The sequence below is a fragment of the Telopea speciosissima genome, chromosome 3 (assembly GCF_018873765.1).
Source record: "Telopea speciosissima isolate NSW1024214 ecotype Mountain lineage chromosome 3, Tspe_v1, whole genome shotgun sequence".
NCBI lineage: Eukaryota > Viridiplantae > Streptophyta > Magnoliopsida > Proteales > Proteaceae > Telopea > Telopea speciosissima.
In genome coordinates, this window is record NC_057918.1 from 30997440 (window position 1) to 31049668 (window position 52229).

At 37.4% G+C, this 52229-nt stretch overlaps 2 protein-coding genes across 2 annotated transcripts; both read left to right on the forward strand.

The window, feature by feature from the left end:
* The first annotated feature begins 3154 nt into the window (after window positions 1-3154).
* Window positions 3155-4597, forward strand: LOC122655071 (ureide permease 2-like). Its single transcript, XM_043849312.1, has 4 exons — window positions 3155-3243; window positions 3419-3443; window positions 4178-4318; window positions 4454-4597. Exons 1-4 carry the CDS (start codon window positions 3155-3157, stop codon window positions 4595-4597), a joined length of 399 nt encoding a protein of 132 aa, XP_043705247.1.
* Window positions 4598-8407: 3810 nt separating this feature from the next.
* LOC122656637 (26S proteasome regulatory subunit 7) lies at window positions 8408-31532 on the forward strand. The gene is made up of 10 exons (XM_043851244.1): window positions 8408-8564; window positions 11554-11635; window positions 21305-21396; window positions 21510-21587; window positions 21714-21775; window positions 28641-28785; window positions 28925-29143; window positions 29292-29473; window positions 30813-30988; window positions 31343-31532. The coding sequence occupies exons 1-10, from the start codon at window positions 8481-8483 to the stop codon at window positions 31498-31500; spliced, it is 1278 nt and encodes a 425-aa protein (XP_043707179.1). The 5' UTR covers window positions 8408-8480; the 3' UTR covers window positions 31501-31532.
* The last annotated feature ends 20697 nt before the right edge of the window (window positions 31533-52229 follow it).

Genomic DNA, 52229 nt, shown 5'->3' on the forward strand with positions numbered 1-52229 from the left:
GATCTGAACCAGCAAGGGAGAACTTCTCTAAAGAAGCAAGAGCCATATATCTAGACATTCCTTAATGAGGTGTGAAGGTTTCTACATATTGGACCAAGTGAAGGATTACCAAGTAGTCGTATCTCTTTTAGAGCAAAATGTGAGATCAGTGCTTTTAAACTTTGGGTTGCAGATGATCCACATATTAAAGGGGAACCACTCAACTTGTCCAATTGGTCTAGAGTTTCGTTAAAGTCTCAATTATAATAAAAGGGCATGTGATAGAACTAAAAATTTATGAAAGAGCATACCACCAATCAGTTCTTAAGGAAGAGGATGGAGGGGCATAGAGACAAAACAATACGCCATCTACATCCATTTCCACACATCATCAATAAAAACACCAACAAAATATTTTTGGGTATCAATGCAATGGATAGATATAGAAGGAAGTGATTCAACCCACAAACCTCCTTTAAAATCTTTTCACCCTTACTATTAAAAAAACCAACCGATTTATAATGCTTTAAATAGTTAGATAGAGCAAATTTAGGTTGATCAATGTATTTAGTCTCACTAAGTTGTTTAATAAGATTATGAGCAAAAGAAAAAATACAAGATGAATGGAAAGGCATTGTAATTCCGATTTACAAAAATAAAGGTGATATTTAGAGCTGCAATAACTATAGGGTCATAAAATTAATGAGTCATATTATGACATTATGGGGATGGTTATTGAAACCCACCTGAGATAAGAAACTACTATTACAGAGGAACTAATTTAGTTTTATGTCACGAAGATCCATGACAGAAGCTATTTACTTAGAAGACTCATGGAAAGATTTAGAAATTGCAACAAGGGTCTTCAAATGGTCTTTATTGACCATAAAAAAATCTTATAACAAAGTCCTTAGAGAGTTAATTTGGCAAGTACAAAAAAGAGAATTCTTTCAAATAAATATGTAGACATAAATAATAAAGATATGTGTGATAGTTGGTAATTAGTGTAAGAAATGTTGGGGGGGGGGGAGGGTCAAGGTAGTGAATTCCTAGTTACAAATTGGGTTACATCAAGGATCAACTTTAAGCCGTTATTTATTCACGCTTATCATGATTCATGGATGATTTAACCAAAGACATTTAAGATGAGGTTCTTTGGTGTATTTTTTTTGTTGATGATATTGTTTTAGTGGATGAGACAAAACAGGGACTAACACCTAGTTGGATTTATGGAGATCAACTTTGGAATCAAAAGGTTTTAAGACAAGTATAATGAAGATGGGATATATGGTGTCTAACTTTAGATATAATAGGACGTAATGAGGTGGTGAAAATTGATGAGAAGGGGATTCTGCAAAGAGAATATTTTATGTTTTTGGGCTCAATCATAAATAAAGAAGGTGATATAGAGGACTATGTTTCACGGAGAATTAAAACAAGATTGATAAAGTGGAAAAGTGCGTTTGGAATGTTGTATGATGCACGTATTCCTTTAAAACTTAAAACAAAAATTTTATAGGATATTCATGCAACTAGCTATGGTGTATGGTGCGGAATTTTGAGCAATTAAGAAGCATCACGTAGATAAACTCAACGTAGTGGAGACGAAGATGTTGAAATGGATGTGTGGCAAAACTAGGGAGGAAAAAGTAAGGAATGATCATACTAGAGCTGATTTAGGAGTAGCTCCGATACATGATAAACTACAAGAAAACTGATTGAGTTGGCATGGGCATGTTCAACGGAGGCCTTTGGATGCTCCAGTATAGAGGAGTGGTTTGATTCATATTGAAGGAACTAAAAGAACCATGGGTAGACCTAAAATGACCATAGGAGAAGTGGTGAGGAAACGCATGCATAAGTTAGGTCTTGTATCAAGTATGACCTAAAATAGAGCTAATTGGAGGGCAACGATCCATGTAGCTGATCCCATTTAGTTGGGATAAGGTTGAGTAGTTGTTGTTGTTGTACACATATGGTCTTACATAAAACACAATACCAGGTTGTAATCTAGACACTTGGTGAGAGAGACATCTCTTATTAAAGGGGGAATGATGTCCCTAAACATTCCAAGAAAAATCTGCATGAAGTCAAGAAAAAACAACGAGTAGAGAAAGACCGAGAACACAGAGTGAGATCACAATAAAAATAGGAATTCCATAGGGAGAAGATTAAATAGGAGAACAATAACAGTATGCCTAAAAAAGAACAGAACAAAACCACTAAAAGAAACAACACTTAGTAGAGTGAAGCAGAAAGGTTATAATCCAAGTGCTAAGGCTACGTTTGGTAAATATCTGAACAGCGTTCGGAATTGTTTTTTCGTTCTTTAAGAACAAAAAAACTTGAATTTCTGTTTAGCTTGACGGTTCATTTTTCTGTTCTTTTAGAATGAATCGGAGGAATAATTGATGTAAGAACGCTCTTTATAGACCGTCTTAGAGACGGTCTGCAAAGAACAAGAACCAATCTATCGTGGTAACATGAAGTGAAGATCGACAAAAAGGGGGAAAAATCCGTGATTGCAAAACGTTGATGAGAAGCTCACCTTCGTGCTCATCCCAACCCTCACTCTACAACTCGACTCCATTGCCAAGCTCGTCTTCGTGCTCCTGGTTCTTCTGCAACTCCGCCAAGCTCGTCTTCATCCTCCAATGAAACAGGTACCTTCTTCTTCGTTCATTCCATTTCCCTCTCTTCCTCCCTCATTCTTCTCCTCTGCCTCCAACAAATGAGCCTTACCCAACGCTCGACATGTTCACATACAAATCGTGGGTTTCCAAACCCTAAAAAGTCTCAAAATCCCTAGAAACTCATGCATCTAATCGATCTTCGTCTTCGCTCGTCGTCTCCATCTGAGGATTCATTCATCTTTAGCTAGGTTTTAGAAGTTGAATCTCTTCATCCAATCGCGAATCAGGTTTGTCGATGGTGTTGTCATCGTTTTTGCTCATATTTTGTCTTAGATATTGGTAGAATCACATTGCTGTGGTAAATCGAAGAAATCTGAGGTGGGAAGGTATGGATTTGATAGGGTTCTCGATGAAAATTTTTAGGGCTATAGAAATAGATAACTTCATCTTCAATGTAACTATGTAATGTACAAATCTGCAGTTATCTGTCTGTTTCTCTATTATCTATCTCTCGCTCTCTCTGTTCTTTGTGTATTGTGGCCATGGGTTATATTGCTGTGTGCTCTAAGGCCTTAACCCATGCTCGTTCAACTAGGCATGCCAAATTTCATAAGTCAACTTTCTCAGACAAGTATTTCCTATTAAATGGTTTTATTTATCTTTACTTGTTCATCAAACATTGTTCAATTTTGGTTGAATTTGATTCTTATATTGTTCAAGTCTGGATTCTGAGAATGGAAAGAAATAAGCTGCTATTTGATAGTTGCAGATTAAAAGTTCTGATTTTGGATTCTAATGCTTGACAGGAATTATCATAACATGTACTATTCTGTATTTCTGGTTGTTCTTCTTGAATATCTCAATCAATTAATGAAAAGGAGAGGGAAAAATTCTTGTTCCATGCCATTTTTCATTATTTAATAGTGTATCAACTATGATTTACAACAAAATCTTGAAACTTGGGCTTTTCTTCCTTGCAATATTAACTTTTGGTGGTGATCTTAGATAAAATCGGTAAAATGTACAAGATATTAAAAATGCTAAAATTAGAATTTGTAATGAAAATTCAACAGAATTTTTAAAATTTAAAACTAGAGCATGGTATCCTTCCACAAGATAATCTAACATCTCATGTTCAGATATCATATATCAGATATAGAACAGTGGAAGTTACAGTTGAATTACTCATTTCAAATTCAAAATAAATAATTGTTGTATCCATTAAAGCAAGTTGTAACTTGTAACTTTCAACTTTCATTGCTGATTTTCTTCTCTTTAAGGTACTCCTTCTGTTCTTCATTTTGCCGTTCACTTGGGTAATAAAACAGTAATCTCTTATATTGAACTGTTTTCAACCACCTCCTTAACCATAGTGCTTTCATTCCTCAGTTATTAGGTGACTGATAACTATGTAACTGATGTGACTTATAAATTTATCATTACCAATTCAAGACAATCATTTTGCCACTGAAAAATCTCATTTTTTCCATGCAGTATTTCATCTTTCATATTTATTTTATTTTTCTCTTTAACCTGCTCTAAAGATTATAGTGTCCTTGGTGTAGGACAACTGGCCCTCCATTCTATTCGCAATGGCAGGTGGGATAGTTCTCTGCCTTGGGAACCTTTCTACACAGTATGCTTGGGCTTTTGTTGGTCTGTCAGTGACAGAGGTAATCACTTTAAGCATAACTGTTGTAATAGGTATATTCACTTGAACCAACTTATGTTGTTTGTAGATATTAGGAATTAACTAATTGTTGTAAGTTGTAACACTGTGAATGACTTATTTAAATTGGTTGTAGCTAAGACGCATTTGTCCTTATCTTGGTATGACAAACACAACATTAAATTACTTCTTAGACAACCGAATCAATAATGCTGCAATTCTTTTTTCGGGGGTTGGATGCTTCCTCATTGCAGTTCTCTTGGGATCAGGAGTTCACTCCTCCAATGCATCCGATAATAAAGCAAAGTTTATATAACTTTCAGAGGAGTTCTTTACTAATTATTTGCTCTGTTTTTAATAGGTCCTGAATATGTATAGGGCTGCTAGGTTCTATGTAGATTATAACAGGTCTTATGACGTTGTGGTGTGAGACTAAATGGTTTAATAAAAGGGTATTTGAGGTTTTGAATCTTGTCAATGGCATGAAACCATTTTGAGAATTATTGGAATGATTGTGATGCAAAGTCTCTTGTTTTTGTTGGAATGAGAACTTTTGAGTTCATGGGCTTGTAATGTAAAGTGTATGATTCGCTGTTGGAGCAACTTTCAGTTTATGGTACAATTTTAATGCAAGATAGTAGCATGCATTCTACACAGTTGCTATAAAGATACTAGTCTTGATCATTGAAGTTGTAGTATTCCCCCGAGTTTAGTTTTAAAGCTTGGTCACCGCCCCCCTTTGGATAGATAACAATTTGGACAATTTCTTAATTAGTCTTTTCATCCTCACAAGAGGTTTTTCTAGTCCACTTCTGTTGTTTGTAATTGTACCAAATGCCTCCAAAGTGATGAAATTTTGATAGGGAAACCATATATGCTTCATTGTGGGAAGGTTTGCTGAAATATTCCATCTGAAGTGGAAGGTATAACACACATTATATGGTTCAAATGACCCAATTGTATTTGGTCCAAGGATATTATCACTGTTGCCATCACTTTTGGACTGCATCTTCAAAATATCATGAATGTCAAGGTTTGTGGCAAGGTCTTATGGTTGCTTGTAAATTCCAAGCTCTACTTGATGGGTCTTTAGCTCAAATTGGTAGAGCACTTGGAACATGAGCATGTTCCAAGGGGATGGTGGTTCGAATCCACCAAGGCTCTTTTTATTCAATTGTTCATAGCATAGTCAGTTATAGCACTAATCCACACAAGAACCCAATATTAATGGTATTTTTGAAATTTGACATATTTTCATAATTACTTTGGTTATGTTATAAGATATTTTAATTTTATGCTAAGGTTGGTTAGAGAGAAAAGGGTTTTACAAGTATTTTTTGGTATAATTTAGAAAGAAATGGTAATACTGTAATTAATATCAAATTTGGAAGAACAGGTTTTACCAAACACCATTTTCGTTATAAACAGCGTTCTTAAGACTGTTACCAAACGGTCATTTTCGTTCTCAGAACGCCATTCTAAACCAAAAACGCTAAAGAATGTTTTTAGTCAAGAACGAAAGTTCTTTGTTCAGACATTTACCAAACGTAGCTTAAAAATTAACAAAATTTCTGAATAAGAGCCCTATTGTTTAAATTGCAAGGAAAAACAAGAGTGAAGCCATAAATGGGGGAACAAATACAAGAAGAGGTACCCAGTTTGGTAATATAGTTTGTCCACCTGGCCATTTGTTGTTGTCACTTTTGGCTCCAGCCCTCACTATTTGGTGATTGCATGATGAAGGTTTTTCTTCATTTTCTGTAGTCATTTCACAGATCCATGCCTCAATGTTTTCGGTCAGCTCCTTTGGTTTGGAGGATTGGCAGAGAAGGTCCAGGGAGAACTGACAAAAAAAGGTTTGGAGTTCAGTATTTGGGGAACAAACATCTTCTTCACCTAAGCACTTGTATTTTTTCACTTGCAACTGAGGAAGAGATTCTCGAAGATCATTAGGGTCCTTGTTCGAGTCTTTGGAGACCTCCCTAAAATCTACCTCCCGCTGAACTTGCTTTAAGCCCTTACCAAGGTCCGAGTTAACACCATAATCCCTAGGAGCATTGTAACCACAACCCTGCTTTGCATTACCAGAGGCCCCCGTCCTCCCAAGCTAGAGTTCAAATCCTTAAGGTTTACTCTTTTAAAAAAAAAATATTGATGGATAACGACTTTTTTAGATTTAGAGATGTTAACGCAGGTGTCTTGAGTAATATAGTTGGACCAGAGCCCAACCTAGATGGATCAGATTGAATATGGCCCGACTTCGAAGAAGAACAACTTGCCCCATAAGTCTTTATTATCTTCATGAAGTTCACAATATCAATTTTGATGGCTACAGATACAAATAGAGATGGACTTGGTTCTTAGCTTCATGGAGGAGGTTAGTTGAAGGCATAGATAACTTATCCATGAACAAATTTGTAACAAATAAATCCTAACAGTCGTTCCACATACCTTTAGCATCAGGTTACATACATGAATGAGGCACAGGTGGTTCCTCAGATGTAGTGCCACCAATAGAAAACTCCAGCGCCATATTTATGGGAATCACATCATACTCATTAGGGATAAAAGCCCCACTAGTATCAATAGAGACTTCTAGAGGTAGGTGGACCTCTAAGTCACAACTTGAATTCTCAGTAGGGGACACAATAGCCCCATAAGCCTCATCACAAATATTGACGAAGGTAGGATTGACAATCACACAATCAAAAGACCCCACAAGATTGAGTTTACCTTTAAGGAAGCCCTTCAATGAAGGACAAAACTCCCTTGAGTAGAAAATATGACTACAAATGGTGCAAATAAGAAACAATTCGTACTTAAATTAACCAAATTCACTACTCCATCCCGATTCTTTATATTTGCAAAGAAATACCGGTCTCTTGAGCTTGAAAAGAACTTTCACTTGTGCTATATATTGAGGAAGTCCCATGGTGTCTGAATCAAGGAAAAGGACCAAAATTTTGCCCAAGCATGCTACTGTTTGCCTGATAATATAAACAAAGAAGAAGTTAGGAGGGACATCCATGATCTGGACCCAGGCAGGGAGAGATTCATTTTATTTTATATTATCATGATTCTTAGAGGAATGGAGAAGCAAGTGTAACATATAATTTTGAAACCACCAAGGCGCTACTGTCATTATTTTTTCACAAGCTTCTACCGACCAAAATCTACAAAGAAACTCCTCTTATCATAACAACTCACAAAGAATTGCACCCAATGGTTACCAAATAGAAACAAGGAATCCACTTGGATCCTCTCTTCGAGGGTTATGATAACCAACAATGTAGCAATGCAATTATGTAGAGAGTCTTCGCTCTAAATCACTAGTCGAGAATGACGGATACCTTCGATAGGAAGAAGACGAGGGCTTAAACTTGAAGTCTCCAACCTTAACACCAAACCTTGGAGCGGACTGTGCTTGTTGTGGAGCTGATGGACTGCACCACAACGATGATACATGCTAACATGCAAGAGACCGAATCATGAGGGCCTTGGATGGTACTTGTACAAGGACACGATCCACACTTAACATGCAAAGCATGGGATTTGTCACGATTCATTTGCTTCGCATGTCAATCAGAACTACGATTCTTGATAGGGCAAGCTTAAAAGCCTGACCCAGCTCCTAAAATTTTTGGGTAAGCTTTAGATTTGCCGAAGCAAACTTACACCCCTTAACAATGGTTTTATGAGCCTAATATGGACAAGCGAAAAAAGAATGTTGCTTGGTCGCATGGCCTTTATGCCAGCAGCTGGGCCAATGACAACAATGACAACAATGACAACATACACATAGGCATCGACAAGCAGGGGCAGGATCGTCTTTTTGTGTGCCAATGTGAAAGGCAATGCACACATGGGCATGGACCAGCAGGGGCAGGATGGTCTTTTCTAGTGCCCATGTGAAAGGGCACGACCAAGGAGCATTGTTTCTCCCGGAGGACAAATACTGGACGAAATGAAAATTGGAAGGGTTCTCTGAACCTACACGTTTCCTACCCTCCACGCAATATAAAATCTTTTTTTAACTTTTGTCCTGGGAGGGTTTAGGAAAAGGTGTAGGTTCAAGGTTAAGAGTCTTGACTCTTGATACACATTTCCCACACCATAAATCAAGCCTAGAAGGGCAGCTCGGTCATCTGTCTCACCGGTGAAAGAAAGATCGGAAAAAGTTTCGGAAGAGAAGTTTGACAATGGCGCCGGAACCTGAAGAAGAAATCAATGAGAAAAATCCACGGCCTCTCGATGAAGACGATATTGCTCTTCTTAAAACTTACGTAGGTTTTCTTCATGAAAAACGTTAAAACCTTAATATGTTTTTTCTCTTTAGCTTGTTTAATTTCGCGATTTAACTTTTTTTTTTGTCAGATTTATTGGAATTTGTGAAGTTTCTTGTACTCGAATGCCCATTAGTTTATAGATCCCTTAAATTTTGGTTGATGGATTATTTCTTTCGGACTGTTTTCTCCTTAAATGTCGATTTAGGGCTTCATATTTTCAGCACCTACAAAAAATTTCTTTGGTGCAGAAGTTTTCCCAGTTGTACTATCTTTCTCTCAGTATCAGACTATCAGGTGTTGGTTTTAGTTACTGATGTAGAATCTGTGATGCCATATTACCCTTGGTAGCTCTTACCAAATTTAAACCAGTTGTTTCAGTGGCAAAAGTGGTGTTAATGGCTCAGTTTCATTATGTAAATAAACATGTATTGGTTTGAAGTCGTTGTATGTAGTATTTCTTTTCCCATTTATTCCTGATTTTGATTGGTATTCCCTCTGAACTGTGGAAACCATAGAGATTTTCGTTTGATGTCCTTTTGGGAATGGAAACATTGGCAATTTATTGAACTTAGTTGTGTAGATATGATACTTACTGTAAATTATGATTATTTTTTAGCTTGATTTGCACTTTAGTGATTTATTTGCTGGCAGTGGTTTTTTCTTTATGTGCTTCAGAGGGTTAGAGAATATTCATAGCCCCCCCCCTCTCCTAATGTGGTTTGGACACCTAAGCACAGGTGTCAAAAAGCAAACAACCCAACTAGATAAAATTTGAGATTCAGGTAGAGATCCGATGGAATCAGATCAAGGGATCTGATCTGTACAAAATTCAGGTCGAAGACTTTATTTCAGTGACAGAGTCAGATATTAAAATCTTAGGACAATCCAATGGATGGATGTTAAGATGCAACAGATACCTATTGAGAATAGGATACCTCAAACAGAACTGCAGAACCGGAATTAGAGAACGGCCAATATCAGATATTCAGATCAACTGAGAATCATAATAACCCAATATGCTGATCCAATATGAGGTATAAGATACCAGAATCTCAGGTCAATCCACTCATTAGATTCTGAGATCAAGGACTTTCCGACTGTAGGTAGGAATCTCAAAAATAGAGCAGCAGGGGCAGATTATATCAGAAGATGTAGTCTTGAGAAATTAATAAGCTTTATAATAGATAGTAAGAAGCAGCAAGTAAGAACCAATCACCACCAGAAAAGAGTCAGACTGAGATCAGAATACTTATTTGAATCAAACAATTAGAAACTAATGAAATAATGATGCACAGGATACTTCCTTGGAAGCTGATGGCAGAAAAAAGGGAGAAGGATATGACCTGGGAATCAACACCCGAGGCCTAGGTTGGAATCACCGCCAACTAAGTTACTGCATCACCACAGCAACAGCAGAACTACGTTACCACAGAAACAACAGAACTATATCACAACAAAACCGTAGGTGGCAAAACACTCAATTTTCATCCAACTAAATTGTGGGGCTTTTTGAGCTTTGCAACTGCTTATATAACTTCTAGTAAACCTGAATCATACTGACCTTAGGAATACTTCTCAGCCAATAGGAAACAAGCCTTAAACAACTAAGGAAAAAAAGGCAAAAGCAGAATAGGAAACTCCCAACTGTAAGCTAAGCTAAGGGAAAATTCCAACTAGACTAGGACACTACTAAGTGATAGAAACATACTATAAACAGGACTGGAACTTATAAGAGAGTTTCCAGCATGTACACGGAATTAAAAGAGATAAAAATAAATCCTAATCTAGACCCCATGTTGGACTGAACCAGTGAACCAATAGTAGTTCAAAATCAAACCAGAAGAATTGGTTTGACCAGAACCTTTGGCTAGAAAACCAGCCTTCTTTTTCCCTCACTGGTGATCTGCATCTCCCCCCCCCCCCAATTTCGCTACTACGTCCCTGTAGAGCACCTCTTGAGTGATTGCCAGATTGGAGTTTTTGTTTAATCTCAAATGTTTTTGTTGACTACTTTGGTTTGCTCCCGAGACATAATTCCTTTTTTTATTGCAGACCAAATCATTGGCCAACTCTTTGGGCACGTCACCGTATAAGTAGGAAACATGAGAGAACTGTATGAAGTTAGCGTAGTTACTTTCTTGAAGCTATCTTATAAAGATTCCTGCCAATTTTTCTCTACTGTCTTCATAAATTCTCTATTTCTTGCATTTTCCCCCTCTTTTGTTCCTTCAAGGACTTTTAATTGTGTAGTGAATAAATATGTAAACTTGATCTGAGAATAAAAATAAAATTAGTGGGAGACTTGGGAGGAAAGGAATTGAAGAATTTTCAAAGGTGCAGAGGAAGATGTTTCTCATGCCGTTGGGAAATCTTTGATGCCATAAACTAGAAGGAATTGCTTGGTGCAGGTAGCTCTGGTTCTCAGGGCAACTTGCAGTACCTGATATGGGGCTCCTGAGGAGCGAGTTCCTGCTTTTGTTTTTTGGGTGTACGTGTCATGTTTTTATTGCAAGTCTTGAGGAATGACTGATTCTTTCTTCTGTATGTCCTGTTTATATGGGCACATTACTGTATTCTCAGTTCACCTAATTGAAGTAAATTCAATATTCTTTTATTGATCATAACTTTTTGAGTATCCAAAATGAAAAAGATTAACATTTGGTTTCCTATCTAAATAAACAACACGGGCCAAAAAAAAAAAAAATAGAAGGAAGAACCAGGCACCTATTTCTCTGAGTAACTAAATCTATTGCAATGAGAGAGAGAGTAATAAATTAAAGCCAAGCAACTGTACCAAAACTCTTTAAAAACAAAATTATAGGCTAATTAGCCCCATCCCTAGGAAACAAGATTTTTGCTCAAATGGGATAAACAATCAGAAATACTAAAAGTTTTCTCTCTGCTGCAGGTATTAAGCTTTTGATGGGTTGAACTGGTTATTTGATCCCACATCATATCTTTTAATTCTTGTATATTTCAATTGCAGGGTCTTGGACCATATTCTACTAGCATAAAAAAAGTGGAGAAGGAAATCAAAGAAATGGCTAAGAAAGTTAATGACTTATGTGGTATGTTTTTGTCCCTGCTGCAAGGATTTTTTGAATTGGGTAAAAGACAAAGGAAATTAACATCTAGCTTACTGTTCCTTAACAAAAATCTGGAAGAGTTACATTTACTTAGTAGACCAAATGCATATTTGCATGATTTAGATTGAGCATTTCCCCCAGTGAATGATCTAAAGCCTTTGTGTACAAAATGAATGGTCTGCCTGCTACGGGGGCAGCCAATACCAGAGGCTTTTCAGGTACTCTTTGATATCTTCGATATTTTCTAGATTGAAGCTGGATATTATAGTCTATTTGAATTCTGCACTTATTTGCTTCCTATTTCAGTGTCTGTAACATTAAAGAAGACCCGAATAGATTGAATGCTAGACTTGCAAGATGAGTAGGCAAAAGATGTTCTTTAAGGGGAATGCTAGAGGGGCGTGGCTACCTATGTTACATTTATGCGGTTGTTAGTTTTGGTTTCTGATACATATGAGGTGTTGGGCTCGGCAAATCCATAATAATGATTCAGGGACTAGGAGAGTGGTATTCAATTTTTTCTTCATAAATTTAAGTATTTTATTAACTAATTTATAGTCTAATAACAATTTTCAAGGTCCATTTGGTTAGAAAGAAAGTGAAGTGAAATTAGAGTAAAAACATAAGTTATTTACTATATTTAATATGTTGTTGGGTTAGCTAGACAATTATTCTTGTTAACGGTTGTAAGATTTTCTATTTGTTTTTTACTTCATTTTCATCCCAAAAATATTTTGTTTCACACTTCTTCTTAATGACTACAATTTTTTTTCCTGATGGGTATAATTACAAAAAATTTCATTTTGTTTTGGATTTAATTTTACTTCACTTGACTTAACAATCTCACATCAACCAAATGGGGCCTGAGAGTTTCTAAAGCCATGGTTTCAAATATTGGTATTATATTGGGTGGATTAGTTCATCCAATACTGAACCAATCCCAAATTCTGATACCTAGATCTTTACTAGAGGGGTTGATATTCCCAGGTTGACATTGAGGGGGTGAATTAGTGTCTTCAAAAACTGTTTTAGTATTGACCCTGATAACAATAATGACAGAGATGTCTTCGAACAAAACCTGATTGGTTGGAGCAATTCGTAACTTTTACTAGTCCTAAGCTATGTTTGTCCTCACTACTTCTTCCAGAGTCATTTTAGGCCTACCCTTGGCTCTTTTACCTTTTCAAATCGGAGTCAAATCACCTCTCCTGTATTGGAGCATTCAAAGGCCTCTGTTGCACATGTACATGCCACCTCAACTGACTTTTTCACCACATATTAGGTATAGGAGCTACTCCTAAAGTAGCTCTAATTTGCTCATTCCTTATTTTATCTTTTCTAGTTTTAGTGTTTTACCACTCATCCATCTCAACATTCTCATTTTAGCTACACTAAGTTTGTTTATATGTTGTTTCTTTACTGTGCAACATTCTTTTCCATAATCGCTGCTAGTCTGATAATTGTCATATACAATTTTCCTTCGAGATGTAAAGAAATATATCGATCACACAACACTCTGGACTCACTCCTTCACTTCGTCCACCCTATTCTAATTATTTGTGCAACATCATCCTGTATTTCTCCTCCTTTATTTATGATTGAACATAGGTACCTAAAATTTTCACTTTGCGGTATCTCCGTATCATCAATTTTCACCACCCCACTTTCAATCCTACTGTTACTAAAGTTGCAGAACATATATTTTGTTTTGTTCTATGTATCTTACAACCTTCTGATTCCAAGGTTGATGTCAATAATTTTAACTTCGCATTTATCCAGTTTTTGTTTCATCCACCAAAATAAATAATCAGTAAAATGCATACATCAAGGGATCTAATCTTGAATGTCTTTAGTCCACAGTTGTCAAGGCGCTGCTTTGCCTCCAGGTCTCCTCCAATCCCTTGGGTTGCCAAGACACTGTTAGAACTATGCTCTAGTCAGCTCATCTATGATTAACATAAACAAATATGGGCTTAGAGCTGATCCTTGATACAATCCAATTGTAATTGGATTCCCCCCTTCACACTATTGACTACACCATTATACGTATCGTTAACTATGTTCACATAGTAACTCGAAACACTTTTCTTCTCTAGCATTCACCCAATTAACTCTCTAGGGACTTTATCATTAGCTTTTTTGAAGTCAATAAAGACCGTATGGAGATCCTTCTTACACTCTCAAAATTTTTCCCGTCTCCTAGCAAATATATAACTTCTGTGGTTGATCTTCCTGGCATAAAACCTAGGCGGGTTTCAATTATGCTCTACCATAATTTCATATTACGGTTCAAAAGTTTTATTCCTTTATAGTTATTACAGCTTTGAATATCACCTTTATTGTTATAAATCGAAACCGCAATTCTTCTCCATTCATCTTACATTTTTCTTGTGCTCATAATCCTATTAAACAACTTAGTTAAGTTATTCCATTAATTCCTAAGCTCTTTCACACCTCTATTGGCATACCATGAGGACCTATTGTTGCATATTTTCATCTTCTTTAAAGCTTCCTTTACTGCATACACCTTAATTTTTCATATATATGTATATAAGATTTGTGATTTCTTGATGGTTATTATAATCTTGTAAAACACTATTACTTATATTGTTTTCATTTAGTAAGTTGGAGAAACAGTTTTTCCATCTATTTAATCTCATCACTTTAATGCTGTAATATGGTTTAAATTTCTACTCTTCCTTGCCCTCATTTTAACTAGTTATAGATATTTCCCCCCCCCCTCCTTTGTGCCTAAATTGTTAAATTCATTCTAGCAAATTTACCTTTTTAAATCCTCTTCTTTAGTTGTTTACCAAGTTTTAAAACTAAATTTCTTAGCCTTAATGGCTGCTTGAACTTGAAGCCTGGGAACCTTGGCGCAACGGTAGGGGGGGGTTCTATTGCAACCTAGTTGTTGTGGGTTTGAATCAAGGAAACAGCCTCTCCACGAAGTGGGAGCTAGTCTACATACATCTGCCCCTCCCCAAACCCTACAGTAGTGGGAGCCTCGTGCACTGGGATCCCCTTTTTAATGGCTGCTTGAACTTCATCATTCCACCACCAAGTTTCCCTAGATGAATGTCACTTTCCTTTGGATTCACCTTGAACTTCTTTTGCTACATTCGTAATATAAGTAGCCATCTCGTTCCATATTATATTGGTGTCTTCATTGAAGTACCACCTTCCTTGTGTTACTAATTTATGAGTAATTGTCTTAAAGTTTTCTCCTATTAAATTCTACCATCTTATCCTAGGGCAAATTATCTCACATTTCCTATTATTTAGCATTTTAAGACACATCTATGACCATTAATCTATGATGGTGGTTAAGCTCTCCCCTTGTATAACTTTGCAATCTTTATGTTTACTATTGATAAATTCTAAAATTGCAGTCTCTTCATTTCATCTCCAAAACCATGTCCTCCATGAATGCTTTCCTAACTTCTACTAAACAACGACAACAACACAGCCTCATCCCAATTGAATGGGATCGCCTACATGGATCCTTTCTCTCCAATCAGCTCTATTCAAGGTCATACTTGATACAAGCCCTAAGCTATGCATGTCTTTCCTCACCACTTCTCCTAAGATCATTTTAGGTCTGCCCTTGGCTTTTTTAGTTCCTTTAATTTGAATCAAGTCACTCCTCCGTACTCGGGCATCCAATGGCCTCTGTCGAACATGGCCATGCTACCTCAAACGACTTTCTCGTAGTTATCATGTATCGGAGCTATTCCCAAATTAGCTCTTATATGTTCATTCTTTACTTTATCTTTCCTAGTTTGCTACTCATCCATCTCAACATCCTCATCTCCGCTACACTGAGTTTATCTATGTGATTCTTCTTGACTGCCCAACATTCCGCACCATACATCATAGTTGATTGTATGACTGTCTTATAAAATTTTCCTTCGAAGGAATACGTCGATCACACAACACTCCTGATTCACCTCTCCACTTCATCCATCCTATTTTAATTCTTTGTGAGGCATCATCCTCTATATCACTTTCTTTATTTATGATTTAGCCCAAATACCTAAAATAACCACTTTGCCGAATCTCCATCTCATCAATTTTCACCACCTCATTATCCATCCTAGTTTAACAAAAGTTACGCACCATAAACTCTGTCTTATTCCTACTTATCTTAAAACCTTTTGATTCCAAGGTTGATCTCCTTAACTCCAACTTAGCGTCAATTTCTATTTTTATCTCATCCGCCAAAACAATATCATTAACAAAAAGCATACACCAAGGAACCTCATCTTGAATGTCTCTGGTTAAGTCATCCATGATAACCACAAACAAATAAGGTTTTAAAGCTGATCCTTGATGTAACCCTATTGTAATTGGGAATTCACTACCTTGACCCTCTACAATTCTTACACTTGTCACCGCATCATCATACATACCTTTAATTTTGTCCATTTATTTACTCGAAACACTTCTCTTCTCTAGTACTTGGCAGATTAACTCTCTAGGGACTCTGTCATAAACTTTTCCTAGGTCAATAAGGACTATATGGAGATCCTTCTTGCAATTTCTAAATCTTTCTATTAGTCTCCCAAGTGAGTAAATAGCTTTTATCGTGGATCTTCCTGGCATAAAACCAAATTGGTTCTCTGTAATAATAGTTTATTGTCTCAGGTGGGTTTCAATAACTCTCACCCATAATCATAGTTTGAGAACCCGCGAGATCTCGGCGAGTTTCTTGGTTTTTCGAAATCCTGAGACGAGATGGGGATCAAGTCATAAAAGTACAATATCTCTCCGAGATCTCGGTTTGACATAGGAAAATGCCCATCTAGGTCCTTTATATGAGTGCCAGATCTCGAGATCTTGCTAGAAAATCTTGGTATACAGACACTTATGTATGCCAGGAACCAAGACAGACAAGACAGACACTTATTTATGCCTAATATCATTTAAGTAAATGTTTTTGTAGATCAAATACCAAAAGGACAAAAAGTTAAACCCCCAGTTCAAGAACAAAAACTGGATTTTCGACGGTAGGTGCAATTTTCAATTTTCTAATGCTGGGGTTTTTCTCGAATCTAAAAATTCCATAAATCTTATTATGGTAAAACATTGCTAAAAACCAGAAGTGCAGTAAAATATTCATTTGTTTTGATGTCCAAAAAACTATTTTCATTCGGAGCGATTTTGACGTAAGATTCACGCACACCGAATTAAGTTTTACCAGTACATAACTCTTTCAATATAATAAAGCACATCTTTGTCAAAATCGCTCTGAATGAAAATAGTTTTTTGGACATCAAAACAAATGAATATTTTACCGCACTTCTAGTTTTTAGCAATGTTTTACCATAATAAGATTTATGGAATTTTTAGATTCGAGAAAAACCCCAGCATTAGAAAGTTGAAAATTGCACCTACCGCTAAAAATCCAGTTTTTGTTCTTAAACTGGGGGTTTGACTTTTTTTCCTTTTGGTATTTGATTTTTTAACTATTTTTATTGGATTTAAATAGGGGGGTATTTGCTTATTTATGAATAATATCTTAAGTAAATGAAATACAAATACAAAAACATTTATTTACTTAAATGATATTAGGCATAAATAAGTCTGTTTGTCCTGTGTCTGTCCTGGTTTCTAGCATAAGTAAGTGTCTGTACTGCTTTCCCACTAAGTGAAACTCCTATTTGGACTTTGTTTTTGCAAAATCTGATAGTTCCATTGTGTTTAAATGGCCTAAATTAGGCTGAATACCAAGTTTCAGACCCAAACTAGGTCTAAAACCCGCCGAGATGAGGCTTCGAGTCGAGAAAAAAAAAAGTGCGCCAACTCGGCGAGATCTCGATTAGACTCGACTCGGTTTTTCAAGGGTCCGAGTTAGCACCAAGACCTGAGTTTTCGAACCTTGCCCATAATTTCATGGTATGAGTCATTAGTTTTATGTCTCTATAGTTATTGCAGCTCTGAATATCACCTTTATTTTTGTAAATCAGAACCACAATGCTTCTCCTCCATTCATCTGACATTTTCCTTGTGCTCATAATCTTGTTAAACAGCTTAGTTAGCCAAGATAAACCACAGATTCTTAGGCTTTTCCACACTTTTATTAGGACCTCATATGGGCCTTGTGCCTTGCCTACTTCCATCTTCCTTAAAGCTTCTTTCACTTTAGATACCCTAATTTTCCGTTTATATTTACGACATATGGTGTCTTGATGGGTAATGCAATCTTCTGGAACACTATTATTCGATGTCTCTTCATGTAGTAGGCTACATAAATAACCTTCCCATATCTTCTTAATGTCTTTATCCCTTGTTAGTACTTTACCATCTTCACTTTTAATACATCTAACATGGTTGAGATCTCTACTCTTCTTTTCCCTCACTTTAGATATCTTATAGATAACCTTTTCCCCTTCTTTTGTGGTTAGATTGTTATAAAGATCTTCATATTTCGTCGCCCTTGCTTTTCCCACAATCTTCTTAGCTTCATTTTTTGACAAATTTATACCTTTGTAAATCCTCTACATCCTTAGTCCTTTACCATGTCTTAAAACTTACTTTCTTAGTCTTAATGGTTGCTTGAACCTCATCATCCCACCACTAAGTCTTTTTAGAGGAATGGCGTTTTTCTTTCGATTTGCTTAGGACATCTTTTAGCAACCTTCTTAATACAAGAAGTCATCCCATTCCACATCGTATTAGTGTCTCCCTCAAAGTCCCACTTTCCTTGTTTGACCACTTCATCAGTAAATGATTTCAAAGTATCTCCTTTTAAGCTCCACCACCTTATCCTAGGTCAAAAAAGCTCATTTTTCTTACGATTCTGTGTAATGAGGCATATATCCATGCCCACTAATCTATGTTGTGTGGTTAGGCTCTCCATTGGTATAACCTTACAATCCTTACATAACTCTCTATCGGACCTTTTAGTTAGGAAGAAATCTATTTGGCTACTATGATGCCCACTTTTGAACTTAACTAAATACTCCTCTCTCTTTTCAAAGTAAGTGTTTACAATGGATAAATCATAAGCGACAACAAAATCTAAGACTGCGATTTCCTCATTCCTCTCTCCAAAATCATACCGTCCATGTACACCTTCATAGACTCTACGATCTTTCTCAACACGTCCATTCAGATCACTCCCTATAATTATCTTTTCTCCTTGACTAAAACCTTGCACTAATCCATCCATGTGTTCCCAAAATTGTAACTCCTACTTTCATCCAATTCTACATTTCTACTTGAGGTGCATAGGCACTAATTGTATTGACAAGATCTTTCTCCAACACAAAACAACAACTCAACCTTATCCCAACTAAATGGAGGCTTAAGCTATGCACGTCTTTCCTCACAACTTCTCCTAAGGTCATTTTAGGTCTGCCCCTGGCTTTTTTAGTTCCTTCAATCTTAATCAAATCACTCCTCCATATTAGAGCATGCAAATGCCTCCGTTGAACATGGCCATGCTACCTCAAACACCTTTCTCACATAGTTGTCAAGGCGTCCAAGCGCCTTGTCTGGCGCGTTGGTGTTGCCTTGATTTTGGACCCTCTTCAACGCCTTGGGTCGCCAAGATGCCATGACAACTCTGCTTTCTTGTAGCTTATCATGTATCGGAGCTACGCCTAGACCAGTTCTAATATGATCATTCCTTAGACAAGCTTGATGGATATAATCCTATCTCCGAATTTTTTAACATCCACCACATCATTCTTTAAATCTTATCCACTACTATGCCCACTCTACTTCTATTACTTTTCTCTTCCCATATACCAAATTTTAAAGTTATCCAACTCCTTAGCTTTTTTTTCCCCTTTCATCTAGTCTCTAGAATACGGGCTATGTTAAACCTTCTTCTCCTTGTAACATCCATCTAATCTAATCCTACGCTTTTGGGCTAGCTTCTTTACCCGCACTTGTCCATGATGCAAGAACCCTTGCCTACTTGTTATCGAATCCAGGTGCCTACGTGGCGCTCTCGCTTAGAGAGCACACCATAGTTAACCCTTGCTCACTTTTCACTACACCCGGGTGATAGTGTAGCGCAGTGCTTATTGTGTCGGGGAACGTCCTAGCATAATGTTTATAATAGAAGGTTGTAGAATCCATGTATAAGGATTTGGCTGGGGTTTTTTTTTCGGGTGCCGGCTGCTGACCTAACGCATCAACCCCCCTCCTTTATCCGGGCTTGTGACTGGCAGCAAACACTCGGCTTCTATAGCTTGATTGCTTCCATTACTCTATTAGAGAATTATTGTTTTGGTGCCTTGTTATTTGTGGGTTCTAAGGTTTTAGATCTCGGTTTCACCAGGCCACGAAACCGAGATCTTGGCAAGATCTTTTTTTTTCTCAACTCGATGGTTGGTTTAGGTGGCCATATGGCCAAGTTAGGCCCTGAAACTTGACATTCACTCTATTTTAGGCTTTCTAAACACATTGGAATCATTAGTTTTACAAATTCAAACCCAAAATGGTACTTTGACTACGGACCCTAGGTTGTTAGTCTACGGCATGCATGAGATCTACCCTAGGCTATTCTACACAATATTTAGAATTCATTTAATTAAAGTAGAGGTGTAAAACAATTTATATAAACATTAAGAATTAAACTACATCAAACCATAAGCCATTTAAGCATTAGGCATCATATTCATATTTCATTATCATACATAGTGATGGTTCGACTGTTTGTTCATAATTGTTAGAAACTTGGAAAGAGACATAGTCACATAGATTAAATAAATACAAGTTAGTACTGAAACGAGTGTCGGGCCGGATCATCATAATGACCTCGTTGTTGTTGTTGTCGAATCAAGCTCAATCAATAGATCGGTGGATATTGTATAACATATATTAATTTCAGTCAACAAAACAAGGTTAGGTCATGTTTCTATGAAAAAAAATTGTTTTTTAGAAGGAATTTTTACCTAAAAGTGTTCTTGAGATGCAATGCAACTCCAAAGAGAGATGTTGAAGCTTCAATCTTCAGTTGGAGGTGAGATTTGCCCAAAAAAATCACAAAACTTCCACTTTATATGAGTTTTCCCTACACAGCAAACCAACAGAGGCGAGACAGGCGAGATTTCGACTCCGAGGGGGGATTTTATAAGACTTAAGTTGGTCTAGTTCAACCGAGTTGAACCAAGACCGAGATATTGGGCGAAATCACAGCGAGATATCGAGATCTCGACCGAGATATTGTAGTATTTAGGTATCGACTGTGATCTCGTCTCAAGATCCATCGAAACTGAAAAATTAGCGAGATCTCGGCAAGATCTTGTACCATGGTGGGTTCATACCAACAGGTATATCTTGTTTATCTGTGGTCCTAGAACCAGCCAACCAGATCATGAGCATACGTGCATGCTACACTATTGATTGATGACAACTTCTAGACAATCTTTCCTGCATTTTTCATCTGATTCTCCAACCTTGTCTACACAAACTCTGTAGTTTTGGTCTACTTTGAGGTACATTTTTCTCTATTTATTACCCTTTTCTTCAATTAGTTTGTAAGTCGTAATTTATAATGGATTCTTTATTCTTTCATTCTATTCTCGTTTTTGTGATTAGTTGTTGGCACACCTTTAGTTTCTTTAGACCTTGAACAGATAGATCTCTCTTCTACATTCTGAAAGTTTGGTCTTTTGCCTTTGTTAAAAAATACAGGTATTAAAGAGTCAGACACTGGTTTAGCTGCACCCAGCCAATGGGATCTGGTTTCTGATAAACAGATGATGCAGGAAGAGCAACCTCTACAAGTATACGTTCTTGTGTCTACTTTTTGCCTTAACTTCTATATGCGGTTTCAATCAGCGGCCATATTTCATTTTTCTACATGCTCTTCTGATTTCTGAAACTGTGTTGGAAATAGGTTGCAAGGTGCACAAAAATAATTAACCAGAACTCTGAAGATGCAAAGTATGTTATAAATGTTAAGCAAATTGCCAAGGTAATTATTTATTATTTGAAATTACTATACTTTAGAAATTTGTTATAAATATGGTGGGCCCCCCTCCCCTTTTTTTTGTTGAGGCCGTGGAGTGGGGAGTTATTTATTTACTTTTGGTTAATGCAGTTTGTCGTCGGGCTGGGTGACAAAGTTTCTCCCACCGATATAGAAGAAGGCATGCGTGTGGGGTACTCTCTCTCTCTCTCTCTGTGCATTCAAAGAAATAAATCAAAACAATGACTTTCATTTTATGAATAAATTCATTTTTATGAAAAAAAATAAAATTATTCGGCAATTGGCCAAAAGGTCTACACAAAGAGGCACAAACTGTAATGTACACAAAACCATACAACCTGGTCTCCAAGGACACATCTCATGGATGGTGAGACTTTAAACCTTTGACTGATTGCACACAATTTTACATGAAAACAGTAGACTAAAATACTTACATAACCATATAAATTTTTTGGACTTTGGAGCTGAATATCCATGAAAGTGGCCTCTCACGGCACAAATGGATATGAACCTATGTATGTGATCTCTCCCAATCTCATCTCAAGTTAGATCATCTACTAAGGAGTTTGTACTTTAAGGCTGTAAGAAAATGAGGTATTCTCCTGATTGTTTTATTGATTTAGATTCCCAAATCAAATGCTATTAATGTGGTACCATACCCTTGATTTAGCTAATAGGCAGGCCCATGTTTGGGCCCATCTAATGCATATATTTAGGTCCACAGGTCCAGCCAGTTTTCTGTCCTAATATGCATCGAGCAGCAGCTTAAAGGAAGATATTTTCTTCAGAACAATCTTTCAACAGATATACTCATATACCCAAGTTAAAGGGGAATGATCATCCACAATGTGATAAAAATAAGAAGATCCTAACCTATTTTTGACACGACAGAGACCCCAAAGATCAGAATGAACTAAGGAAAATAAAGGCTAACTTCTAGACAAACTACGAGCAGGAAAGGATGACTGATGATTTTCCCGAGTTTACAGGCTTTACACTCAAGACAAGACACCTATTTGCAACTAGTTACCATATGTTGAAGCATAGTTGTCATGGCGGCAAGGCAACTTAAAGTGGTGGAGGGGTGCCTAAGCGCTTAGGCGATAAGGCGCCCGCCTAGGCGACCAACGCGCCCAAGTATTATTTTTTATTTCTCGTATTTTCTAACATTATTTAGTATGTTACAATATGTACCTTATATCATAAAAAATCAACATTAAGCCACATCAAGTCATACAAAAATCAATATTACGCAACATCAAGTCATCAAAAATCAACATTAAGTCACATCAAGTAATCAAAAATCAATATTAAGCCACATAAAGTCATAAAAAATCAACATAGAACTAGAAGACAGCAGAATTGAAGAAGTAAGCTATTGGAAGTTTGAAACAATTAAACCATACATTTGGTTTATACTGTTCTTAGAAAATATGATCTTATCAATAAGTAATTAAACTGCTCTCGTATTTCGAGAAATGTTCTTGTTCTCTAAGAAGTTTGACTGATCAATTGATTTTATTTTTACATGAGACTTTTTGTATTAGGTGGAACACAAAGCCAGCTTTCCAACAAATCCAAGATTGCTTAAATCTGATTTATATTAAAGGAATTATGTTCTGGTCAAACCTTATTTGGTGTGCGCGAATGTTGTCAAAATCGCTTTAAATGAAAATATTTTTTTAAAATATAAAACAAATGAATATTTTACCGCACTTTGGGTTTTTAGTAATGTTTTACTATATTAAGATTTATGGAATTTTTAGATTTGAGAAAAAAACCCAGCATTAGAAAGTTGAAAATTTCACCTACCCCCAAAAATCCAATTTTGTTCTTAAACTGGGGGAGTTGACTTTTTATCCTTTTGGAATTTAATTTTTTAACTATTTTTATTGGATTTAAATAGGGGGTATTTGCTTATTTATGAATAATAAATGATATTTGGCATAAATAAGTGCTAGAACTTGGTCTGATACTAATTAAACCAGTGCAAAGTGCCCTGTACTAAGGCGGCAGTCGCCTGGACCCCTTGAGATCCGCCTGGCTGCCTAGGCGACTTCTTGACAACTATGTGCTGAAGTTTGGATAGAGATAGATGCCCGAACCAAAAATGCCATTGGAGAGGAGAGAGAGCACTAGTACTAGTACTAGCAGCAACAGTGGTGGGACTAGTGCAATTCAGATAGTAGAGTCCAGTCTACTCAATCCCACATTCCCACTGCCAATTGTCGTTTTTTGAAGATAAAAAGGATAAAAAGTGTCAAAACAGTTAAGAGATTTAGTAAGTTGACTAATTAACAACAAGCTTAACAGGAACTGTGATACATGAAGAACAGAGGATAGGTTCATGGATGTAATAGGGGAAACTGTACCATTACCAGTCACATGTGTAGAGGACTCATTAGCAAGAATGACAGGTGAAGAGTTAGAAAGTTTTGATAATGAGGAAATTAATATTGATAATATTGATTTATCAGTCATATGGGTAGAGGCAACAGAATCAATGATCCAAGGAGTGGAAGATGGTGGATGTAAGAAAAGCTGATGTACCTATGTGGGCCAGAACGCTTGTGGATGAAGAAGCATCGGTGGATGGCTGAAGATTCTGGAGAAGTTTTAATAAATGGTTGTAGTCATCTCTATACACAACTTGATGAAGAAACTCTAGATGAAGATTCTGTATTGGTGTCACCAGAAGACATCTTTGCAGTATTACCATCAGGCACAGCGGTATGAGCTAATGGTGGAGTCCACTTTGCTCTACCATGTTTAGCCCAACGTGTATCAAAGGTATGATTGGGCTTGTCTCAGAAAGTACACTGTCTGAAGGGTTGGTCACTCTGTTTCCCACCTATACTTCTGCTCCCATGGACATGATCACCCCATAAGCCATGCCCTCTCCTAGAGAAGCTAGAACCTCGGCCACAACCAGCAACAAATGTAGAACTCTCATTAGGAAAGGGTGAGGTAACAGCTTTGGTAGGAGTAACAATACGCTGAAGACGTGCGAAAGACTCAATAAGTGAAGGTACCTTTTCTCCATCAAGCAGCTGACTCTTGACAGACTGATAATCAGAATGTAATCCAGCCTGCAACATAAAACTCTTCCCCATCAAGCAACTGACTCTTAATAGACTGATAATCAGAATTAATCCAGCCTTAAACTTTGCAACGTAAAACTCTTCCCCATCAAGCAACTGACTCTTAACCAACTGATAACCAGAATTTAATCCAGCCTTAAACTTTGCAACATAAAACTCTTCCCGCTGATGTTGTAACTATTCCAATTAGTAAGAGGCTGATGAATGTTGAGCTCTTCTCTTATATTCGTAAAAGCATTGAGGCACTCATTCAAGGACCTGTCCCCTTGCATGAAAGTAAACATTTTATCATATAAATCATAACACAGGATATATTCTCCTCGTGAGAGAAGGTTTGCTTCAAGTCAGCCCGCACTCCTTTGACAGTGGGGTGGAACATACATTGGCTGCAATAGCCAAATCCATACTGTTCCATAACCATATATGGAGGGTGTCATTCTCACGCTTCCACTCCTCATAGGCTTTCATATCAGAAGGTCCTTGGAATTAGTAGATGGAGGATCAGATTGGAAGTACTTCAACGTCCCTTTTGCATTAGTATAAACCTTAACTGCCCTGAGCCCACAACAGATAATTACCAACTCCATTGAGTTTGATAGTGGTGATCTGGATGTTGACAGTGTCCGAGGTAGATTTGGGATCAGCCATCATGCATACACTGAGCAACACCTGATATAATAAGAGCACACCAAACAGCAGCACCCATGAACTTGATTCAACCCAATGTTTGGAAGAAAATTAATAACAGCAAAACGTGGAGCAGATGTCCTCCAGATTTGGATCGAATGATCCTCAACAAGAAGGGAACACTGCCTTTATAATCTCAGACAGATCTGTAAATCGATTGAAAGAAAATATCCCAATAACAAATTACCGCAGGCTGGAATGGGAGAAATTATAATCATAGTTCGAAAATTCATTTTGTTTCGGTGCTTTGGTGAAAAGTCGAAACCACCGAAACATCGAAATTTTGCCAAAATGCAACTTTTTCCCAGACCCTGCAATAGCGGGAGCCTCATTCACGTAGATGCTCTTTATTTCAAGTTGATGTTTTGGTGGGCAAATGGCCATAGTAGTAGGCTCTAAAACTTTAGAGAAACCTTGTTTTAGTCTAAATAAACATATGTAAACCTTCAAATTGCAAAAAAAAAAGTCACACAAAGTGGTGTTTTGGATTTGCATCCTTTGTTGGTAGTAAACGTCGATCCATGTTGTATATCTTATGTAATTTTTCCTATTCTATACATTGTTTTAGTACTGTAAGACATAATTGGCTAGTGAAACAAGTAAATTATGCAACATTGGATGAAGGAACATAATATTAATTATTTATTTAAGAAATAGTTAAAGTAGAACTACTACAAAGTACAATGAACAATACATAGGCACCCAAGTACAATGAACAATTAATAGACACCCAAGTCTTCCATGTCCCAACAATACATTACTATGCTGTCTATTGATATGAACTATGACATGCTAGATTGAGTCCACTCATGGTCCGACGGAGTTGACATGCATTGTCCTCCGATTGATGACAAATGCATCACCGGCTCACCTCTTTCCCTCATCCACTCCACCAATGGATCCTCATCATTAACTGAGAAACATCAAATTGAGACCACTAAAACAACTATGTAGGCATTTATTATTTTTTCCCTAACCTTTATATTTTTCTCATAGTTAAAAATAATTTCAGAATTTTTTTTCAATGAAGTAGTGTTCTAATACAAGAAAACCAAATATGGTATAACATTTGAGGCCTCATTCAGAGTCAATTATCCTTGCAGTCCCTCTAATTTTATATTAATAGAAAACAGCTGCACAGTCGTAGCTGTAGTAGAAGTCTAACTAGGAAACAAAAGATAAAAGCACTAACTAACGAAACTTACTGCCCGGTACATAACACAATGGGGACATTCCCCATATCGTGTTAAGTACACACATACATTGTACCCCCATGGTGCATAGGTTACATAAATTAACAAGCTTCATTGAGTCGAGCAATGTTTGATACCACTCATACGTTGCTCTACCAAATCTGTATTATTGAGCAATATTAGATAATATATCCTATCCTAGTACTTCTTTGAATCATCCTGCATTTGCTGGAAACCTTTTTTTATTCATTAAAATAGAAAGATCATAATTTGCATGTAGACTCTCATTAGTGCCTTGCATTAAATAGAAATCCACAAATCTTGTGCAACTGAAAATTTGTGAGGCAGATCTGGGGTTCGAAAACCCGACTTGGATCGCTTGTGCACCCAATCAACAAATAACCCAATTCTAATAACTACTGGGAATCTGGTAATATATCAGATTTTTCAAGGGGCTATTGGTAACTAAAAAGCAATGGGCTTGAAAGGATTTACTATTCATTGTCCAGGGACAATCTTGGAAGGAAATGTAAAATTAGGACTAAGTAGAATAAGGGTAGATATAAGGGGTATTAATGGAAACTAAAAGAATAAAATAAGCAATTAAGAGAATCGTGGAAAAGGGGAAAGAAACTACCGTCTTCAACCTCTTAACACCCAAAACGAGAGATGAAAAACCAGCAGAAAGGTTGAGAGGAAGAACTTCTTCGATCAAGCACTATTCAAATTAAGAATTCAGTCGAAAATCATATTTCAAAACCCTTCTGAATCCCACTAATATCAGACCTAAGCAAACAATATATTTCAAGTGATGAATGGCTGAAACAGTTCTGGCAGAAGGGTTTCAGACCAGATCTGATTTCTGGATAAGACTTCCAACATAGAGCAAAAGTCTACTCGAGGCTGTGAAGGGTGAATCGTTTCTATTGCAGGGATTTTTCTTTACAATCTCAAACGGTTCTGAAGAGAGGCAGTAGAGATCGACGCCAACACCTGGGCTGCTAAGGCAGAATAAAGTATCTGTAAAGAAGGTAAAGGGAAGAAGAAGAAGACAACAGGAGAGAAAAGAAGAGATTTCAGAGGAGGGGAGAGAGAGGGAGAGGTCACACGACCATTGCTATGTACCAACCGTCACCATAAACAACTCAATCAAATTTCATTCTCAAATCTGAAAATTAAATGACAATTACAAGAGTATTTAAAGATAAAATAAAGAGACTCCTAATCCAAATAATCTTAATCATTAACTAAAACTAAAACGGGACTCTATCTCTTTTAATGCTTAGCCGACTAAAACTAAAACAAAAATTACAAGATAAACCCAATGAATAAATCTAAAATAAATAAATAATTAAATATCCTATTAAACCCCAAAACCCTATTGGACCTGGTTCATCTTCACAAGGATTACCCAACAGGTTTGGGCCAGTCCAAGGAATTGCTCCTGCATCACTTTGGGTACTGCCTAGTTATATTTCCTATTAGTGCATAGTGATTACGAAGAGGTGGAAAACTGGAAGATGTGGATGTGTTGGGAGTATTTATATATTTGAGCTTCTATAGAAGGTGCACTCCCTTTCTGCACCTTTTCTGTGCAATTTTTTGTTTCCTTGCTCAGGTAGATGTCCTCCATCTAAGGCAGTCACATCTCCTTTTAAATCTTCTAAAGAGGGCTAAAGAGAAAAAGAAGTAGAATTGATACAGCGTTTGGCAAGGTTTGGTTCGACATGGCAAAGTGTAATTCACATTCAATGGGCTGAATCAGGTTTACCATAAAAAGTCGTTTATTTTGGAACTTGATATTGAACGAAATTATCTGTGGAAAGCTGAAGTATTATTACCAAGTGCTTCTGTTCAGAATTGGTTGCTTTTGCAGTTTTTTGGCATTTGTCTTGATCGTGTTTTCTCTCATGCATAATGTTAGGTCTTTTATGCTACTGCTCTCTGCATCTACTGATTGAAGTTTTTATGTTGTGTACTTGTAGTTTGCTTGAAGTTCTTTCCTCTCCCCCACCTTTTTTATTGTCTGACTGCTGTGTTTATTGCTGTTTTTGCAGGGTTGATCGAAACAAATATCAGATTCAGATTCCCTTGCCCCCAAAGATCGATCCAAGTGTAACCATGATGACAGTGGAAGAGAAGCCAGATGTTACATACAATGATGTTGGTGGATGCAAGGAGCAGATTGAAAAGATGAGAGAAGTATGTGATACTTATCATGTTTTATTCTAGTATGACTCAGGCATTGGTTCTAGGTGTTAGAATTCGCCAAGATCCTATAGCTGTTGAGGTTCTACCCTTGACACTCATTTTTTTATTTCATCTGAATTTCTTTCTTAAGGTTGTGGAGCTGCCGATGCTTCATCCCGAGAAATTCGTGAAACTTGGCATTGATCCTCCTAAAGGTGTTCTTTGCTATGGTCCTCCTGGGACAGGCAAAACACTCCTGGCTAGAGCTGTAGCGAACAGAACCGATGCTTGCTTCATCCGTGTAATTGGAAGTGAGCTTGTCCAGAAATACGTTGGTGAGGGGGCTCGCATGGTTCGAGAGCTTTTCCAGGTGAGAAACTGTTGCATGTTTTCACTATTTACAGTTCACATTTCTCTCGTACTGTTTAGTTGTTCTTGTCCGAACAGAAGTGTCTGCAATTTCCTACCTTGTTGGTCCTTAAAGTATTGTCTGACATATTTAAGTAACATGTTAATAGATGGCCCGTTCAAAGAAGGCTTGTATCGTCTTTTTCGATGAAGTGGATGCCATTGGAGGTGCACGTTTTGATGATGGTGTGGGTGGAGACAACGAGGTTCAGAGGACCATGCTTGAAATTGTGAATCAGCTTGATGGATTTGATGCTCGAGGGAACATCAAAGTTCTAATGGCGACAAATAGGTCTTTTGTCTATTTATACTTACTTTTATTCGTCATATATACGTCATCCTGAAGTTGATCAGCATGCCATGTTTTTATTTTTAACTACTTGGAACGGTGATATAAAAATTCTGACCATTGGATGTTTAGGAAATGATGTGGATTGTCCATATAAAATTTCAGGCTGAGATTCAATGTATCCTCTCATATGTAGGCATATTCTCCCATGTATGTGCATGGCCCCCCATTGTAGTCCTTTTGTAATCTCCAATACCATGTTTTGCCACTTGGATAATTTGGATTGGGCTGAAACTTGACAAGTGAGCGGAGGACCTTAGGGTCAACCTGTACACAAAAATTCAGCCCCACCTGAAATGCCACATGGCAGTTACTGGTGGGCATGCTTTTCTATTTAATGGTGAGGGCATATGTATAGGTATTGGAGGGGGGGGTTGTCTAGCATGTTTAGAGGGTCTACTCTAGACTGGCACTAATATCTACCATGGATAGAGCTGAAATTTAGTTTACGGGGTAAACCCCAATGTCTCCTGCTCATATATGTGGAGTTTCAGTCCAGACAGTTGGTCAACTGGAAAAATAGAGTTTTAGAAATCCACTGAAGAAATGGACAAATAGAATACAATATATGCAAATACATGGTGAGGTATATGATTGAATACGAGTCTAGAATTTAATATGGCCAGTGTAGACTATTTTTTAGATATCTGTACAGTCAAGTTTGCTGCATTGCCCTTCCACGTGGCAAGACTTGGTGCCGGTCTGGAATAACTTTTGCCTATATTTTACGACTGACAACTTGTACTTTTCTGTTGTGCACTATATTAAATTCATTATTGTACATCTATGGTTTTATATACAACTCTGGCTGCACTTTTATTTGGAGTACATTTCATGAAGGGCCCTGCATGTGCTTTGTCTATAATGGTTAGAAAAACCTGATAACATTGAGCTAGAATCATGTCAATCTGAGTCTGCGGATCACCTGAAAATGGCCTTAAAAAGTTTATTTCAGTGCAGTCAAGTATTCACCAAGGGAATTGCTTCTCCCGTCCAGGATCCCTGGTGCTTGCAGCAAGGACTGGGTAGGTGCCAAAAGATTGTGTAATGGTGCCTGTGTCCCTTTCAACAGTCACTTAAACCATTTAGTCAAGGGGTTGTTTTCGAGTCTTAATATAGGTTGAGCATGGTTTCAAGAAAAGAAAGGGTTATCAACAATAGGAGAATTGGTGCTTGGATGTTAGGCATTGCCATTGTTCTTGCTCTGGCTTGTTTATTTGCTTTCCCTTTTTTGTGTCCTTGCATATCAGTTTCACTGATGATTTTTATTTAATATTTTCAGACCTGACACCCTAGATCCAGCACTTCTACGTCCTGGTCGGCTTGATCGTAAGGTAGAGTTTGGGCTACCTGATTTGGAGAGTAGGACACAGATTTTCAAGATTCACACACGGACAATGAATTGTGAAAGAGATATTCGGTTTGAGCTTCTCGCTCGTCTTTGCCCCAACTCTACCGGTAAGCAAAGCTACTTGACAATACTATATAATTCTTTGTGATATTGCTTTTTGACTTTTATTGGTGTTTAACCATTGTTAATCTCAGTGATGTGGTTGGATAACTACATAACCAATTGATGACTCTTTTGTTAATTGAGCTAGCCTTTGGTATTGATCTTTGGGTGTGTGCACATAAATATTCACCCTCCAAAAAGATCGATACCAAAGGCTATCTAAAAGGAAAAGGCCATATTATCTTGAAATTGTGAGTTTTTGTAATTTATCATATAGAACTCTGCCATGGAAATGCATTGTAGCACATTTCTGACGCTTGCTGATTGGGGAGTACTTACTGTTCACGATTTCGCATCAGGTGCTGACATAAGGAGTGTCTGTACTGAGGCGGGGATGTTTGCCATTCGGGCACGAAGGAAGACAGTAACTGAGAAAGACTTTCTTGATGCTGTGAACAAGGTCATCAAGGGCTATCAGAAGTTCAGTGCTACACCCAAGTATATGGTGTACAACTGATGAAGCTGTTAACGAGTGCATTTTCATAAATGGGAAATTTTTGTATGCCCATTGTTGGCGGAGTCATTTGCTTCCCTGCGACACTGCTGTTTCAATTGTTAAATGATGCAAACACTGGAAAGTGCCACCAGGGTAGTCTCTTCTCATGTGTCGGCTCATGGCTAATGGTATTGTGAGTTATTTCAGTATCAGTGGAATTGGCTATTCTGTGCTTTGTTTTGGACGATTGTTGCCCACCATTCTATTGTTGTGTTCTTATAATTGATTTTACTTTACAAAAAGGTAATGTTAGGTCCCAATTGCTCATTTGCTTTTATTCAGTAGAAATGAGATTTACATTTCCAACAGGACTTAGTTTTGCTTCACCCATTCTATACTGTTGATGTGTTCATGTGATAGGATTCCTGTGTCACAATTAACTCCCACCCTCCCATGGTACAGGGTCAAAAGTATACCTCCCCATGCCAATCTGACCAAGGCTTTGACGGTTGGCTTGTTTGGGTCTTGCAGGGTGGTTGTGCGTGAGTGACTGTGGAGACGCTTCTCTCTCTCTCTCTGTCTCACTATAGATATTCCTGAACCCTCACCATTATCACTAACCTTTGATAAAACTCAAAATCACTTAATGGAATTTTGTAGATGGTAACCATGCCAAGCAGATTGATCAGGCAAGACTCATTCGTCTTCTGTTTCTTTGGAACCCTTGGACTGTCATTGCATTTTGGATTTCAGTTCTATTTGATAACCATTTCCCCCTACCACCGATTAAAGGATTTAATCAAAACCGAAACGAGGGACAAATTCCCCTCGATTTCGATAGGAAACTCTAACTCCATTTGAAAACCCTTAAATTAAAAATCGAATAAAAAGCCAACGAAATTCCATATTCTACAATATGGTTTCCCATAAACCACCTCTCCAGCATGGAAATTCAAGCCTCAAAAAACTCAAACAAAGTTAACTGCAAGAAACTTCAATTCTGAAGACTCAAGTGATAAAAAATAAAATAAAATAAGGGAATTTTCTAACGAATGTACGAGATTAACATGGGAGAGGTTCCAATGTTCGAGGCATATCAACGAAGGGTGAGAAACGAGTAATTTCCAAAGGAGAAACGACAACCATAAACGATTTCAAAGATAATGAGACAAATTTGCAAAGACGAAATTTAGCGGTTGAAGGATTAGAGGATCTGTGTGACCAGTTCCAAGCCTCCAACTGCCTGTGTGTCAGGGGGAATATACCAAGCTTGCTACTTGGTCACGACCCAAAAGTTCTTAGAAGATTCCCACTCAACCAAACAATATGGGATGGAATGCTATGACTCTCTCATTTCCTTTCCCTTTTTCTGTCCTACTATCCAATCTCATCGCATTTGAGACTCAGTTCCCTAAGTTTTTTTCATTCCATACGTCCCTACAAACAAATGGGGCCGGGGCCGCAGGACTAAGGATTCTCTCATTCTTCCATACCCCCAACCAAACAGTTTCCTTCCCTTTCATTGGTGCGGTTTCCATTCTTGATATGGTAGAAAACCTCTGCAAATAACGGTACAGATTTCTTTTGGACTTTGGATGGCCATCTTTGTCTACCTGCACTTCGAATTGTACCTTATAAAACAAACGATGTGGCTAATTTGATTGCCCTAAAATGTTTGTGGAATAGATTAGAATATCCCTGTCTTAATTTCAACTATATTCCACAGAAGAATGATCCTTGTGTTGGAATTATGTCCATTAAACTCGAATTATTAATTAATTGAATTAATTTGATCATTATTTTATGTGACATATAATTAATGGAATATGGTTGTTTTTAGGTTTTTATATAAAACGTTCTTGACTAGGGATTTGATTAAACACCCTATTCAAATGGTAGTCGAATTATGTGCTTCTAGGAATTGTGATTCCAGGGGCACAGATGTGAATACATATATTGTATGTGTATTAAACTAAATCACGTGAGAGTCTCATATGTATTACTGCCAACAGTTGAGGAACGACATTCCCTATTATAGAATTTAATTGGCCCTTTGAACAAAGAGATCTTTGTCATTGTGGTAACATATCACAAGTTTTGATGCATCATTGGTTGTTGCCCCTGAGACTACATACTAGTGTATAGCATTTGTGGTGTCGTATCATAAACAAAAGAAATGCTAAACACGGAATCCATTGCCCTTAATTGAGGAATATCGAGGAGAGAGTGTTTATGCATGATTGGACATAAATTTAGATCCAATGTAATATTTTGTTAATGTTTACAAAGTTATTTTGTGCAATATTATTTATTAATATTATTAGGCCAAAGGTTATGTGCCCAGTCATACACATAATCGTGAGATGAAGACCAACATGGGTCAAAATGACCAAACCCTCTTATTTGAAGAATCATGTATAGATTGGGTATCGTGCATGAATCCCCTCCCCATATTATTATTTGAGAATTGTATTCAAAATGTGTTTTAATCTGATCACGATCACAGAAATTTCGGTGTGGATATATACAATGAATTGGAGTTTGACAACAATTAAATTACATGTCCTATAATTCATTATGTTATATTATTTGATAGAAGATCTAATTGGGAATATCTACATTTTTAGGAAGTAAATGAATTAAATTATCTTTTACAAAAAATAAATAAATAAATCATCTAACATAATTATCTCATAATATCTTTAAGATAATTATGTTAGATAAATATCTTTTTTTAAGTCTACCTCTTCCCTCCTTTTAAGTAGCATATTTGAAAATAAAAAAATTGCCAATGAGATGGACACATGGTAGATAGGGATTGAGAGTCCTAATTGTAGACAGTCTAGATTGAGAATCCTAATTGCACATAATCTAGATAACCCATAAAGTGGGATTTATATAAACATTTATATAAACAAGAGAAGGGGAGGGAGACATTGAAGATTTTGGCAACGTTTTGTGAAACTTTAGAAAATAGAGATTTTGTGTGATAGTCTTAGCGTTATCGATCCATTCAAGAGTTGAAGAGATTGATTCCTTCCGTTGCTCAAGTGAGTAAAAGTTATTACAAAAGAGAAGAACTATAATTGCATTAGTGGTTTGTGTACAATGAATTTAAATACAAGAAATATCCGGTCCATTCTTTTCTCAGTGTTATAGGTTTCTAGCAACAGCTTGTGTTTTTCCGTTTTCAATGTGTATTTGTTTTTCAACAACAAAATCAGCCTTATCCTAACTTAATGACGTCGACAACATAGATCCAAATAAAACAAAGTAGGTAAACAATAATAAACTCAGCCTTATCCCAACTTAATGGGATCTGCTACATGGATCTAAACAAAACAAAGTAGAGAAAACTGAGTTCTAGCCAAAACAAGAAAGAAGAGGTGGGAAAAGAGGGACAGGGATAGAGATGAAAGATGAAAAATGAAAAAATGACAAATGGAAGATGGAAAATTAATAAAAGAAAAACGGATGAAAAGTGAAAGATGAAAGATAGTAAAAAAAAAGAGGCACAATCCCGCACATCAGGAGATTCTCAGCCAAATAGGGACTGCTACATGTATCCAGTAGATCTTCTACGGCCTGACAGGTAGCAGCCATCATCTTGCCCTATATTGTGAGAGCGACGTGTGGCGACAGAGGAATCTAACGGACATTTTTTAAAGGATTCAAATTTCCTTTATGGAAGACGGTTAGATGGAATAAAACAAACCATTTAAACCGATCATATCCAAATGTAAAAAGCAAAACCAAGACCCTATTTTCACAACCCATCGTTTCACGAAACCCTAAACTTGTTCTGCCCCCATCGTTTTCTTCCTATCAAACATTGAACCATCATTCCATTCACGATGAACTGAGGATAGATTTGAGTACATACATGGTATGCGTATTGAACTAAATCATGTGAGAGCCTCACATGTGTTACTGCCAACAGTTAAGGAACGACATTCCCCTATTGTAGAATTTAGCTGGCTCTTTGAACGGAGAGATCCTTGTTGTTGCGGTAACACATCACAAGTTTTGATGCATCATTGGTGATGTCCCTCAGACTACATAACAGTGTACTGCATTTGATGTGTTGTATCGTGAACGAAAGAAATGCTCAACACGAAATCCATTGCCCTTAATTAGGGACTATCGATGAGAGAGAGTTTATGCATGATTGGACATAAATTTAGATCTAGAGTAAAGTTTTGTACATATTTACAAGTTATTTTGTGCAATATTATTTATTAACATTATTAGGACAAAGGTATGTGTACGGTCAAACACATAATTGTGAGATGAAGACCAATGTGGGTTTGTATTCAAAATTTGTTTTAGTTCGATCACAATCACAAACATCTGGGAATGGATATATACAATGAATTGGAGTTTGACAATAATTAAATTACATGACCTATTGTTCACTATGTTATATTATTTGATAGAGGAGTTGATTTGCAATTAAAGATTAATTGCTACATTTTTAGGGAGTAAATGGTATTAAATAAATATGCAGTAATGAAATAAATATGCAAGTGAAAACTTGAAAGAGGTCAGCGGAAATAAAACTTGTGTGTGCTTAGCAAAGCCGCATGCCCTTAATTTGGGCGGTCGTGGCACTCGGAGGGGTAACCTCGGCGGTCTACCGCTTTTGCAGTGTAGCCTCATTGCTTGAAGGCGGTGAGCCGGCCAATATTTGAAGATAAAAGATAAAATCTTGAATTTTATATTACTTGGAGAATTTGAATTACACTCTTGATATACAGGACTCTTGAAGAAAGCTTGAAGATAACTATTCACTTACGGGTTTACTTGAAGGAAACTTGAAGCCTGAGATAAAGGCTTAAACTTGCAGTTACAGACTTGACGAACACTTGATGAAACTTAGTTACAGCTTGAAGAACACTTGATGAAATAAACTTGGAGTTACACTTGAAGAAATAAAATTAAAAATACTTGAAGTAACTTGGTGTAAGAACTTTGAAGAGCTGAGCTACAGCAGTGCTGCGTGCTTTCTTTTTTCTCTTCAGAGATTCTCCTCCTTCTCTATGGAGAAGAAGAGGGGTCTTATAGAGCTTTGAGGCTTTGATCGCTTTACTTTTCCACCGAAAGCAAACCTTATCTTGAAGGCATCTTTGGTAGAGCGTAGAAGCATGTGGGCGTGGGCCCGAGTCTTGACTTTGGAGGCGAGGCGCCAAAGCGTTTTGGTCCGTAGTGCTACAAGAAAAAGTCAATTTTACTATTCACCACTTTGTTGGTAGAACTTGGAATCTTTGAAAAAAGCTTCAAAATCGCACCGAGGCATTCCACGGTCGAAACACTGTTTTCCTCATTGGTTTGGTTTAGATGGTTCACTCGTATTTGAATGGGCCAGTGGTGGCTTGACTATCTAGGACCAGAGATAGTGACGGGACACGACTTTTGATACAGCCACGTGTCATTTGTCGAGCCATTTTTATGATGTCGTCATGGTCGACGATTCTCCAATATCGGGGTTTGGAGACTAACCCATGGGCTTAAAGGCCCACTCTTTTTGATGTTTGGCTTACGGACCTTCCGTGGACCTTGTTGAAGAGAATCATATGATGAGGTCCAGCCCATCATTTGGATCTTGGGCATATTGACCTTCATGGAGGTGGGGGTCAATGGACCCAACACTTGAACTGGTTTCTTCTTTTTCTTCTTGAAGATCGAGGGCAGCCACGTGGCCTCGATCTCGCCTTGTTTGGCTTTTAGCTTGAGGCGTCTTCATCATTCATCGGATTTGTCCGATCCTTCCGTGAGGGCCGCTTGAGTTTTGGCTTTTGTGAGGGATTGAGTAAGGGCCTCGTGGGTACATCTTCTCGGATCACACTTGTCCCACCACTTGACTCGAAGTTTCTTTGTAGAAAAGGGGTAGAGCAATCGGGGCCTTCGGATTGTCCAATTGCATACTCCCAATAAACGATCCAAGCCGACGGCAATGGATGAAGAACCTCGGGAGATCCTGGTTGTTCAGAATTTGTTCGGTGTCTGGCAATAAATGCTTAAAGCATCGAACACTTGATCCGCAAAATGTCACTAATTGGCCCAAAGGCGGCCCACCAACGAGGGAACCAATTTGGAATTGGGCCGAGAACTTGAAGTCGAAACAAAAGAACCGGGAATGTTGGTTCTTGCTATTTTGAAACAGAAAGCATGGTGCCAAGCATCCATGTAGTCAAAATAGTGGTATTCCTGGGCTGGTAGTTTTGAGAGAACCTCTTTGTAGAGAGGGGATGTGTACCCCAATCTTTTGAACCGATAATTTGTAAAATGGTTATCAAGTATGGGTAACCGGACTAGGATCAATTTTGTCGAATTTTGTTTGATACGTATAGAATCCGTATCAACTAGGATGAACTCATAGAATTCTTGACTTTTTGAACTATTTGGGGAATAGAAATCCCAACCTTGGAAAAAGCCCTTCTTGCTACTTCCACAAAGCGTGTTGCAGCCTTTAGTGAACTGGTCATCAAGGGCAAAAATGTCTTGATGGGCTTGTTTGAGGATATATCGACTCTTGGGTAAGTTTTGGGAAGAAACTGGTTTGTTGTTGTGGAGGAGCTTGGTCTAGAGAGTGTTGAGATGACCTGTGTTAGGAACTATTTGAGTGGACGACTAGCCACGACTTGGGTGAAGGGAACACTTTCAACTACTGTTTTGGAAGGGGACATTTTGATTAGTTGATTTGAAGAAGTAGGTTTGGCATAGGAACCCTTTGATTTTATGCTTGGTTTGGGGGCTCCTTTGGAGCCATGATAATAGAAATCGTTTTAGGACCCCCAAGAATTCACGGTCAAGAAATCAGAATAGAATTCATTTCTCCTTTTATGTAAGTTATGTCAAAATCAAAACTCGATAAAAGGGCTTGCCATCTTGCAAAAATCTGTTTTGAAGCAATATTTTGAACATCATTTTTCAAAACTTGTTTTTCCGACCGCAATCAACTCTTACTAAAAATTTCTTGTTTAGAAGATCGCTTGAAATTTTTGGATGCAAAGAACTACCGAAAGGATTTCTTTTTAATGGTACTATAATTTTGTATTTGGGTTCCAAACTCTGAAGCAAACTGGACTAATTGTTCTTTATCATCTTGGACTTGTTTAAGGATACCTCCGTACCCAAGTTCGAGGCATCAGCCTCAACTATCTTGAAAAGTGCGGATCTGCAAGTTTTAGACAAGGGATTTCCTTGACTAATTTTTTAATATCTTGAACTCGCTTTTGTATGGTTTGAAGTCCATGGGCTTGGTTTTTTCTTGAGCCTAGAGTAAAGATCTTTACATAATTGGCTAATTTGAGGGATGAAATCTCGACGTAATTTAGGCTTCCTAGGAACCTCTGTAATTGTTTTTTGTCTAGGATTTGATCAGTGGAATTTATCTCGCAAAAGCTATAGATCTTTCTATAGGGATGACTTGGTTTTGGTAAATGTAATGCCCTAAGAATCTAACCTTGGTTTGGAATAACTCCATCTTTTCTGGGAAAGAACTAAACCACTGCTTTTTTTCATGGTGTGGAAGAAACTCCTAAGATGTTTGAAGTGTTGTTCAATGGATTTGGAAAAGACTAGAACATCATCAATATAGACTATTATGAATCGGCCGTATGGGGTTTAGGATGTCGTTCATAATGTTTTGGAATTCACTAGGGGCATTTTTAAACCAAAGGGCATTACGTTCCATTCATAATGCCCAAATGGTGTGGTGAAAGCCGTTTTGTAACGGTCTTCTTTGTGGATTTGGATTTGCCAATATCCGATTTGAGGTCAAACTTTGAGAAGATTGTGGCTTGGTAAAGTCTTTGAAGTAATTCTTTTTATTTGGTATAGGATATCTAATCCATTGTAATGCTTCATTTAGAGGTTTGTAGTTTATGACAAGTCCGGGTGTTCCTCTTTCTATTTCAGCGTTTTTATTAACGTAGAAAGCCGCATGACTCCAAGGTGACTTGCTTACCGATTAGATTTTTATTAAGGAGGTCTTGAATTTCTTTTTACAAACTTCTTGTAGTTCTTGGGTCATTTGAATAGGTCCGGCTTTTGTAGGGATATCCTTATCTCGAAAAGCTTGGTTCATAGGGAAGATGAACAATGTGCCTATGTCGTGCCAAAAGGCATCAGAAACTCAACGAGTTCCTTCTCAATTTGGGCCTTGGTATTAGAAATTTGTTTTTGAACCGTTCTTTCTTGGAGTTTTTGTTCAATAGTCCTATGGTTGACTTCTTGTTTTAGATATTGTAGATGTTTTTGTTTACTTTGAATTTGACTTATAGTTGTCGCTTTCTGAAATGGCTCTTGTTTTGAGCGGTCTATTTCTTTTGTTTCGCTTGTTCAAAGAACTGAAATGGACTTGTTTACCTAGGATAGTTGTTGTAATTCCTTGATCCGAAAACAATGAAAGGTTTTATGAGTTCTAGGAAAGGTTGTCCTAGAATAACTTGAGTGTTAAGGTCTTTTACTAATATGAAAACTTGTTTTAAGCAAACTCCTTGGTTGAGATGTGAACGTCGATAATTTATAATTTACGTTTAGTCTTGAGCCATTTGCTCCTCGTTAATTTTGAGTTGTCTTTTCAAAATATTGGGTTGGGACTAACCCTTCTTGTATGCGCTTCATTTGTGCTCCTGAGTCAACCAGGGCTATAGTGTCGATCTTATGGGCTGATGATATGACAATAGTAATATTGACATACCATCGTTGGCATTTGACTTTGTTAATAATATCAACAAAATCTTCATTACTTGTTTGGTAAAGTTTGTATAATGTTGTCTTCTTCTTCTTCTAATTCGATTTTTTTTGAAACTTCTTTAAACTTGCTATATGTCTTTTATATTTTTTATTTCGAGTCTTTAGATCATTTGTAGTAGCTTCTAAACTGCAATTTTAACTTGATCCGGATTTCGAGAAGAAGTAGGAGTTTTGTCAAACTTCTTATAAATATTCTTTATGTTATAAGGGGTTGCCTTAGTTTGGGGTTTTGTTGATGAGACCATTGTAAGAGTTCTTGGGCATGTTGGAGGTATAAAGTCTTGGTATGTTTATCTTTGATTTGATCAACAAAGTTGAGAAATTCTTCCTGGTTTGTTAAAGGTTTTAAGTCTCGAACTTGATTGTATCATGTTTATAGATTTTGATGATTCTCAATCATCACAATTTTTGAGAAAACTCCTTGGCTACAATTACAAGGAGAAGCCTGCTCATCACTATCACTTGTTTGACTCAATTTGGTTTAACTCATTTTCTTGGGTTTGCTTCACTCTCGAATCGTTTTGACCCAAATCGGCTAAGAGTTGGATTTTGGTATCATCAGGCATTATGAGTGAGTTGATCTTTTTGCTAGTCTAAGATTTGGCTATGTGGCCTGGTTTTCGCATTGTAACAACCATCTTGGTGTTTTGAGTTGGTCTTGATTTTTGGAAAGTTCTTTTGTAAGGTCTCTTTCTTTGGGCTAGATTTATTTTCTAAATTTTTTATCCTGGTTCTTTTCTTGTCTTGTACTTACTTGAATATCTATTTTTCCTGTTATGCCTATGGCTTTTATGTTTCTTTTGAGCAGTGATTTTTGAATCGAAACCAAAGCGTTCACAGAATCCCCTAATTCTTGTTTGTAGGATTTTGATTCTTTTCTAATTTGTTTTCTAAGTTTGATATCTGTACATAGGGCTAATCCTTCCTTGTGTACTAGGCTTATGAGATCACCATAGGTGAGGGTTTGATAGGTATTTCCCCATTGTTTTCTTCTCTTAATTTTTGTTTGAGTTTTTCGAAAATAAACGGGTAACCAAGAAGGAATTTTTCTTTCCAACAGGGAGATTTGCATCTTCCTAGTCAGACCTTGGTCATGAATGTGTCTTTATACCATTTGAAATCGTGGTAATTTTTTACATTTGAGGTTTGATAATTGTTCGAAGACCTATCCTTGAGTCTTGTGGGATCTCCTAAAAAATACTTGGTTATACTAAAAATTAGAGTGTTTACTGACATCTTCAATCTGGTTGGTCTCCTATCATAATTGGTAGACCTTGTTCATTAGTTTGAATGGCATTTAGTATGGATTCTTTTTCATTGGGTGAGAACATTATCCCACCAACCTTTAAGTTGACCTGTAAACCCGAAATGATTATTTCGCTATGGCTTGATCGGTATGTTCTTGATCCGATGAGCATTGCTCACCATGGTCATTTCTTGGAGTTTGTTAGCCAGATTATAATCCGACATACCATCTATGTTCCATTCATATATGGTACCACTTTGGTAATTTGCTTGGGAAAATTCCCTTCTTTGTTCAATTTGAAGGTCTGGGTAAGTAGGTCTAGGATAATAATTATTGTTCATATATGGGCTAGTAATAGCATTTACTTGTTCCTGCTCCTCCTCATCACTGGATGATTCAGAGGAATCCATTTGTTGGATGTTCGCCACATTGGAAGCAGAGCTTCCTTGTGTTTCCTTTTGAGGTGTATCGGGACAATCAAATTTTGCAATCTTGTGGAAATTTGGCTTACTAGATCTCTGTTTTCTTGAGTATTTAAGTTTTTTAAACTCTTGTTCGAAATCGTGAAAGGTTTGAACAGAGTTGTTGTTGTTGTTGAGGAAGTACTAGCTTGATTTAGAGACGTTGGTTCAATAGGAGTGTCTTTTTGAACTAAGTTCTCTATTCTAATTAGTTGACTTCCTATGGTTTGTAAATACTTGGTTTGTGTAATTTGTTTGTTCAATAATTTTCTTGGACCCATCGTAAACACCTTCAATGGATCTAAAAGGTGTTGCCAAGATTTCGTGTTGTTAATTTTTAATTTAACATTTGAACCAGGAGGGTGTATTGTCTCTATGGTCTTGTCATCACCAATTTCCGGTGTGGTACACCTTCTTTTGCATTGATGTTTGAAAAGGGATAAGGAATGTTGTTATTACTTGTATAGATGTCTAAATATGTAAAGAACATAACATCTACCTTGATGGTTCTCATTTTGTCATACGAGGTTCTTGATTTCTTGTTGTTTCTCTTTCGGAAGTAGCTAAAAAACCATTCTCTTTTTTCAGCGTTCCTGGGTGAATTGAAATCTATTTCGAGTTTGGGTTTGTCTATCTCATAGTCTTCATCGTTATGACAAAGACAACTCTTGCTTCGTGTTGCATGTCGGTTTGAGTTGGTGATGGTTCATTTGAAGGAGAAGACTTGTTAGGATCCTGTTCATAAATTCCTTGGGTGACATTATGTTAATTTGAGTTTGTAATCCTAGAATATGTAAGGACCTTATTTGTTCTTGTAACCTTTGATTTTCTAAGTGGAGACTTGTTAGAGAACTAGAGGTTGAAGCTCTACTTGGGACTTGGCTGAGTTTTTCAAACTCTTCAGATTTGGTTTTATTTGTTTATCTTTCCTCTGGAATGTTATAGTAACCATTCCGTCCCGATCTTGGTTTATAGATTCAACGTCATCGTTGGGTTCAACAAGTGACTCGGGCAAGGTGCCTGGAGACACCATTTTGTTGGAAACTTAATGTCTTTCCAACTCCATGTTTTAGGGTGAATCTGTTCTTGAATGGACAAAGTCCGTTTCTATGAACGTGGTTTGTCCTTTGATAGTTCTTCTTAGAGCCTTGAGTCTTAAAGTTCTCATGGCCTTGTACTGGATTCTATGGATTATAGCAATTGGTATAGAACCTTGTTTCATCTTGTAACCACTTGTAAGGATGTTAACTTTTAAGGTATCCGGAAGATTTGCATCATTTAAGGATAAGTTTATGTCCGGGTAACAATTGAAATAAATCGGGCCTTTGTGAAGACTTGTTTCTATCATCCTAGAAGGAATCATCAAATTGCAGAACCTTTGATCCCCGAGAGCAAGCGGGAGGGCTACGTTGAGCCCTTCCCTGTGCGGGTTTGATGGCTACTTGTATAAGTCCTATATGGATATAATTAAAATCCTTTTTTAACTTGTTAAGATTTGAAGGGTCTAAGAGTTGGATCTCTTCCATATCCTGGAGAGTAATTGATAGTTTGTTCTACGGTCTTGATAGTTTCGGTGAAACTATACCATTCTTGTTTGTAAACTTCTTTGGTTGGGACCTTAGGTAAGGTCCAGTTTTGAAGGGACTGATCAAGGTCACTTGTTAGAACTTCATTACTAATTATTTGACTTGGCGAACTGAAGTCGCCGACTAGTCTCGAAGACATGGTTCTACTAAGTCTACTCATAGTTATGGAACATATCCCCCTAACTAAGGTATACTTCCATCCACCAAAGGGTGAAGGAGATCTTAGTTGCTAATTAATCGCAATCGGGTCTTACCTTTTGCCCAACGGCCCTAAAAGCCAACTAATACTGCAACGCAACTCCCGGAGGGATCTTCGGAAAGTAAAATAGAAAAGGAGAGAAGATCTTAGAACTAAGGGTAGCCTAAATTTGCTTGACCTCTTTCAAGTTTTCACTTGCATATTTATTTCACTACTGCATATTTCATTACTGCATATTCTATTTAGGCTACCCTTAGTTCTAAGATCTTCTCTCCTTTTCTATTTTACTTTCCGGCAGTCCTCCGGGAGTTGCGTTGCAGTATTAGTTGGCTTTTAGGGCCGTTGGGCAAAAGGTAAGACCCGATTGGTTAATTAGCAACTAAGATCTCCTTCACCCTTTGGTGGATGGAAGTATACCTTAGTTAGGGGATATGTTCCGATAACTATGAGTAGACTTAGTAGAACCATGTCTTGAGACTAGTCGGCGACTTCAGTTCGCCAAGTCAAATAATTAGTAATGAAGTTCTAACAAGTGACCTTGATCAGTCCCTTTAAACTGGACCTTACCTAAGGTCCCAACCAAAGAAGTTTACAAACAAGAATGGTATAGTTTCACCGAAACTATCAAGACCGTAGAACAAACTATCAATTACTCTCCGGATATGGAAGAGATCCAACTCTTAGACCCTTCAAATCTTAACAAGTTAAAAAGGATTTTAATTATATCCATATAGGACTTATACAAGTAGCCATCAAACCCTCGCACAGGAAGGGCTCAACGTAGCCCTCCCGCTTGCTCTCGGGGATCAAAGGTTCTGCAATTTGATGATTCCCTTCTAGGGATGATAGAAACAAGTCTTCACAAAGGCCCAGCTTTATTTCAATTGTTACCCGACATAAACTTATCCTTAAATGATGCAAATCTTCCTGGATACCTTAAAAGTTAACATCCTTACAAGTGGTTACAAGATGAAACAAGGTTCTATACCAATTGCTATAATCCATAGAATCCAAGACAAGGCCATGAGAACTTTAAGACCCAAGGCTCTAAGAAGAACTATCAAAGGACAAACCACGTTCATAGAAACGGACTTTGTCCATTCAAGAACAATTCACCCTAAAACAAAGGAGTCTGGAAAGACATTAAGTTTTCGACAAAATGGTGTCTCCAGCACCTTGCCCGAGTCACTTGTTGAACCCAACAGTGACGTTGAATCTATAAACCAAGATCGGGACGGAATGGTTACTATAACATTCCAAGAGGAAAGATAAACAAATAAAACCAAATCTGAAGAGTTTGAAAACTCAGCCAAGTCCCAAGTAGAGCTTCAACCTCTAGTTCTCTAACAAGTCTCCACTTAGAAAATCAAAGGTTACAAGAACAAATAAGGTCCTTACATATTCTAGAATTACAAACTCAAATTAACAATAATGTCACCCAAGGAATTTATGAATGCGATCTAACAAGTCTTCTCCTTCAAATGAACCAACTTCACCAACTCAAACCGACATGCAACACGAAGCAAGAGTTGTTGTCATAATAAAGAGAAGACTATGAGATAGACAAACCCAAACTCGAATAGATTTCAATTCACCCAGAACGCTGAAAAAGAGAATGGTTTTTTAGCTACTTCTCGAAAGAAAAACAACAAGAAATCAAGAACCTCTGGTATGACAAAATGAGAACCATCAAGGTAGATGTTATGTTCTTTACATATTTAGACATCTATACAAGTAATAACAACATTCCTTATCCCTTTTCAAACATCAATGCCACAAGAAGGTGTACCACACCGGAAATTGGCTGATGACAAGACCATAGAGACAATACACCCTCCTGGTTCAAATGTTAAATTAAAAATTAACAACACGTAAATCTTGGCAACACCTTTTAGATCCATTGAAGGTGTTTCGATGGGTCCAAGAAAATTATTGAACAAACAAATTACACAAACCAAAGATTTACAAACCATAGGAAGTCAACTAATTAGAATAGAGAACTTAGTTCAAAAAGACACTCCTATTGAACCAACGCCTCTAAATCAAGCTAGTACTTCCTCAACAACAACAACAACTCTGTTCAAACCTTTCACGATTTGAACAAGAGTTTAAAAAACTTAAATACTCAAGAAAACAGAGATCTAGTAAGCCAAATTTCCACAAGATTGCAAAATTTGATTGTCCCCGATACACCTCAAAAGGAAACACAAGGAAGCTCGCTTCCAATGTGGCGAACATCCAACAAATGGATTCCTCTCGAATCATCCAGGTGATGAGGAGGAGCAGAACAAGTAAATGCTATTACTAGCCCATATATGAACAATAATTATTATCCTAGACCTACTTACCTGCACCTTCAAATTGAACAAAGAAGGAATTTTCCCAAGCAAATTACCAAAGTGGTACCATATATGAATGGAACATAGATGGTATGTCGGATTATAATCTGGCTAACAAACTCCAAGAAATGACCATGGTGAGCAATGCTCATCGGATCAAGAACATACCGATCAAGTACAGCGTAAATAATCATTTCGGGTTTTAAGTCAACTTAAAGGTTGGTGGGATAATGTTCTCACCCAACCGAAAAAGAATCCATACTAAATGCCATTCAAACTAATGAACAAGGTCTACCAATTATGATAGGAGACCAACCTTGAAGATCTGTAAACACTCTAATTTTTAGTATAACCAAGTATTTTTTAGGAGATCCCACAAGACTCAAGGATAGGTCTTCCGAACAATTATCAAACCTCAAATGTAAAAAATTACACGATTTCAAATGGTATAAAGACACATTCATGACCAAGGTCCCGACTAGGGAAGATGCAAATCTCCCCGTTGGAAAGAAAAATTCCTACTGGGTTACCTATTTATTTTCGAAAAACTCAAACAAAAATTAAGAGAAGAAAACAATGGGGAAATACCCTATCAAACCCTCACCTATGGTGATCTCATAAGCCTAGTACACAAGGAAGGATTAGCCCTATGTGAGATATCAAACTTAGAAAACAAATTAGAAAAGAATCAAAATCCTACAAACAAGAATTAGGGGATTCGTGAATGTTTGGTTTCGATTCAAAAATCACTGCTCAAAAGAAACATAAAGCCATAGGCATAACAGAAAAATAGATATTCAAGTAAGTACAAGACAAGAAAAGAACCAGATAAAAATTTAGAAAATAAATCTAGCCCAAAGAAACAGAGACCTTACAAAAGAACTTTCCAAAATCAAGACCAACTCAAAACACCAAGACGGTTTGTTACAACTGTGGAAAACCAGGCCACATAGCCAAATACGTAGACTAGCAAGCAAAAAGATCAACTCACTCATAATGCCTGATGATACCAAAATCCAACTCTTAGCCGATTTGGGTCAAAACAGATTCCGAGAGTGAAACGAGAAACCCAAGAAAATGAGTTAAACCAAATTGAGTCAAACAGTGATAGTGATGAAAGCTTCTCCTTGTAATTGTAGCCAAGGAGTTTTCTCAGCAAAAATTGTGATGATTCGTAATCATCAAAATCTATAAACATGATACAATCAAGTTAGGACTTAAAACCTTTAACAAACGGAAGAATTTCTCAACTTTGTTGATCAAATCAAAGATAAACATACCAAGACTTTATACCTCCAACATGCCCAAGAACTCTTACAAAAGTCTCATCAACAAAACCCCAAACTAAGGCAACCCTTATAACATAAAGAATATTTATAAGAAGTTTGACAAAACTCCTACTTCTTCTCGAAATCCAGATCAAGTTAAAATTGCCGTTTAGAAGCTACTACAAATGATCTAAAGACCGAAATAAAAATATAAAAAGCGATATAGCAAGTTTAAAGAAGTTTCAAAGAAAAATCGAATTAGAAGAAGAAGAAGACAACAAGATACAAACTTTACCAAACAAGAATGAAGATTTTGTTGATATTATTAACAAAGTCAAATGCCAACAGATGGTATGTCAATATTACTATTGTCATATCATCAGCCCATAAGATCGCACTATAGCCCTGGTTGACTCAGAGCACAAATGAATCGCATACAAGAAGGGTTAGTCCCAACCCAATATTTTGAAAAGACAACTCAAAAATTAACAGGAGCAAATGGCTCAAGACTAAACGTAAATTATAAATTATCGACGTTCACATCTCGCAACCAAGGAGTTTGCTTAAAACAAGTTTTCATATTAGTAAAAGACCTTAACATCGAAGTTATTCTAGGACAACCTTTCCTAGAACTCATAAAACCTTTCACCTTTCGGATCAAGGAATTACAACAACTATCCTAGGTAAACAAGTCCATTTCGTTCTTTGAACAAGCCGGAACAAAAGAAATAGACCTGCTCAAAACAGGCCATTTCAGAAGCGCATAACTATAAGTCAAATTCAAAGTAAACAAAAACATCTACAATATCTAAAACAAGAAGTCAACCATAGGACTATTGAACAAAAACTCCAAGAAAGAACGGTTCAAAAACAAATTTCTAATACCAAGGCCCAAATTGAGAAGGAACTCGCTCGGAGTTTCCGATGCCTTTTGGCATGAACATAGGCACATTGTTCATCTTCCCTATGAACCAAGCTTTTGATAAGGATATCCCTACAAAAGCCGACCTATTCAAATGACCCAAGAACTACAAGAAGTTTGTAAAAAGAAATTCAAGACCTCCTTAATAAAAATCTAATCAGAAAAAGCAAGTCACCTTGAGTCAGTATGCTTTCTACGTTAATAAAACGCTCGAAATAGAAAGAGGAACACCTGGACTTGTCATAAACTACAAACCTCTAAATGAAGCATTACAATGGATTAGATATCCTATACCAAATAAAAAGAATTACTTCAAAGACTTTACCAAGCCACAATCTTCTCAAAGTTTGACCTCAAATCTGGATATTGGCAAATCCAAATCCACAAAGAAGACCGTTACAAAACGGCTTTCACCACACCATTTGGGCATTATGAATGGAACGTAATGCCCTTTGGTTTAAAAATGCCCCTAGTGAATTCCAAAACATTATGAACGACATCCTAAACCCATACGGCCAGTTCATAATAGTCTATATTGATGATGTTCTAGTCTTTTCCAAATCCATTGAACAACACTTCAAACATCTTAGGAGTTTCTTCCACACCATGAAAAAGTGGTTTAGTTCTTTCCCGTAAAAGATGGAGTTATTCCAAACCAAGGTTAGATTCTTAGGGCATTACATTTACCAAAACCAAGTCATCCCTATAGAAAGATCTATAGCTTTTGCGGATAAATTTCCGATCAAATCCTAGACAAAAACAATTACAGAGGTTCCTAGGAAGCCTAAATTACGTCAGTAGATTTCATCCCTCAAATTAGCCAATTATGTAAAGATCTTTACTCTAGGCTCAAGAAAAACCAAGCCCATGGACTTCAAACCATACAAAAGCAGTTCAAGATATTAAAAAATTAGTCAAGGAAATCCCTTGTCTAAAACTTGCATGCAGATCTGCACTTTTCAAGATAGTTGAGATCGATGCCTCGAACTTGGGCACGGAGGTATCCTTAAACAAGTCCAAGATGATAAAGAACAATTAGTCCATTTGCTTCAGGAGTTTGGAACCCAATTAAAGAAAATTATAGTACCATTAAAAAAGAAATCCTTTCGTAGTTCTTTGCATCCAAAAATTTCAAAGCGATCTTCTAAACAAGAAATTTTTAGTAAGAGTTGATTAGGTCAGAAAGAAACAAGTTTTGAAAATGATGTTCAAAATATTGCTTCAAACAGATTTTTGCAAGATGGCAAGCCCTTTTATCGAGTTTTGATTTTGACATAACTTACATAAAAGGAGAAATGAATTCTATTTCGATTTCTTGACCCGTGAATTCTTGCGGGTCCTAAAACGATTTCTATTATCATGGCTCCAAAGGAGCCCCCAAACCAAGCATAAAATCAAAGGGTTCCTATGCCAAACCTACTTCTTCAAATCAACTAATCAAAATGTCCCCTTCCAAAACAAAGAGTTGAAAGTGTTCCCTTCACCCAAGTCGTGGCTAGTCAGTCCACTCAAATAGTTCCTAACACAAGGTCATCTCATGACTCTCTAGACCAAGCTCCTCCACACAATGTGTCCAAACCAGTTTCTTCCCAAAACTTACCCAAGAGTCAAGATATCCTCAAACAAGCCCATCAAGACATTTTTGCCCTTGATGACCAGATTCACTAAAGGCCGCAACACGCCCTGTGGAAGTAGCAAGAAGGGCTTTTTTCCAAGGTTGGGATTTCTATTCCCAAATAGTTCAAAAAGTCAAGAATTCTATGAGTTCATCCTAGTTGATACGGATTCTATACGTATCAAACAAAATTTCGACAAAATTGATCCTAGTCCGGTTACCCATACTTAAGAACCATTTTACAAATTATCGCTCAAAAGATTGGGGTACACATCCCTCTCTACAAAGAGGTTCTCTCAAAACTACCAGCCCCAGGAATACCACTATTTTGACTACATGGATGCTTGGCACCATGCTTTCCTGTTTCAAAATAGCAAGAACCAACATTCCTGGTTCTTTTGTTTCGACTTCAAGTTCTCCGCCCAATTCCAAATTGGTTCCCTCGTTGGTGGGCCGCCTTTGGGCCAATTAGTGACATTTTGCCAGATCAAGTGTTCGATGCTTTAAGCATTTATTGCCAAGACACCGAACAAATTCCCGAAACAACCGGATCTCCCGAGGTTCTTCATCCATTGCCGTCTGGCTTGGATCGTTTATTGGGAGTATGCAATTGGACAATCCGAAGGCCCCGATTGCTCTACCCCTTTTCTACAAAGAAACTTCGAGTCAAGTGGTGGGACAAGTGTGATCTCGAGAAGATGTACCCCGAGGCCCTTACTCAATCCCTCACAAAAGCCAAAACTCAAGCGGCCCTCATCAAGGATCGGACAAATCCAAAGAATATGAGACGCCCAAGCTAAAAGCCAAACAAGCCGAGATCGAGGCCCACTGGTGCCCTCGACATCAAGAAGAAAAAGAAGAAACCAGTTCAAGTGTTGGGTCCATTGACCCCCACCTCCATGAAGGTCAATATGCCCAAGATCCAAATGATGGGCTGGACCTCATCACCCAACAGTTCTCTTCAACAAGGTCCACCGAAGGTCCGTAAGCCAAACATCAAAAAGAGTGGGCCTTTAAGCCCATGGGTTAGTCTCCAAACCCCGATATTGGAGAATCGCGACCATGACGACATCATAAAAATGGCTCAACAAATGACACGTGGTCGTATCAAAAGTCGTGTCCTATCACTATCTCTCGGTCCTAGATAGTCAAGCCACCACCTGGGCCCATTCAAATACAAGTGAACCATCTAAACCAAAACCAATGAGGAAAAAAGTGTTTCGACACGTGGAATGCCTCTGCGATTTTTGAAGCTTTTTTCAAAGATTCCAAGTTCTACCAACAAAGTGGTGAATAGTAAAATTGACTTTTTACTCGTAGCACTACGGACCAAAACCGCTTTCGGCGCCCGCCTCCAAAGTCAAGACTCGGGCCCACGCCCACATGCTTCTACGCTCTACCAAAGATGCCTTCAAGATAAGGTTTGCTTTCGGTGGAAAAGTAAAGCGATCAAAGCCTCCAAAGCTCTATAAGACCCCTCTTCTTCTCCATAGAGAAGGAGGAGAATCTCTAGAAGAGAAAAAGAAAGCACGCAAAGATCACCGTAGCTCACTCTTCAAAGTTCTTACACCAAGTTACTTCAAGTATTTTTAATTTTATTTCTTCAAGTGTAACTCCAAGTTTATTTCATCAAGTGTTCTTCAAGTCAGAACTAAGTTTCATCAAGTGTTCGCAAGTCTCAGAATCGCAAGTTTAAGCCTTTATCTCAGCTTCAAGTTTCCTTCAAGTAAACCCGTAAGTGAATAGTTATCTTCAAGCTTTCTTCAAGAGTCCTGTATATCAAGAGTGTAATTCAAATTCTCCAAGTAATATAAAATTCAAGATTTTATCTTTTATCTTCAAATATTGGCGGCTCACCGCCTTCAAGCACAATGAAGGCTACCGCAAAACGGTAGACCGCCGAGGTTACCCCTCCGAGTGCCACGACCGGCCCAAATTAAGGGCATGCAGCACCTGCTAAGCACACACAAGTTTTATTTCCGCTGACCTCTTTCAAGTTTTCACTTGCATATTTATTTCATTACTGCATATTTTATTTGGTATCCTGAAAAAACGATTAAAGATATTATGGGATAACTATGTTAAATAAATATCTTTTTTTTTAATCTACCTCTTCCCTTCTTTTAAGTAGCATACTTGAAAATAAAAAATTGCCAATGAGATGGATACATGGGTCGACAGGAATTGAGAATCCTAATTGCACATAATCTAGATAATCCATAAAGTGGGATTTATATAAACATGAGAAGGGGAGGGAGACATTGAAGATTTTGGCAACGTTTGAAACTTTAGAAAAGAGAGCTTTTATGTGATAGTCTTAACGTTATCGATCCATTCAAGAGTTGAAGAGATTG

Excerpts from the sequence above, each read along its gene's own strand:
- LOC122655071 (XM_043849312.1), top strand. The coding sequence starts at position 3,155 with ATGGGTTATATTGCTGTGTGCTCTAAGGCCTTAACCCATGCTCGTTCA. Across the intron at positions 3,244-3,418 it reads AAGTCAACTTTCTCAGACAA|GAATTATCATAACATGTACT; the intron begins GTATTTCCTATT and ends AATGCTTGACAG. Across the intron at positions 4,319-4,453 it reads GCATAACTGTTGTAATAGGT|ACAACATTAAATTACTTCTT; the intron begins ATATTCACTTGA and ends GGTATGACAAAC.
- LOC122656637 (XM_043851244.1), top strand. The coding sequence starts at position 8,481 with ATGGCGCCGGAACCTGAAGAAGAAATCAATGAGAAAAATCCACGGCCT. Across the intron at positions 11,636-21,304 it reads GAAAGTTAATGACTTATGTG|GTATTAAAGAGTCAGACACT; the intron begins GTATGTTTTTGT and ends TAAAAAATACAG. Across the intron at positions 28,786-28,924 it reads AGATTGAAAAGATGAGAGAA|GTTGTGGAGCTGCCGATGCT; the intron begins GTATGTGATACT and ends TTCTTTCTTAAG.